Here is a 72,089-nt window from a genome sequence, read left to right on the forward strand (position 1 = left end):
TCTGTAATATTTTGGGTCATTCCAATATATTTTGAATCCCTCCATTAATATGTAATATGTTAATGTTTTATTTTCCGGATTGTAGTTTATTTCTTGCACCTTTTAATAATGTATGTTTAGATGTTTCATTGAAAACCGGTTCCGGCAAGAACCGTTTAACTCGGTTCTAATCCGGACCGGAACCATTAAAATACGATCCAGTTCCGGTTCTTATATATAACATTTAATGGTTCCATTTCGGTCCGGTTCGGTTCTGAACCGTTACACAACCCTAGATTATACCAATTCATTAGGTTTTTTGTAATTGGATAATAAATTATATGAAAATTAAAACGGTAAAAATGTGTTTAAAATTTTTACGGATAACTTTTTAATAAACTAGCTCGTGTAACATGTTAACCTGGCAGTATATTATATACATGATGGGTAATTAACCTATGATGCGTAATGGTATGAGACTAGATATGGGAATGAATTTACAGTCGGTTATGAAACTAGGTTTACCAATATCCGTCACATTGTTATTTAAAATTTTACATGGTTAATTCTGAAAGAATATTAGCTATTTAGGGCAAGATCTCAAAGTGATGAGAGCTGAAAATAAGAAAGGGGTTGAGTATATTAAAAAAATTGCCTAACATCTTATTATCGATTATGAGGAAATTGGGGTTGTGGCCATGGTAAAAGTTTGAGGAAATGATATGACATTCAAATTTGAAGCATACGAAATTAGCACTTTGATAATGCAAGGATTTTTATTTACAGCGTCGGGACATGTCGGTAAAACCTGAGTGATGGTAAGACCCAAGCATTGTTAATCGCAGGTGTTTAGGCGGTAAGTCAACACGAATTTGGTCGATTTTGGTTACATGCGTTATGTATTAGAATTAAAACAAAAAAAAAATATAAGAATTGAGGTGGACCATTGGGGTTTGTCGGTCGGTAAAAGTTGTGTAAGGCCCCGTTACCGGTAGCCCTACTTTCGTGTTGGATTTACTCATAAACGCAGTTCTAAATATCAGAGTTAATTAAAACATTCGCGGAACATTAAAAACTTTCACAAAACATTTCGTAACAATCCAAAACTTGTCTTAAACAAACAACCTGTCTTTCAAAAACAAAGTAATTAAAGCATATCACGTCTTGAGCCTTCTGATGCCAGCCTCTTATTCAATGCCACGTGTCTCCTCAAGCGAGCTGTCTCATCCTACTCACCTGCGTGCATACTAAAAGTCAGCTACGCTGAATGAGTTCTAGTTAATCATACATTATACAATACACATAAACTTATATTCTTTCAATCATACTTTCATACTTTCTTTTGTACTAACTTGCTTTCATATCTTATATTATAATGAGTATTACGCCCTACATTCCTCGAGTATTATTAGGGCTCGGTACCCTCCTTCCTCGAGTATTATTAGGGCTCGGTACCCTCCTTTCTCGAATATTAGTAGGGTTCGGTTCCCTAGTTCTTGAATATTAGTATGGTTCGATTCCCTCTTCGTTACCATACAACAATACATCATACCTCGAGTATTATTAGGGCTCGGTACCCTTTTCGTAACCATACAACCATACAACCATCCATTCCTTCTTTTATTAACTTTATCACGTTCATACACATAAGCATACGTATCATACTTACCTTATACATAGCGTTACAACCTGACAGTACGTGCAATATCCGAAGATCGTTCACGTACCATCAAGCAATCATTCATACATTCACATTATTCACATAAGGCATATGCTTATCTCTTAGGATAAGCGTATTAACAAACATATTGAGTATGCACACTGTAACACCCCGACCAAAGGCGGATTATACATCGGGGCGCCACATATTGTTTCATTACTCGTGACACTATTGGGTGTCAATATTTAATAAATACATTCATTCGCGCACGCGCAGAGTAGACACAAGATAACATAAATCATCATAAATCAATATATTATAAATCATAATATTCGAACAGCAATAACTTGTCTTGATACATTTTAATCTAGGTCCAAAATAAAGAAAACTTCCTATATGTCCACAAGCTCCAAAACAGCTACTGCAAACCTGAACATGTGTTAAAATAAACGTCAAACACTTGCGTGTTGGTGAGAAATCAAGTTTAATACAATACATAGATAACAATAAATCTGCGCGCAAGATGTGTATGTCTGGTTTTCAACAAGGGTGTAATCTGATCGGGACCAACTCTAAGATTCATAAGACTGCCAGTGCTCACAATTGAGCTCACAAACAAGACAAACTGTGCATGTGCAAACAAAAGAGAAAATCATAAACGATAGTTCTCCCGTGTTCATCTAATGGTACCATGAAAACTGCGGAATAGACCGACAAGACGGTTAATGATCCACACATACAAATAAACAGCCAAGTCTACGTCCTCAACACATGGGATACTGCGCGACTAAAGTTCATAAACAGTTTAAGACTCTAAGTTTGTATGAACACATGAACATCCCAAAACATTAAAAATAAAAAGGGATTAGGTACGAGATTACTCACTTGATAACGATGCGGTGTATGATAAAGCAAGAACCAACTTTAAACAAGCACAAGTTAACCTATAAACAAGATTATTGTTTTAATGATTTGTTTTAAGTCTTGATTATAAGTTAGCATAATTAATAAGTAAATTATTATATATAATATATATTACCGGAAAAGCAGGGTAGAACAGGGAGGAAGACGGAGGCAGAGAGGAAGACGGCAGAGAGAGCAAAGGAAGAGAGATAATAAGTGTTTGTGTGTGTAGTGTTAAGAAAAATAACATTATTATTTATAGAGAAACCCTAGGGAACACAATCCCTAGAAAAAGGGGAAAAGATCTCAAAAAGCAAAAGATTCCAAAAGCAAAAGATATCAAAAGATATGGCAGCTGCAGGGGGCAAGATAAAGCTGTCAGGGAACAGTAAAAAGCATGGGCGGGTCAGATAAAGGTACTGGTCAAGCATGGCAAAAGCAGATCTCAAAAGATAATGGCAGTCACTTTTTCTGCCAACCAATGGGGTTGGTGCGCATGCTGCGCCGAAAGTAACTTTTCAGACATAAAGCAGATTAGGTCAACAGCTCAAAAGATAAGACAACACAAAAGCAACGGCTAGATTAAACAGAAGAAAACTCAAAGGGTTTAGCGCGAGGAGGCTCGAGCGCGAAGGCAGACACAGAAGGTCAAGAGAGCGCGAGCGCGAAGGCAGACAGAACTAACCTTAACGCGTCGCGGAAAGAACTACATTTCTAAGCGTGCCGCGGGAAGAATCACATTTCTTAGCGCGCCGCGGGAGGAACTAAAATTCCTAGCGCGCCGCGGGAAGAACTATAATTCTTCGCGCGTCGAGGGATGAACTACGATCCTTAGCGCGCTGCGAGAAGAACTACAAATCCTTAGCGCGTCGCGGGAGGAACTACCGTTCTTAGCGCGCTGCGAGAAGAATTACAATTCTTAGCGCGCTGCGAGAAGAGTTCGTCTCGCGTATCGCTGAAACAGGTGGTCATCACGCATGATTCCTTGTAAGGGGTCTGGCGCGTGGAGCTGCGCAGACAACCTTAGGCGGGAAGGAACAAAGGACAAGCAAAGAGTTAGAAGAAAAAGAGGGAAACAAGGCGTAAGGGCGGGACGGCGACAAGAGGGAAAAGAAGGCGGAAAGAGAGAAGGAGAGGGACGGAACGGCGGAAAGAAAGAGAGAGAAAGAGGCGGGAAGGAAAAGTATATTATTATTATTAAAAGTAAAATATAAGTATAAATAAATATTAAATCATAAAAGAAAGAGATCGGGTCAGAGAAACGGGTACCTGGGTCGGGTCGGATCGGGGCAGATGTTACAGTCTCCCCTACTTTAAGAAATTTCGTCCCGAAATTTATCTCGAAGTAGGTTGCGCAGAGAACAGGTGCGGGTACTTGATCTTCATTTGATCTTCCCTTTCCCATGTAAACTCGGCTCCGCGCTTGGACTCCCAACGAACTTTAACAATAGGGATACGACTGCGCTTGGTTTGCTTTACCTCGCGATCCATAATCTCAACAGGCTTCTCAACGAAATGCATAGTTTCATCAACTTGAACTTCATCAAGTGGAATGTGAAGGTTCTCGTCAGCTAAACACTTCTTGAGATTGGATACATGGAACGTTGGATGCACATTACTGAGTGCGGGCGGCAGGTCAAGTCTGTAGGCAACTTTTCCCACACGCGCGAGAATCTTGAATGGTCCAACATATCGAGGAGCAAGCTTACCTTTCTTCCCAAAGCGGACAACACCTTTCCAAGGCGACACTTTGAGGAGAACAAGATCACCAACTTGAAATTCGAGAGGCTTCCGCCTACGATCTGCGTAACTCTTCTGTCGGCTTCTGGCAGTCAGCAGATGATCACGGATCTTGGCGATTTTATCGGTTGTCTCTTGAACAAGTTCGGGTCCTGTGATTTGAGTTTCACCCACTTCGCTCCAACAAATCGGGGAGCGGCATTTACGACCGTAAAGTGCTTCAAATGGGGCCATACCGATACTGGAATGATAGCTGTTATTATAAGAGAACTCAATCAAAGGCAGGTGTGAATCCCAATTACCTCCAAAATCAAGAACACAAGATCGGAGCATATCCTCAAGAGTTTGAATAGTTCGCTCAGACTGACCGTCAGTCTGAGGATGATATGCCGTACTCATGTCCAAGCGAGTTCCTAGCGCAGATTGGAGAGATTTCCAAAAGCGAGATATAAAACGGCCATCGCGATCGGATATGATGCTCAAAGGAGTACCATGGCGGCAGACAATTTCCTTGACGTAAAGCTGCGCGAGTTGCTCAACACGGTAGTTTTCACGAATGGGCAGAAAGTGAGCAGACTTAGTCAAACAATCCACTATTACCCAAATGCTATCATGTTTGCTTGCTGTCAAAGGTAACTTGGTAATAAAGTCCATCGCTACACATTCCCATTTCCACGTAGGAATTTCTGGTTGTTCGAGCAAACCAGATGGGCGTTGGTGTTCGGCTTTCACTTTAGAACAAGTCAGGCATCTAGCTACGAACACAGCAATATCCTTTTTCATACCGGGCCACCAATAAGTAATGCGCAAATCCTTGTACATCTTATCAGCGCCATGATGAATAGAATACCGAGATTTGTGCGCTTCACTCAGGATATCAGCGCGAAGATTCTCATCAAAGGGAATCCAGATGCGATTAAGATAACAGAGAATTCCACTCAGATTAGGGACAAAGTGCGTTTCCGCGCCACACGCTAACTCGGCGCGAAGGTTACCATTACTGATGGATGCGCGCTGCGCGTCACGAATGCGCGATTCAAGGTTGCTTTGAATCGGCGCGAAGTGAAGCTGGGTGCGCGGCAAGATACAGTTAAGTTGGCAGGGTTTTCGGCTGAGCGCATCGGCTACCACATTAGCCTTACCAGGATGATACCGGATCTCACAATCGTAATCGCTGATGAGTTCGTTCCATCGGCGTTGTCTCATGTTAAGTTCCTTTTGATCAAAGATATGCTGAAGGCTTTTATGATCAGTGTAAAGGATACACTTAGTACCATAAAGGTAGTGTCTCCAGATCTTCAAGGCAAATACAACTGCACCAAGTTCGAGGTCGTGAGTTGTATAATTCTTTTCATGAACCTTGAGTTGCCTTGATGCGTAAGCGATAACCTTGCCTCGTTGCATAAGAACACAACCGAGACCTTGGTTGGATGCATCGCAATACACGACAAAATCATCATTACCCTCAGGTAGCGCAAGAACAGGAGCTTCACACAACAGACGCTTGAGCGTTAGAAAGGCTTCTTCTTGCTTCGAGCCCCAAATATACGGTTTACCTTTGTGCGTTAGAGCTGTTAAAGGCAATGCGATCTTTGAGAAGTTCGAAATGAAACGCCGGTAGTAACCAGCTAAGCCCAGAAAGGAACGGATCTCAGAAGGAGAGGATGGCGTAATCCAGTTCTTGATTGCTTCAATTTTGGATGGGTCGACATGAATACCCATCTTATTCACAACATGGCCAAGAAACTGTACTTCATCAGACCAAAATTCACACTTAGAAAGCTTAGCATAGAGCTGCTCGGTTCGAAGCTTTTGCAATACCAACCGGAGATGTTGCTCATGCTCAGCCTTGGTCTTAGAATACACCAGAACATCATCGATAAACACAATCACGAATTTATCCAAGAAAGGTCTACACACCCGATTCATTAGATCCATGAAAACGGCGGGTGCGTTGGTTAGACCGAAGGACATGACCAAGAATTCAAAATGGCCATAACGAGTTCGAAAAGCAGTCTTCGGGACATCTTCATCGCGGATGCGCAACTGGTGATAGCCAGAGCGGAGATCAATCTTCGAGAAACAAGAGGCACCTTGGAGTTGATCAAAGAGGTCGTCAATACGCGGTAAGGGATACCGGTTTTTAATGGTGAGTTTGTTCAACTCGCGGTAATCGATACACATGCGAAACGATCCATCTTTCTTTTTAACGAACAACACCGGAGCACCCCAGGGCGAAGAGCTAGGGCGAATGAATCCTTTAGCAGTCAACTCTTGAAGTTGGCTGGCCAATTCTTGCATCTCAGCGGGTGCAAGACGATAAGGAGATTTAGCTACGGGGGAAGCACCAGGGACAAGATCAATACGGAACTCGACTTCACGAGCGGGAGGGATACCAGGAAGATCATCAGGAAAAACTTCAGGGAAATCACGCACAACAGGGATATCGCGAAGCTTCTTTTCTTCATCAGGTTTGACCACATGGGCTAAGAATGCAATACACCTCTTCCGCATGAGTCTTTGAGCTTCGGCGCAAGACATAAGCTTAAGACCACTGGAGGGTTTTTCGCCGTAGATGTGAAGATCACCATTTTCTCGAGGTATGCGAATCAACTTCTTGGCGCAAATAACTTCGGCGCGATTATTCGAGAGCCAGTCCATACCAATGATAACATCAAAGCTTCCAAGAGGCATGGGGATGAGGTCGATCAGAAAATCGTTTTCGTTAAGGTTAAGTGTGCAATCTTTAATCACTGAGTTAATTAAAACAGTTTCACCGTTAGCCAATTCAACTGAAAAATCTTCTTTTAAATCGCTGCGCGGTCGCGCAAGCTTCTGCTCGAAGGCGCGAGAGATAAAACTTCGATCGGCGCCAGTATCAAAAAGTATAGAAGCATAAAATCCGTTAAGCAAAAATGTACCATTAACTACGTCATTATTCGCTTGCGCTTGGTGCGCGGTTATATTAAAAGCTCGTCCGCGTGTCACTTGGTTCGAAATCTGGTTCACCGGATTCGCTTGCGTAATCTGAACTTGTAGCCTTGGGCACGCGTTCCGGAAATGACTGGGATCACCGCAGTTAAAGCACGATCTGGGTCGTGGATTTTGGTAGGTTGGTTGTGGATTCTGCGGGTAGACTGGTGGTGTTGGCGCAATTGGATTGGCGGGAAGGACTCTACAGTTTTCAGCAGTGTGACCGGTACGGCCACATCGGTTACAAAGTCGACACGGGGTTTGGGTTGGGTGGTGAAATCTACAGGTTGGGCAAAAGGGATGGTTTCCTGTGTAAGGTTTCTTAGTTGGCGGGGCAGGGAGTGCTGGATTGGTTAAGGCATAGTTGTGGGCTACAGGAGGTGTTGGGTAAGCTGACAGAGGGTTAGGCGCGTAAACTGGGGGTTGATAAATGGGTTGCTGGACAATGGGCGGGTTGGTAAGCGCATAGGCCTTGCGCCTGCGCTTGAGGTTGTTACGGTTTGAGGGTTCAGGTTTGGTTTCTGTTGGTTCAGGGGCTGTCTTGGTGAGTTTGGTCTTCTCAGCTCCCCGCAGGAACAGGGTTCCTGCTCTGACATGGTTGTCGCTGAGCACAGCGGCCAACTCGATGGCGTCAGAGAGGGTTGCTGGGTTTCTGGCCCATACCGAATCTTGAATTTCCATGGGGAGTCCCCCAAGGAATTTCTCGATGGCTCGGCGTGAAGGGGTAACAAGGTGAGGGACCAGTAAGCTTAGCTCGTGGAAGCGCGTCGCGTACTCGCGCGCTTCTCCACTGTATTGCTTCAGGTTCCAAAATTCTTCCTCCAGGCGCTTTACTTCGTTGGGAGGGCAGAATTCTCGCGTCAAGAGATCCTTAAATTCCTCCCAGAGTATGCTGGAAGCAGCTTCTGCGCCACGCGCATGAGCTACTCCATTCCACCATGTAAGCGCTCTAGATTCCAGGACACTGGAAGCATATAGGGTTCGTCTGTCTGAGGGGCATTGGGTATGGAGGAAAGTGTTTTCTATCTTCTCAAGCCACTGGAGCATCACGGTGGCTCCTTCAAGACCTGTGAACTTTGGAGGGTTACCCGCGTTAAAGGATTTAATGTTGTAACTGGAGGTATTGTTTTGGCTCAAGGCTTGGGCTATCGCGGCGGCCATTTCCTGGGAACGTTGCTGTCTACGCATGCGCGAGGCTTCTCTTCTCTGAAATCGGCGAGATAGCGGAGGCATTCTATAAAAATTTTAATTTTAGTTAATATCTTGGTTTTAGCGCAAAGTTTTAATCTTATAAAGCTTGGTTTCGCAGAGTTAGATACTATCAAAAGTTAAAGTAAAATAAATGACCCTAAATGCAGACTTAATAAAGGTAACAAATTCGAATCAAGAATCGACAATTCATGTATCACCATGACTTTCCGAATTCCCAATTTAAAATATACGAGCAAACGAGTATTGGAGATTGACGATTCATGTATCACCATGACTTTTCAATCCTCAATATAAAATATACAAGAAAATGAGTATTGGAGGTTGACAATTCATGTATCACCATGACTTTTCAAGTCTTCAACCTCAGAACATAATCGTAAATGGAAATTGAAAATCAACTATTCATGTATCACCATGACTTTTCGGATTTTCAAATCCAACAAACGAATATGTAAGTAAAATCAATAAAAATCGAAATTCAACAAAAATTGAAATATCGCGGAGTAGAACATAAAATCATATACTGCGCAAGCGCGAGCATATTCATAAATAACGAGTAATTAACAATAAGCGCGCAAACATGAGATTTCTCTCATGCGCGAGAAGGGACTCTTAGGTATTCTAGGCCGTTACGTCTAACCACCTATCCTAAAGTCAACGAGCTCTGATACCAATCTGTAACACCCCGACCAAAGGCGGATTATACATCGGGGCGCCACATATTGTTTCATTACTCGTGACACTATTGGGTGTCAATATTTAATAAATACATTCATTCGCGCACGCGCAGAGTAGACACAAGATAACATAAATCATCATAAATCAATATATTATAAATCATAATATTCGAACAGCAATAACTTGTCTTGATACATTTTAATCTAGGTCCAAAATAAAGAAAACTTCCTATATGTCCACAAGCTCCAAAACAGCTACTGCAAACCTGAACATGTGTTAAAATAAACGTCAAACACTTGCGTGTTGGTGAGAAATCAAGTTTAATACAATACATAGATAACAATAAATCTGCGCGCAAGATGTGTATGTCTGGTTTTCAACAAGGGTGTAATCTGATCGGGACCAACTCTAAGATTCATAAGACTGCCAGTGCTCACAATTGAGCTCACAAACAAGACAAACTGTGCATGTGCAAACAAAAGAGAAAATCATAAACGATAGTTCTCCCGTGTTCATCTAATGGTACCATGAAAACTGCGGAATAGACCGACAAGACGGTTAATGATCCACACATACAAATAAACAGCCAAGTCTACGTCCTCAACACATGGGATACTGCGCGACTAAAGTTCATAAACAGTTTAAGACTCTAAGTTTGTATGAACACATGAACATCCCAAAACATTAAAAATAAAAAGGGATTAGGTACGAGATTACTCACTTGATAACGATGCGGTGTATGATAAAGCAAGAACCAACTTTAAACAAGCACAAGTTAACCTATAAACAAGATTATTGTTTTAATGATTTGTTTTAAGTCTTGATTATAAGTTAGCATAATTAATAAGTAAATTATTATATATAATATATATTACCGGAAAAGCAGGGTAGAACAGGGAGGAAGACGGAGGCAGAGAGGAAGACGGCAGAGAGAGCAAAGGAAGAGAGATAATAAGTGTTTGTGTGTGTAGTGTTAAGAAAAATAACATTATTATTTATAGAGAAACCCTAGGGAACACAATCCCTAGAAAAAGGGGAAAAGATCTCAAAAAGCAAAAGATTCCAAAAGCAAAAGATATCAAAAGATATGGCAGCTGCAGGGGGCAAGATAAAGCTGTCAGGGAACAGTAAAAAGCATGGGCGGGTCAGATAAAGGTACTGGTCAAGCATGGCAAAAGCAGATCTCAAAAGATAATGGCAGTCACTTTTTCTGCCAACCAATGGGGTTGGTGCGCATGCTGCGCCGAAAGTAACTTTTCAGACATAAAGCAGATTAGGTCAACAGCTCAAAAGATAAGACAACACAAAAGCAACGGCTAGATTAAACAGAAGAAAACTCAAAGGGTTTAGCGCGAGGAGGCTCGAGCGCGAAGGCAGACACAGAAGGTCAAGAGAGCGCGAGCGCGAAGGCAGACAGAACTAACCTTAACGCGTCGCGGAAAGAACTACATTTCTAAGCGTGCCGCGGGAAGAATCACATTTCTTAGCGCGCCGCGGGAGGAACTAAAATTCCTAGCGCGCCGCGGGAAGAACTATAATTCTTCGCGCGTCGAGGGATGAACTACGATCCTTAGCGCGCTGCGAGAAGAACTACAAATCCTTAGCGCGTCGCGGGAGGAACTACCGTTCTTAGCGCGCTGCGAGAAGAATTACAATTCTTAGCGCGCTGCGAGAAGAGTTCGTCTCGCGTATCGCTGAAACAGGTGGTCATCACGCAGGATTCCTTGTAAGGGGTCTGGCGCGTGGAGCTGCGCAGACAACCTTAGGCGGGAAGGAACAAAGGACAAGCAAAGAGTTAGAAGAAAAAGAGGGAAACAAGGCGTAAGGGCGGGACGGCGACAAGAGGGAAAAGAAGGCGGAAAGAGAGAAGGAGAGGGACGGAACGGCGGAAAGAAAGAGAGAGAAAGAGGCGGGAAGGAAAAGTATATTATTATTATTAAAAGTAAAATATAAGTATAAATAAATATTAAATCATAAAAGAAAGAGATCGGGTCAGAGAAACGGGTACCTGGGTCGGGTCGGATCGGGGCAGATGTTACACACACAGCCCTGAAAACATAACACATAATGGGGCTAGAAACTCACCTAAATCCTGTTACGCTCTCCGTTAATCGTTATTCCCTTCTTGAGCTGTGTACGGCTAAGTGTATAATATTTACATGTATCAATTAACTACTACTACTCATGTTGTATTTCTATCTTTATATAACCCACGACGAACGAGGGGTCCGGGGGCAGCGCCCCTGGCAGCGGGGTCTAGGGGCGGCAGCCCCTAGCAGGGTCCAAGGGGCAGAGCCCCTGGCTGGGGTCGAGCTGCCGGGTCAGCTTGGAAAAATTTTATTTCCATTAACTGTCTTAACACATTTTCCATTAGCATTTTGAATCATTGAATAATATGTTACTTAAAAGTTAAAGGGCTTATTTGTAATTAAATCATTCTTTTCTAAGTCCAGGGACCATTCTGTCATTATGTTAAACTTCTAATTCGTCCCAGCCCTTTAACGAATGGGGTTCATAACGAATGAACCCATTCGTTACCTTATAACGAATCAGGCCTTATTCGTTTGATCTGGTTAGTGAATTGAACTCTATGACGAATTGAACTCTTAGTGAATCAGTCCACATAACGAATTAGTCCATATAAAGAATTAGCCCATCTAATTCGTTCTCTCTTCTAACGAACTGGCTATAACGAATCAAGGGTGATTCGTCATCCCTTTCCCTTAACGAATTGAACACGAACTGTAATCGGTTCGCTATGTTCCCATGGACGAACTAGCTAGCGAATCACCTTTAATTCGCTATATTCCTGTAGCGAACTAGGGTTAGGTCAGGAATGTCAGAACATTCCCCCCTTAACCTCGTACCACTTTCCGGCGCCGCCTTTCTGGCGCCGTCATTGCCGGAAAGCCGCCGGAAAAACGCGATTTCGCCGGACAAACGGGTTTTAGCTCGTTTTTCACCGTTTTTTGTCCCGTTCGATCCAGATCTGAGCTAGGGTGACCCCTAAGCTCATCATAGTTTCGGTTTATACGGTTTAACGGTGTCGGCTCGTCGTTTCGTGACTTAAACGGTTTAACGGTGTCGGCTCGTCGTTTCGTGACTATATCTAACGGGTTTAAGCTAATAAAACATCATACTAGTATTACCACGGGTCGGTGCTCGGTTTCCTTCTTGGTTTCGGTGTAGATAGGGAAGAACTAGAGAGAAATCTTAAGTGTGTGTTTTGGGTGGTGTATGGAATGTGTGAGAATGAATTAAATGAGGGATTAATGGTTTATATAATTATGGATCATGGGCTTAAGCCCATGGTCTTTCCTTCTTTCTTTCCTAACCCAAGTCCATAACCCATATTCATTTACCCAGCACTGGCCCAACTCGTATTCTATTTATCTAAACCGATAACGACCCACTATGAAATAACGAAATTTATTTTTATTATAATAACCGAAAGTAGGATGTTACAAGTTGAGCGTTGGTAAAACCTAAGCGTAGTCAATCCCGGGTGTTCGAGACAACGAGTCGATGCAAATTCGGTTGGTCGCTATCACTTTTGTTACTTATCAGAACTAAAACAAAAACAAATTTGCATTTGGTCAGTTTTCGTTACGATACTGAAATTAAAACAAAATGTAGTGAGCTTAGGCAAATTTGGTTGGTTTCCGTCATGTTCGTTACGGTACTGAAACTAAAACAAAAAAGAAAAACAAAATTAGAATTCGATCGATTTACGTTATGTTCGTTATGGTACTAGAACTGAAAAACCAAAAAAAACAAACAAAATTTCGTCGACCACTAAGGTGCCGCCAAGTGACCCATAAGGGTCCTTGCGGCACCAAAGTTGTCATTTATTATATATAAACTAGTTTGATTCTCCCGTGTTACGGGAGTTCATTTAAAGTTTTGTTTTTAATCGTTTTGCTGTTTTTTGATAATTTATTTTATTTTCTAACATACTTTTGTTTTAATTTAATACATATATATTAATTTTATTATATTTTTTAACGTTTGGGTTTTATCAGTTGAGATGTTTAGGTTTTTTTAGTTTTTTAACGAACAAACATAGACGAACACGAACATGTTGATTTTTTTAAATGTTCAAACATGAACACAAATACTTGTCTAATGAAAAAAGGGGCGTTGATGTAGTTAACGATGGTGGGTAGTATCAAAAGTTAAACGACGATGGAGATGTTAGACCAGCAACGGAGAACATGTAAAGCAGATAAATTAAATTAGAGTTTGATGATGAAAGTATTTATCAATAAATGAGATCTTATAATCCATTTGAGGGCTATTAGAGTTTGGTAAGACTCGTAACCCATGCAAATTATTCTTTGATGATTAAGGGGTTATTATAAATAAATGAGATATTATAACCCGTTTAAAGGTTATCCGGGTTTGGTGAGACCCATGACCCGCAAAAATTATTGTTTGATTATGAAATAGTTTTACAGTTAAATTAAATGTTATAACTCTTTAAAGACAATCCAGGTTTGGTGAGACCCGTACCCGCGAATTCTGGTCAAATGTATGAAAAACCTTCATTTATAAATCAATCTGGTGGCTCTAGAGAATGGAGGGAACAACCTGAGAATTACACCTAGGATTTTATGATCGACAATTATATAGATAGTTAGATAGATTAGAAATAATAATAGTACCAAGGTAACGTTTTGATAGAAATGATGATATAAGAATTTAACTAACAAAAAGATAGTGACAAATTAATAAACTCAACCATAAATATTTGATGATACATATACTTGAAGGTTAAATAAAAATTTTGTGTATTAGGTTGACTAAAACGGAATTGTCGTAAACACGAGGGGAATTCTTCAGTCCGTTATCAACCGCAATATCAATCGTGTGAGAAGGTATATTAAAAAAAAAATAGATATCTACTAGGATGTGAATTGTTTATTATTATAATTTTTATGAGCAAAAAGATCACACTTGATTTGGAATGTAGGGTAGTAAATTAATTATTTTACGCTGATCAACTATTAGATAGTTATGAAGACATATTATGGGACAAAAGATCAATTAGTTACATTAGAAAAACCAATGGGGTAAAGAGAAAGACAGTCTTTAAAACACTAACTAATTTAAAGGTATTTAGTTTAAGTGTTCTAAAAGATAAAATATCGTTTAAAATAATATACATTAGAATATTATACTTCTTTAAAAATTTAAAGTTAGTACTTCATCACTTCTTAAAAGGCTATTACATTTAAATTTTCTTTACTTTATTCTTGTAGAAAAATATATTTTGATTGTAGATTTGTAGATCATACATTTGTACATAAAACATATAAAATTATCTAATCCACCTAACTAGGTAACTATGTAATTGTTAATTTATAAACCGGTAATTATTTTCATACTTTATATTGAAATGATGAATATATTTATTACCTCTAATCCAATGATGTTTTGTAACAAAACACCTCCACACATGACGAGACGCTCCACATTTTGTCCCTTAACGCCTCTCTCTCCCCCCTCCCCCCGCTTTTGTGCCCTCTTGTTCATGTGACAAGGTTAAAGACCCTTTTACTCTTACCCATTGACAAGTGGCGGACCCATTTTATCCAACGGGGTCCTAATTCTTCGGTGTTCGGATATTTTGGGTCGGGTCGAGACAAGAAATATAATAAAAAACAATTACATTATAAAAAGAGGGGCGGATGCCAGAGATGGAGCAGTCCAGCATTGGTAGAGGAGGCGAGCCGACGAAGTAGTTGTGACTTATGAGTGTGGTTTTAGTCGTATTCATGTGTTTAAACCCCCTCCCCCAATAAAATAATAATATAGGGTAGGAATTTAAAAACAAAAAACACGAGAACAAAGAATAAAACGTGGTATTTGAGACTCAAACTCGCGACGCTTCAGTTGGAAAACCATAATGTTACCACTCCACCAGATCTCATTTGTATTATAAGTTTCAAATACAAATTTATATGGGGTCATTCAAAAATTTAATATATCGCCTTTAGGTAATTTTTAAAAAACATTAGAGTTCCGGGATACCCATCTCATCTATGTGGGTCTGCCCCTGCCATTGACCACAACATATAACATCCTCACCTTCATTGTTTTAATGAAACTCGGATTGTATACTTTTCCACAGGGCCGTCTCAACCTTTTTGGAGGCCTAAAGCGAACTAAATGTTGAGGCCTTTAAAAAAAACAATTTGATATAAACCCTCCTCCATTACCCGGGTTTGAGATCGGCAATAATAAACTATTAAGTTTATAGTTGGCGGGTTAAATTTTTTTTTCTTTGTATGTAAATATATTTATATGAAATTTAGTTCTGAGTTATGTCCATCAATCGGGCTTACATAATTCAGAAGCAAAGAATTGAGCCTGACTTTTGCTTATTTAAAAACATATAGTATATAGCTGCAATATTTTGAAGGCCTAACAAAGGTGGAGGCCCAAGACAATGGCCTGACTTAGCTGGCCCATGGGTCGGGCCTGCTTTTCCACATAACGTATGAAAGAGTTATCATATGCATTCGTGTAACCTATAAACTTGTATAAATATAAATTACAAAAAACAAGTCGAGTCAGCGTAAGTTCTAGTTCAAGTTAAAAAGCAAACGAGGCAGCTAGACGAGCCGAGTTGAGCTACGAGTTGCGAGCTTCTAGAATAGCACTAATTTACAAATGGATTCGTTTTCAAAGGCCTCATGGGCCAATGAGAAAAACCTAGGGTTTTACTTTCAAACTATAATAACCCACATACATCGTTCTTCGTTCCTTATAAGCCGCCGCTCATCATTATTATCATCTCTATAACTAAAACAAATCTCAAAATCGCCCAAATCATAACCTACAACTCACGGTTATCAGGTATATAAACTTATTGTCACATACTTTAACTCCAAATGAAGATTTTGGATACAATTCTCACGACGGTCGTCTGAAACCATACCTTTTCGTAGGGTGTGATCAACTGATGTATTCATCCAAATTTAATCTGATGGGTATAGATCACTTTATGAATTTTATATTTATATTTTTGTTTTGAGATTTATTGTTTGTTTGTTTATAGAGCATAGTGATGAATAAGTTATATAGTCCGATTCATTTCATGATTGGATAAGCAAACCTCCTACTCATTCTGAATCCTCAATTTTAACTTTCGATTTCGTTTATTAAATTTCAGTTTGTTCATTATCGTTATAATAATAAAAATAATAATAATTATTATTATTTTATTATTATTATTATTTTTATTATTATTTACGTTTCTCAAATGAGTTCAACTGGTCGTGCAATTCTATATTTTTATTTTCAGTAAGATTTGGTGGTTGTGCGGTTTGTTATCCGTTTACCCATCTTTTTACTGTATTTTGATTTTTTATTTAATATATGAGTTTTTTTAAAAAAAGGTTTACAGTTTTATGTACTTATTTATTCAACCTTAAAGGTGCCCAATGATGGAAAATAATTTTAATTGAAGAGGTTATTTGTTTGTATATTTTGTCACCTGCCATTTTTTTTCACCACGCTAGTTAACTTTTTTTATTAACAAGCACACACGCTCACGTAAAATGTTTTTTTATTGTGGTGAGGTTAAATGGCTTTTGATAATTTGTTGCAAGCAGATGTAAATCCTTGCATGATTCAATGCTATGAGATCTGAGGGCTTTTTTAATATTAAATTTTTGTTATGTTTAATATAAAACTTTTATTATGTTTAAAGTTGTTTAGATTTTATTAGCACATTCGAAGGCTTGACAAACTCGAAATGAAGGAAGTTTGTTGAGCTCAAAAGTTGTGCAAAAGTATATGTTGTCAAGTTTGGCTGTATTTTGTTTACCGGCTTTGTTTGCCGGTGATTTCCGAATTTGACTAATATCTACTCGCGTTTAGTTATTATTAATTTAAAATATTATTTAAATGTTAATTAATTTGTGATTAAGCATTGGAGAAAAGAGTTCAAATAAAAACATGTGTTTTGTGAGAAGTGTAAAAAAGCTTTAAAATAAAACAAACCATCTCAAAATGACATTTTAGAAACTACCACTCTCAACCACTAGATCATAAATCTAAGGGCTTATATCTATTCTTATTCTTCTCATAAAAATATTGTTTTTTACATTAATCTTACCCAGCATTGGAGTATACAATATTAATTTATTTGTGGTTTAGTTAGACTTCAAAATTGTAATAATTTTTTTGATTTGTATTTTTTTATTTGAGTTATCTAATTTGATTTTAATTCAGTAATTTCTTGTAAAATTACTTGTGATTTAATTTTGATGGAAAGGAAAGATTGAACCGATGTACTAAAAATTACTTCTTCCGTTCCATTATAAGCTAGTTAGATTTTTCAAGTCTTTCTTGTTTAATTTTGATCGACAATATTTTTGTTTGTGTTATATAATACTTGATGTAAAAAATATGAATGAATTGGGTTTAAATGTATTTTACATTAAGATAATTTTCATTAAGTATTATATAACGCGAACAAAAATATTTACGGTTAAGGTTGTAAAAGAAAGACTTGAAAAGTCAAACTATGACACTTATAATGGGATGAAGGGAGTAGTAATTTATCTAATTTGGTTCAAAATTGGTATAGCTGAATAGTTTATGCAGAAATACCATATAATTACAATTGGAACTCAAAAACAACTTAAAAATACATTAACAAACCTCAAAACAAACAATCAAACATCACACTTGAACATTGGTAAGTAGATAGAAATTTATTTCATTATAAAATCTTGGATTTCAAGGCTATAATATTTGCTTAGTAGTGATTCGTGTTTTACTATGATTACTTGTTGAACCTTTTTCGTTAATTAAAATTCATTTTTAAAAAATATGTTCTGCAAAAAAGTATCAAAAGTTTGTTGGTTTAAAACAGTTATGTAATTTTAAACATGTAATTTTTAGAAAAAAAACTGATGTTATAATTCTACAAATTGTCCTAAACTACCGTTCTAAATGCTGGTTGTCTTGCCAAAATTTGGTATAACTGGTTCAATTCTATAAGATTCCTGTTTTTAAATAATTGGGCAGAGCTATTCTAATGTAATGTGATATCTTTTGAAAGAATATACAACATCAATTTTTAGTAGCAACTAAAACAAAAATGAATTGTTATCCATTGCTTTTCACTAGAGGTGGCAAATGGGTTGGGTTGTTTTGAAACGGGTCATGGGTCAGAAAGGAATAGGGTTGAAACGGGTTATGGTCGAAACGAGTCACTTAAAAAATGATCGTTTTGATACGGGTTTGAACGGGTTAGGGTCAACAGGTTCGGGTTAGAACGAGTCAATGTTGAAACAAATCAAAACGGGTTTCGGGTTAGTTTGTTATTTTGACCAATGAATTGTTTGTTTTTTTCAACATGTTACAACTCATTTTAACAGCAAAAGCTCGTTTAAGTGATTTTTCAGTTTGTTTCAGCACTTAACAGCTTGTTTAAACGATTTTTTAGTTCGTTTCAGCACCTAACAGCTCTTTTAAGCGATTTTCAGTTCATTTCAGCACCTAACAGCTAGTTTAAGCGGTGTTTCAGTTCGTTTCAGCACCTAACAGCTCATTTAAGGGATTTTTCAGTTCGTTTCAGCACTTAACAGCTTGTTTCAGCACGTTTTTGTTTCGTTGTCGTCGACTTTTCAGTTTCAGTTAATTTGTCGGTTTTTTTTTGTTGAACGAGGACAACGGGCGAAACATTTTAGTTTTTTTTTTACTTTTTTTTGTTTTTTTTTATATTTTGAGTTATGATTTGTTTATTAATTTTTAAGGGTTTTTTTTAAAGTTCAAAACCACTCAAAAAAAATTAAAAAAAATAAAAAATCATAGCTCAAAATAAAAAAAAATAAATAAGTTGAAAAATAAAAATGTTTTCGCCGCTGTCCTCGTTCATCAAAAAAAAAAAATTTCTCGACAAATTATTCGAAATTGAAAAATTAACGAAAATGATACAAAAACCAAAATCGACCTGTCCAGTGCGAAAACTCGAAAGAAACCGAAACCAACCCTTCCAGTGCTGGAACTCGTGTCGGCACGAAACCTGATCCGAGCTGAAACCTAAGTCGATCTCGTTCCAATCTAAAATCCGTTTCAACCCGAGGATGCCACTTTCCTTAATACACTAACCCACATCAACCCATATAGTTAAATTTGTCAACCCATTTTGACTCGGAAATAAGAATGTGAAATTTCAATTGATCAATTTTGACCCATTTAAATAAAACATATGACCCAAATTAACTCATGTAAATTTTAAAACAACACAAATTAACCAATTTAAATGGTTTGGATCAAGGTTGACACCCCTACTTTTCACCATCTAAAATATGTGTCGTGAATCAACTATTTTATATAATATCTTACTTTTAAATGGTTAGTGTGAAGGTCATATAACTTTTTAAGTAATATTAACCATTATCGGGTTTAATCATTAATATTACTTAATAACATACAATAACTCTACATATATTTTATTTACCGGTGTACCCAAATATGATAAGGTAGTAGTCACATAATTAACTTTAATCTTTTGTCAATAACTCTTATTTCATTAACTAGGGTTTTAACCCGCGTCTTACGCGGGGTTGTTGTTTGTGTGATAGTGTGTTTTTATCCTAGTAGCATAGTACCAATAAAGTTTTTTATGGATAGTTTATTTACAACAATTATCTATGTACTACATGTGTTGTACATAACAAATATTCTTCACTTGCATTAAGCTGAGCATCTGGGGTGGTTGTCCTCCTTAGGTGATTTTACCTATTTGTATGGGTTGCTAAATTACAGTTGTCGGGATTGAGGCAACAAGATTTGAAAACAAAGCAAGTAAAATAAAGTGCCAGTTGTGTGTTTGTTTTGTCTAAAAAAAGCTTTAGAATTTTTGTAGTCATGTTAGTTTTTGAAAAAGGACATAGTTTGTTAAGTATTTACGTGGGATGTCGATGGTTGCAATACGTTTAGGCGTTGCCATTGGTGCTGGTGTGGTTGGTGGCGGGGTTGATGTGTTTGTTGCCGGTGAAGTGCTTTTGGATCTGATGTGGCTGTTGTGTTTGCTTGTTTAGCTATTATGGTTGTCCTTGCTGATGTGTTCAGTAGATGGTGATGTTCAAGTTAAAACATTCCGTTTGCAACATAATCATTTAGTAGTAAATAAAATATTGGCAGTTAGATTGTTTAGAGCCAAAGTTCTAATTTCTAAGTCGAAACTATTTTGCCAAACCAAAATTCAAAACCTTTAGTGTACAAATACATCAAAAACTCCAAACACATAAATAAGATCAAAAAACAAACACTTGAAAATAACATAACATAATAAGCACGCACGCAATCGACCACGGAACTCCTGCACATTGTTTTTACCAAGAAAGAAATTAGTAGTATACACCAAAAAGGAGAACTCTATAAGAAAAATAAAAAAAAAAGTATAAAACAAAAAAAAACGTGAAAATAAAAAAAGTAAAAAAATACAAAAAAAAATTCATTTTAGTTTTTTTTTTTAAATCGGTTTTAGCAAAATTATACATATATGCATAATACGTGTCTTTTTAATTTTTTTACATGTTATTTTTTATACATATATGTTCAATTAAGACAAATGATAATGTACATATGTGTACATCTAAGTAGCACGGAAACGGGTATGGGACCAGGATACGAAGAGGTTACGGGTAAGGGAACATCAAAAATCAAAAACCCAAAATACGAGTACAGCAAGGGTACAGAAAAAAATATGAAAAAAACAAATATATTAAACATATTAAATAGATATATATTGTTTAAGAATGAAATACGTTACATCAAAACCTATGGTTACAAACGAAATACACAAACCTTGAAAAAATAGAATGGAGAAAAACATTTTATATAAAAGTTTAAAAGTTTGAAGGACTAGATGCAAACAAGTGAAAGATAAATGGGTAAAATGTTAAAAAACTAAACTTGTTTAAACCTAAAAACCTAAAAGTTTATTTCACATGTTATAGTCGTTCTTCTCCTTCTTCTTCTTGTGAAATCCGGCACAAACAGTTGCTCCGCCGCCATAACTTACCGCCGGAATTTGCTACAAGGTTGTCAGAAACATTTATGAAACTTTTATTAATCCGTACCAAAACCCGGAAACGTATTACGAACCGTCCCCGATTTTCAGAAGCAGCCGGGAAACGTTTCTCCGGCGTATCCATCCCCATGCCGTCCTCGGGATGGGGACTCGTCCATGATTGTCGTTTCCGTGCATCATAGGTGTACATTTTGTATATCGAGATTAATTAAAAATATACATATGTGTACAACTATGTTTTTTCTTTTATGTAACCATGATGAAAAATATTTTTTTTTTGTTTTTTTACCTTTTTAAAATTTTCGTTTTATAAATTTTTATAAGGTTTTTTTTGTAGCCTAAAATAGTTCTCAATTTTAAAAAGTTTTCTTAAGATCGTCACCCTATATATTAATATATATATATATGTGTGTGTGTATATATATATATATGGTTCAGATCAAATACAAATGAAATTAACGTGCTAAACGTGAGAATTAAGTAGAGTAATTAAATATACAAGTAGAGTAATTACGTAATTACATCATAAGTTAATTATGTAACTATTCTACGATGTAATCACATAATTATTCAACTTGCATATATAATTACTCTATTTGATTGTCACGTTTACCACGTTAATTTTATTTGTACGTTAACCTTCGCTATATGCCTATTATATATATATATATATATATATATATATATATATATATATATAGTATTATTGAAGATGCAAAAACCGGAAGCAGTGATAAACGAAAGGTGAAATTACCCACTGATCCATCTCGTGGATTGAATTCCAAGCAGAATCATAGTCTGGAAAAGTAACAAAGCCAAAACCTCTACACCTGCCACTTTTTTTATGCACGACTGCTCTAGCTGCATATGTAAGAGAGCATACATACATTGGTCATATAACAAACAAACAAACAAACAAACAATGAAATATTTATCTATACCTAACGCCTTCAACATTTTGTTTTATAATTCCTAAACCTTCAACACTAACCATTTAATCTTACCTTCGATGACTTCCCCATGTACGCTAAAAGCTTCTCGCAACATCGCATCGTTTGTAGCACTTCCCAGTCCTGCAACCAGAATCAATCAATCAATCAATGCGAATAATAACATAAAGACAACAAACAAACAAACAAACGAACATGACTGGACTTTTAATTATGTATCTACCTCCCACAAACACTGTCCAAGTAGATATGAATCGTCTCATTAATAATTTATTATTCCGACTTATAAGTATCTTACCACCTCTGCAGCTCAACATCGCCATGGTTAACCTAAATCACAACATATTATCAACTTAACATAAAACAAAATAAAACAGAAAAAGAAAAAAAAACAAAACAAAAATAATAATAAGTAAATAAACCTAGCTACTCTAACCGACCATATTATATAGGGGATGTTAACCTCAATTTGTTTAATAAAAATATGACAGGAAATAAAACAACGGGATCGAGAATATAGCTTCAATGGACAATAATAATAATAATAATAATCATAAAGAAGTTCGGATACGTGTATAAAGTAGTATACTGATATCAAAGACACAAACGTAGTACCTCTGCTACGCGTATCGGATCAATAAACCCAATAAAGATACAAGTTAACTAGGGTTTCAGTTGTTTTCACTTACACCCCTCTTTGGTTCAATAAAGATATAGGTTAACTAGGGTTAATCTCCAAAAAGAAACTTCCCTCTAGATTAGACAAATATATGTGTTTATGTTTGTTTGTTCAAGAAAATCAACATGTTTGTGTTTGGGTTTATGTTCGTTCGTTAAAAATCTAAAAAACCTACGCATCTAAATTGAAATAGCTCAAATGTTAAAAAATATAATGGTCGTAACAAACTAATATATACGTATTAATCAAAACAAAACGACGCTAAGAAATAAAACAAATTATTACAAAATATAAAATATATAAGAAAACGATTAAAAACAAAACCTAAATAAACCTTCATAACCCAAAATATCAAACCAATAAGCTAATAAATCCTAACAATATATTTATTTTCTAATGCTAGCTAAATTATTGTTGCTAGTTTTTTTCTTTTTTTTAAAGATGTAGAAAGCCGTAAAAATAAAAGATATAAATCTAAAGCAATATATTTTATTATTATTGATTGACAATAAAAGGTACACTAAACGTAGTGTCCACGTTATAGTTTAATATTTTATTTTTAAATAGTATATGAAAATAGCACATGGGATAGGTGGTTTTAATTTTAATGCTTTGTTTCCAAGTCTCATTTAAGAAGAAAAGGGAAATAAAAAGGAATTAGAACTGGAAGAAAGTTAGGGAAAGAAAATATGTGATTTTATTTCATGTTCTTGAGTTTAATGAAAAGAAAGGAAATTAAACATTTTACATGTTCACAAGTTAGAAGGAAAAGAAAAGAAAATACAATTTTCCAATTATACTCTTTAAGTAAACTATAATACAAAGTTAGATATGAGTGTAATTTAGTAATTGATGAGAATTAAAATATTTTCTCCCCTTTTTTTTAACGACCAATTAAGTAACGCCGGGTACTCCGTACGCCACCCAAATTTGGGAGGATGATATGCTCCTATTTTTCATTATTTTCCCTCATTTCCCCTCCACTCCCTTTCTTACAAAATCTCTGAAACATGGTTATTTTATTTTTTTTCCTTCCTTTGTTAAACGAGACTCGAAAACACGGTGTAGAGACGAGTAAGAAAGCCCACATGTGATTTATTTGTTCGTACATCGGTGGTTGTAAACTTACTAAATACAGACATATAGGGTCAGACAGTAATATACCATTGCCTCCTTTCCAAGATCTAAACAAAACAATCTCCGATGAATCTCAACCGTCTAATTACGGCATCTTCATCTTCTTTTGGGGTGAGCGACCTTAATTTATTTTCCAAAAAATATTATTATTAGAATTAGTTTTTTTGGTTCATGCATGATCTTATGGCTATTATCGTTAGGATTAGAACACTAATTACCATATTTTTATTTATTTGATTATTTTTTACATTCACATTAGATTGTTTTTATTAAAAAAATATATGTTAGAATTAAGATATATTATTTGTATTTGTGCTTGTATTAATTAATGTTGGTTTACTTAGAATAATGATGTTGAAGCGGTGGCATCGTTTCAATGAGGAAGCATTTGGTATAATATGCCCAAATCGGTTCCCACGCTTTGGTAATGAAAAAGATAGCTGGGTAAGACCTGACCCGTCTTATGAAATACTTGGATCCGGAATGATTCTCCTAAAGAATTACATCTCCCTCATAGGCCAGGTTACGTACTTACTAACCATATTTACATTTAACATGTTACTAGCTAACACCAACACTTGTTTAAGCTAGCCAGATTGAGATAATGCACACATGTCACCACATAGGTATGGGTCCTGGGGGCTTTTACGAGCCTTGTAACCGACGTGGACACCCACTTCGAATAATGATGATGTGTCTTGGTCGACACTGGGATCCTGCTACCGGGTATGACAACTGTTGCAGAAGTGACGGCACTAAACCACCGCCGCTTCCTCATGCATTTGCGGATTTGGGCCATGTCGCAAGTCAACTAGCCTGAACCCATCTGGGTCCTAAACTTCCTTCAATCTGGCCAGATATCTGTGTAGCTAATTTTTACCCTATGCAATGTCGACTTGGCCTTCATCAGGTCAATGAATTAATTAATTTTCTAATTCGCCTTTGACTTGTAACATGCACCAATATATGTGATTTGCTTTTTTAAACATAGGATCGCGATGAGAGCTCTGATAGTCTCACAGAAGGATCTCCTGTGGTTTCCGTCTCCATTGGCCACACCGCTGAGTTCTGGTATGGCCATACTAGAGATGAGAACAAGCTGACGAGAGTTTTCTTGGAATCAGGTGATGTGCTTATATTTGGTGGCGAGTCTAGACTTATTTTTCACGGGGTGAAGAAAATCCACCTGGTACCAACATATGGACGGATGACACCGGGCCGTCTAAACCTCACTTTAAAAAAATTTTGATTCAAGTGTACGACCTTCGACTAATTATGTTTGTTTGACCCCATTCTATCCTACTTTGATGTTTTCCAAAAATCAGCAAAATTATATATGCTTATTGAAGTTTTGTTTTTTTGTTCTCATCAACAAGCATATAATTTTGTATATATAATTACTCTATTTGATTCTCACATAAGAATTTTGTAATTATATAAGTAATAACTTGTATATATAAAAACTCTATTTGATTCTCACAATTAGCACGTTAATTTTTAACATTTAAACTAAAGTGGCAATGATGACCAAACCTCGGTATGATTTTAACAATTTACTCTATTTTTAATTATATATTAAATAAAAGCTTTTTTTTAAAAACATGAATTTATGTGATCTCTCCAACCCGACTCCTGAAATTGCCCCCCTTGTTCGTCACGAGCCTCGTGTTAGCCATGAACGAGTGATGGACTTATTGACATTCACTCAAGCCAATACAATTTAATCTCATTTGATTAATCATTATAGTTTATTACCATTTAAACAAGCCAAACTCAGCCTCATACCAAAATATATGTTTCGAGTCCGAGTCAGGTATTTCAGCATTGTTAGGTCATGGGACATACTTTAACCTCAACATAAATTAAGATGACATGACACTTTAAAGATAGATTAAACCACTCCCCACTTGTGTTAAATTTGTTAAAAGGGGCCATGAATTATGCTTTTCACAGGTTAAAGACAAAGAACAATATATTAAATTAACAATTAATAGGGGTCAGATGGAGTTAAAATGATTAAACAATTTCCTTTGAGTGGGATGAAGTGAAAGAGAGAAAATGAGTGATAAGAGGGGTTAGAGTATACCCCACGGCCTTACCGTTTTAAACAAGTCAAACTCAATGTGCAAAAAGAAGATTTTTATGAATAGATATGCAACAAATCAGTAAAAAATAAAAAAAGTGATCGTAATTAGTACAAGAATGTAATGTAGTTTTGACCGTAGCGATTGATGATCAGAAAAAGTAATTTGCTGTATTTCACTTCAATTTAGTTCCCAAGCCTGAAAATCAGCATCAACAAAAACATCTTTCTAGGTTAATCACTAAAGAAGTATATAATATGTCTTTTGCTAATATTGTATCAAGCATTAATAAGAAATTTTCTAATATGTTTCTTTCTTGGATCATCAAAATCATTTTATGTTAGTGATTATAAGATGTGTTTCTAACCTGAATTTTGCCATCAGAAGAACCCGCAAATAACATTTCGCCTTCAACATCTGATGTCAAAGATGTTATTTTGGTGACTCCTGAACTCATCTTCATGGAGACAACTTTGGTTAACCTTTCTTTTAACCACACCTCAATTATCCCATTTTTTGTTGCTCCAAATATGAAATCATTATTTACAGCCAAATAATGGATGTCATATGCACTCGACAACGATCCAACTAACACCCTGCTCGCTATAGAGAAAACCTACCACATTCACATCCATTTTAGCTATTTAGAAATTTTCATTTTTTGGTTAAATACTTAGAATAAAAGATAAAAGTGAATGATAAGAAACTGGGCCCGGCGCCCCGGGCTGTTTGGGTAACGAGCCAAAACAGGCTTGGGTCAAACTGACTGTTCAAAAAGTATCAGTTGGTTTGGGCAGGGCGGGTAATGGGTCAAAACAGGCACGGATCAAACGGGTTCAGCCTAGGCCTGTAAACGAACCGAACTAACACGAACGGAGCATGTTCGTTTTCGTTAACCAAACAAACGTTCTAACACGAACAGTTAAACGAGATTGGTTCTTTTGTTCGTGCTTGTTCGTTAAGAAAAAAATGTGTCCGTATTCGTTCATGTTCGTTCGTTAACTTTATCAATGAGCGGTTCACGAACGTCAACAAAAGAACAAAACTGAGCTAAAACCGATCATAAGTAAATGTGACAAAGAATGTGCAGGGCCTAAAAAGTAATTGTAATAGACCTATTACATTTATACGAATATATTAACGAACATAAAGTAACAAACTTAAACAAGCGTAAACTATCGTACATAAACTAATTTGAATGAATGAACGCCCACGGACATAAATGTATGGACGGGACTTGTGTTCATGATTGTTTGTTTAACTAAATGAACAAAATTTTGTTTTTGTCTGTTCACTTATTAAATAAATGAATTTCCCGCTGAACGGTTCACTAAACGTGCGATTCATTTATAGGCCTAGGTTCAGGTCAAGCTGTCTGTTTAAAAGGTATCAATTTGGTTCGGGTCAGGTCAGGTAATGGATCAAAAGGGTCTCCTTAAAAAGTTTCAATTTGGTTCGGGTCAAAACTAATGAAAACTTTTAACTACCTTTCCTGCTGTTCCATCCACTGATGTCCCGCCCGCATATAAAAGGTCATCATGTATACATATGGAATTTATAGATTGCTTTCCCAACAATTTTCTCGTCCCTGTATAAAACGTTGTCGTTGATGTTTTTTGCAAATCGATTTCCTGAAATGTATGAAGTGCCATAAAACACCAACCATGAATTATATTTAAGAATAATATTGTAATCATAAATACTAACCTGTATACTGAAACCACTGCATCCACAATACAGTTTATCTCCAATCAAATCAAGACACTTAACAGATTGTTTGAAATTAATATGTTTGGTAACACCTGACCACCCAAAAACCTAGACAATATAAAATCAGTCAACAGTTGACTTAGTAAAAAATAGTCAACATTAAGATCTAACCTTAATTCCAGCACTCTGAGAGAAATAATAAGCACAATTCGCGTCTGCGGTTAGCCCATGGACTGATTCTTTAACGTCATGAACTTGAATACAATGAATACCTTCTGGTTTGACTACCCATATCTAATAATGAAACAAATTAATAAAGTTAGTATATAGTATTAATAATGAAAACATAAAGATAGAAAAAGATGGTATACCCGTATTGTTTTATCTAACGAGCCACTATATAGTTTATCACGTGAAGGTGAAATATAGAGCCATGTGACAGCCTTTGAATGCTCACGAATCTCTTGAATTAACCGCAAATCCCTCTTACTAGCATCCCATACCTACATACAAACATTAATGATATTCATATATAGTAATGATGCATGCATCTAATGGAATCAGGATCATTTTGAAACTTCCAAATAACTTAAAAACTTTAAGAACTCTTAACAACCAGTCATTTTATTTAGTAATTTTGTTTTGTTATTTACTATATGTAATTTTGTGATTATATATATAAATTGGTTATTCCACATATATATAATTCGGTTGTTACACATATTTTGTGATTACATATATGTAATCACAAGTTTAAATATGTGATTGTGTAATAACCGAATTACATATATGTGTAATAACCGGTTTACATATATGTAATAATAAAATTATGTATAACAAATGATAAAACTACCCTAAAATAATCTTCAATATATGAAAAGATAAATAAAATGATTGGTTGTTAGGAGTTCTTGAAATTCTTAAATTATTTTGAAGTTCTGAATGATCATGATCCTACATATAATAACGTGCAAATTGGTCATTTTACAGCATTTAGCAAAAAAAGTTAACTGTCCACCCATTCTAGGGACCATCTGTGTTACGTTTATGCATAAATTTGGACCAGTGATGTATTTTCTCATACTTGAGGACCTAAAATGAAGTCTGAACTCGGAACATACCACAAGGACCATTTGTGTAATTATTTGTTAATTATATTTTGGTCCATACCTTAATTGTTCCATCAGAATGGCTGCTTATCACACGGCTTTTCACATAAACTAACGATAAAACCTCTCCACTCATCGATGAATCCGATTCAGTTCCTTCTGAAGCAGACCACATTTCCGCCTGAAATTAATAAAAAAGAAACTTATAATAAACAAAAATGTACTATAAAACCATAAATATTAATATATTAACGGTCAAATCTCACGGCATTAACAGATGGCAAGTTCATCAAAGCTTTCATTATATCACTAACAACCACCGAGTTTTTCTTGAGGTTTCTCAATGTTTTATACAAAACTTTAGCATATCCACCAATATCACCAAGTGCACCTTAACAATAATAACCGAGGTGTTATATAAATTACTTTTGAAAGTAACAAAAATAACAGCTTTTTACCTGGGTCACTGATGAAGCTTCTCAAAGCAACTGTTGCTAGAATCTTGTCTTCCAGATTCTTAGATGATTGTAGTATGTGTATATATTGGCTAAGCAATGACTTACGCACATTATCTCGTACGCCGGTGTTTGGTAAGTTATAAAGCATGTAGACTAGCCACGTGGATGTAATAAGACACTTTTTATATATATTTATAGATTTAATTTTGAGACATTGTTCTAAGGCGTTAAAGATAACGCCTTTTTCATGGTTGCAAAGTACAAAAGCTACCCTTTTTTCCCATGAATATGCAGCTTTTTCCTCCTCATGATCCTAAGAACAAAAGTTAAAAGATTTAATAGAAAACGGAGATGGAAATGTATAATCAAATAAAAACACATACGGTTACCATATTTAGATTTTCATTTTCCATAATAGCTTCATAAGGTTTATTAAATCCAGCTAGTTTAAGTAACCAGGCCTCAGTATAAGATTTCCCTGAAAGAGATGATAATGCATCAAGAGCCATAAGTTGTAAATTTGGGAAATCTTTTTTCTGGAGTGTGTCAATTAGGGTATCGATTGCTTCCTCTCGGTAAATACTCATTTTCCGAGGCTCAACCTACAAACAAAAATATAAATATACACATGAAGAAAAAAACAAGTTCCTTTAAAACACATATCAATTTCAAACTGAACGAGCAGGTTCATGTTCGTTTTTATACCTAAAACCGAACAAACAATCAAACACAAACAATTAAACGAACATAGTTTTCTTGTTCGTGCTCGTTTGTAAGAAAATGAACATGTTAATGTTCGTTCATAAAGAAAATGGACATGTTCGTTAATGTTTGTTTGTTAACAATATAAATGAACGATTCACGACTAAACATAGATGAACGGACATAGCTGAGCTAAAACCAGTTACACGTAATATGAACAATGCGTGGGCCTAAAGTTTTATTAAAACTGGACGAAGTTGTAATGGGCCAAGAAAATTAAAAGAATATATGATGGACATAAATGAATGAATATAAACAAACGTAAACTAACAAACATAAATGAACGAATGTAAACAAATTTTAGTGAACTAACATTCTCAAACATAAATGAGCAAAACTGTTTGTTCATCTTCGTTCGTTTAACTAACCAGGATGTCAAGCTGAAGAAGAAGTGAAGCAACCGCAGGTTGCTGCTCCATTGGTGCATTTTGTAGATAAACAAGAAGAGTGTGCATTGTACTAAATGCTCCTTCATCTTTTATTATTTGTAGAATCTGATTGCTTAATGTCCTCCTGCATAATATATTAACAAATTAATATAAATATGGATGATAATATCATAATAACTAATAAGCGATACCATAAAGAAATCCAATACCTGTTCAACTGAACCAACTCAGTGAGAAACTCAATACACATGCCTCTTAAACTCTCATTCCCACCATGAAACAATTCAAGAACGAGACACGGGTCGATACTGCTAGCTATCAAGTCCCTGCAACTTCTATCCGTTTGGATACAACACAGTAAAATAGACAAAACTGACTGCCTTATATCCACCTTATTTAAACACGTGACTAAATCAGGTATGACATCAGCTGATACAACACTCAAAGCAATAAAAGACCTAATATCTTCATCTCCTTCATTTAGCACCTGGTCCAACAACTCTATAGCAGCATCATTTGGACTCATCACCATCTCATAAACCTTTGAATCTTGATATTTACTAGATATGATTTGAATCAAATAAGGTAACACATTGTGTGAGTTTATCTGCGAGAAAGTTGGTTTTAATAAGTATATTAAAACCGCAGCCTCGAAAAGACCGTTTTCCAGCAAAGCAGCTAATGTTTCAAAGTCAGAATCTACACTCGCTAACTGATCTTTGAAATTATCATCAGCAACGAGTAATTCAGAGAGAATATAAACCGTTGTTGCAAGAGCTTCTCGGCTTAAAGAAGAAGTTAAAACATCCATGAACCCGTTTACTACTTCTGACGTGGATAAACACGTGTAGACACCAGGGTCCGCGTTTGACTCTTTCCACATTTTGGCAATGGTCAAAACAGCTGCTTCACATTCTTTTAAATCCTCCGAAGTGCATAAACACGAAATGAATGGTTTTAATCCGCTTATGATTGATTCAATTGCAGCTTGAGATATCACACTTGTTGGTGACGTGGCGACTGTAGGGTGAGTGAATCTTCTTGGGTGAGAATGGTTTGATGTTTTTGAGGTCATGTAAGAACTTGTTGGTGTTGTGGGATATGATAATTCACTAGCAAGATCGGGATGCTGTTCTTTCCAAGAAGTTATGAGTCGTTTTAAAACGTAGTTTGTTTTTGGAAGGGCGTTGGAATACAGAGGTTGTCTTGTGATGGGACATGTGGTGTTCCCTCTTTTCATCCATTCTTCAATGGCTTTTCGTTCATACGTTTGACCCGTTTCTAGTGTTACCGGGTCATTAAAAACCTGGGTCGTGATGGGGCAGACGAAATCTTTTGGTGGTTTTGGTTGTGATGATCTGTCAAACTGTTGGGGAGAACCAAAATTTGGGCTCACTATATCATTTGAAGAACTGAAAAATTTAAACATGCTTGTATTCAAGAAGAGGAAAATGTGTATGCTTTTGTAACTTTGTCATGACAAAACATGTACCTTAGTGCTCCATTGTTTGTGTTTGCATAACTAGAATTTCGTTCGTCACCGTGAGAAAAGTTCTTCCTTACACTTTTTGGCTGCTCCTAGGTACAAATCCACTTTTAGTAATGTGCTAGATTTTATAATTTATTCAAACTAGAAACAATGGCAGGTTCAACCCATTTATATGAAAACGAGTTGATTTGTATTGTAAATAAAATTAATAATGAGTCAAATAGGTGAAATCTGAAAACTTAGCTATAATCAAATAAACTTACTTTCATTTCACTATCCGAGTCAACTGAACCGATACTTAAATCACGATGCATCTCTGGTGACGTCGCAACCTTAAAATCTATATCTCGTGTGGACTGTAACCGCAAAATGGACCTTGCCTCTTTCTTACCATTCCCTTTGTGTTCCCGTGATGCAACTTTTGGAGAATCTTCAACTTCCTCTAAGATTTCCTCCTAAAAATACAACCAGTAATCTATAACTGCATATTCCCTTAGTAGCACTATATTTGCGTATGAATATGCAATTAATAATCATATCTTCTTACTTGATTAACCCATGCAGCAGAGTCCTCAAGGTTCTTGAATGAGGTGTTAGCTGCATTAAAACTATTTGGCACAATATTATCTAATAAGATAAAATAATCTGAAGTTAAATAATCTGTTACTGTCAATAGGAAACTAACCTGGATGATTCTGTTACATTTTGTTTATCTTTTAGAACTGGAGAGAACCCTGCACTCTTAGGCAAAATGGGACCGAATTTCACATAATCAGGAATCTTCCAGCTCACCTCATGTAAAGGAGTCATAGGCGGCTCTGCGATTGGTAACATTGGAATAGCCTTCTTGCTAGTGGCAGACCCATAATTCATACAATCTTTAAAGTAATTAGCATACAGCCTCGTGTTATCATCCAACGTTTGCCCATAAAGTTTCTCCAACTTTTGTAACTTTTCCGCCTGATCTGGTCTCATAGAAAACACTAAAGACTCATTGAAATAAAGATCAAAATCAGCAGTGAATGACAAATCGGTTGAATCTGGTATCAAATCCATCATAACCCTGTGTCTTTGTTCCGAGTACCAACCAACAATGGAGCTCATATGCGGTAGAAACAGTGTTTTCCAAAGCTCTGGAGCAAAATCAATCCGTGAAAAAAATGGATCGACTGAAAACATTTCAAGAACATGAAGAACCGCATTTGTAACATTGTTTCTTAGCTTCCATAAATATGAAAGATTAAGGTGGGCCCAAGCTGAGAGATAGAAGTTAGGTACCCCTGCTGTTTGATCACTGGTATCCAACATAGCACACACCTGCAACATCTTTTCTGCATAATCTAATCTTGCCATTTTAGTTTCCACATTGGAAGTATTAATGGCTTCCTCTAAAGCATCCATGCCCCAATCCAAATTGGCCAAAACTGCTTGATCAGAATACCTAACTTCTGTCTCTTTGTTATTGCTTTCATCTTCTGCTGCTAATCTTTCACCGCATTGTTCCTTTTGTATGTCTCTTTTTCTTTGATCAAGCAACTGATCTTGAATGAAACTTCCAATAACAGTGGTTAAGGATTTAACTATATCATCTGGTTCCATTATTATATATTCAGCATCATCTACTTTTAGTTTCTATGCCTGTAAGGGGTGAGCAACAACCAAACCGTTAACCAAAATCCGACGGAACCAAACCAAAATTAACAGAATTAACCAAAATTCGGTTATCGGTTTTTTTGTGTACCCTCAGTTAACTGAATTAACTGATACCGAACCGAACCGAACCATTCATATTTTCATAGCTTTTATACCTCCATTTTAACATAGTTCTAGCTTTTATACCTCCGTGAGCAACAACCAAACCGTTAACCAAAATCCGACGGAACCAAACCAAAATTAACAGAATTAACCAAAATTCGGTTATCGGTTATTTTGTGTACCCTCAGTTAACTGAATTAACTGATACCGAACCGAACCGAACCATTCATATTTTCATAGCTTTTATACCTCCATTTTAACATAGTTCTAGCTTTTATACCTCCATTTCACGTATTTCATGTTTTATACCTCCATTTCATGTATATATAAGTATAAAGTTGGTTGGTCCATCATGTTATGTTTAAAACTTTAGCCCAAGTTTGAATTTGTTTATTAAAATTAACTGATCTATTAACCGAACTAAAAAATAGCATACTAACTGAATTGATTTCGGTTGTAGATTTTTCAAAAACCGAAATCAGTTACCGGTTTCAGTTATAGGTAAAAACCGAACTGAAAACCGACATACTAACTGAATCGATTCCGGCTATAGATTTTTCAAGGACCGAAAATCAATTACCAGTTATGGTTATAGGTAAAAACCAAACTGAAAACCAACATACTAACTGAATCGATTTCGGTTGTAGATTTTCAAAAACCGAAATCAGTTACCGGTTTCAGTTATAGGTAAAAACCAAATTGAAAACCGACATACTAACTAAATTGATTTCGGTTATAGATTTTTCAAAAACCGAAAATCAGTTACCGGTTTCAGTTATAGGTAAAAACCTAACTGAAAACCGACATACTAACTGAATCTATTTCGGTTATAAATTTTTCAAAAACCGAAAATCAGTTACCGGTTTCAGTTATAGGAAAAAACCAAACTGAAAACCGACATACTAACTGAATCGATTCCGGTTATAGTTTTTTCAAAAACCGAAAATCAGTTACCAGTTTCGGTTATAGGTAAAAACCGAACTGAAAACCGACATACTAACTGAATCTATTTCAGTTATAGATTTTTCAAAAACCGAAAATCAGTTACCGGTTTCAGTTATAGGAAAAAACCAAACTGAAAATCGACATACTAACAGAATCGATTTCGGTTATAGTTTTTTCAAAAACCGAACTGAAAACCGACATACTAACTAAATCGATTTCGGTTATAGATTTTTCAAAAAACCTAAAATCAGTTACCAATTCCAGTTATATGAAAAATCAAAACTGAAAACCGACATAGTAACATACTAAGAATCGATTTCGGTTCAAAAACTGAAAATCAGTTGCCGGTTTTGGTTATAGGTAAAAACGGAACCGAACAGCTGTTTGCCTCTAATAGAACCTATCCTTGAAATACTAAGGATATGCTCAATCCAAACCCTAATTATTGAAATCCAAATATATCACTGAAATACTAAACGTACGCTCAATCTAACCCTAACGTTTTAAATACTAATATTATTATTCTCACTTAACGAGCTAAACATCGAGATTAATTGTGTAACTACACGGTTAAACTTCATTTAACAATTTTAGCATATAAGCATACTGTAAAGATCAGAGAGTACTTACAGTGCGAAGCAACACTATGTGCACTCGAAGCAGAACACGAACGATCGCGTATCGATTTCTACAACAAAATTGAATATAAGCAGACGAATTAGATTGATGATTTGTATAAAGTGACAGTTATGATGACAAAATTATAGAGATTAGAGATTGTAGTACTCTTGAATGACGGACTGATTGATTGATTGATGATAATAATAATAATAATAGTAATAATAATAATAGAGAGGGAGAAGCCGGCCTGGAGAGCTGCCGGCCGGCCATCGTTATCAATATAAACTTGTTGCCAATAGTCAACTACTCAGTTGGTTGTTAATGGAGGTTTTCGTTGATTGATTGATTGATTAATCAATTGTAACGGTCGATGTCCAAATAACTTTTAAATGCTGACGTGGACACCTAATAAACTAGTTAATTAAAAGCGATGTCACGGATTCTCGTAGACGTAGACAGGAGCCGTAACTAATTAACTTGAAAAATAAGTGTTATGAATATGTATATTATTAAAGCCAATCAACCATTAGATTTTTCTTAGAAATGAGAGAATGCCAAGCGCGGCTGCTTTGATGAGAATGGGGGAAGTGCTCGGTCACCGTGCAGTTGTAACAGTCTAAATACATGTAATGCATGTGGTATGATAGAATGGAGAATGATTAAACGAGCTGTATGACTTTGTCAGTAGTCACATCAGTCATTTTCTTGTTAGTCAAACACATCATACAAGTTGTATGATTTGCACGGCCTGTACGACCACGTATTACCATTTTCTTTTGTTATATGACCCGTATGATATGTAAATGATGTATGAATAGTTTGATATAGATACATGCCTATAGATTGATATAATCATATAAATGTTAACTACCATACAACACGAATATCCCTCATATAGTTCTCACATTAATAAATTAACGTGGAGTGTTTATTTATCCAACCCTTTTAAAGCATATGTCATTACCTTTCTCTAATAAAACACAGGGCAACATATTAAACAAATAAGATATGCTTTTCTTTTTTGTTTTAATTAATTATTATCTTAAACAAAGTTCTATTTATTTTATTCTACCTATTTATGGGGGCTGATTATGATTTACATTTTCATTGTTAGTATATAGACTTTCAGTGTTTGATCGTTCATTCGTTAGTAACTTAAATAAGTTATTTAGTTATGAGCAGCTTGTTTTATCAGAAGTTTAAAACATGGAGAAATTAAGAGAATAAAATAACATAGTTATAAATATTGGTAATGAAGAGGTAGGTCCCAGCAGGGCTCAGTTGGTCCCGCATGACTCACCTTGAACAGGGATGTCTGCGCAAAGACCATCTACTCCCGCAGGACCCACCATGCTCAGAGAAGCCTACGCGCAGTATGCAAGCTGCATACGCAGGGAAAAGCCTCCCAATGGTAAAGTAACCCGCCTGTTCCCGCAGTTGCGGATACAAGCCATCAGGGAAGGCTACCCGCACAGCATAGCTACACGCATAAGGCTTAACACTTACAAATATTCAGTGTCACCTGAAAGAATGAGCAAAGGCGGGAGGGGGAAAACTCCCGCCAAAATGGGCCAGTCCGTATGATGGAGGATCTTTTGCGTGATACCTGACGAGGTAAAGACAAAAGATCTGACCAAGAATGCGACAGCTCACTGACAGCAGCGTGGCAGACAGCACGCCACAGCACTGTGACCAATAGCCGCCGCCTGCCCACCAACTCCTGCCAGACCACGTGCCTAGCCTGCAGTTGGTAGAAGACAAAGAGTGCACGGCACGCCTGCTCTGTGTCAGCCGCTACCTATCCACCACTCACAGGTAGGGCACGTGCATAGGTTACAGTTGGTAGCGTGTTGGGCCGGCTAAACTCCTTGGAAACCCACCTTCGGCTATAAAAGACAGTAAATGGTATTAGCATTTCATCATCTACTATCTCGTATAACTTACTTGATAACTGCTCTAATAGTATTCATATACTTTTATATTCAAAGAGCAATATAGACTGATTCTCACGCCGGAGGGTGGTCACAAGGAGGAACCCCCCCCTTCTCAGTGACGAGCTTACGGTGTCTGTTTTGCAGGTTCCCTGAAGTACAACTTACTCTGCTGGACCTAACCTTCGTGGGAAACATTACTTAGCCCCCAGATTACCAGTAATCTGCCCGGGGTCCGGTTAGTGTTTCTTCATTGGCGCCATCCGTGCATAAAGCTAGAACTACATCTTTCTCCAGTTTTTCAAAACTTCCAAGATGACTAGAGAAATTCCGGTAACCACAACCCCAGCCACTGGGGTAAACACCGGCAACACAATGTTTACAAACACTACCCCAGCCACCCAAGCTGGGGCAAGTGAAGTACATTTTACGAACACTACCCCAGTCACTCATGTAGGGGCAAGTGGAGTAAATATTCCACTGGGATTCACTGATGCCCAGCTGGAAAAACGAACTCGAGCCCCTCGCCAAACACTTGATCAAGTGAAGGCATGGGCCGAGGCACGTCAAAGAGAATTTCAGGCTGAATTGGACGAACGCTTGCGTTCAGTCCAACAAGCTGAGGAATTCGGTAGTACTCGCCAGCACCTCAACATGAGTAGTGAGTACGAGTACTCAGACGCCGAGAGGGAAGATTCCGACACCGACGCGAACCCTCGCCATAGGGCGAAAGGGAAGCGTAAGGAAACGGATCCCCAGCCAAAAAGGAATTTTGGGGAAGCATTCCAACCAGTCACGGAAAAAAGCTCGCGTGACTTCTCCAAGGCCTTTAGACCTACTGCCACAAACGCAGGAAGGTCAAAATTTGCAAGGGACATTGCAGAAGCAATCGCCCCGAGGAGTGCCAAACAAATGTCCAATATTGGCACATACGATGGTATATCTGACCCAGATGACCATCTGAACAGGTTCATTGCGGGGGCAACCGTCAGTAACTGGACGGAACCCACGTGGTGCTACATGTTCCAGATGACTCTGGTAGGAGCAGCCAGAGCATGGTTCGACCGTTTACCGGTCCACCACATTTATGACTGGGCAGACTTCCAGAACAAGTTCAGTCAACAGTTTAGTCAACAGAGGAAGCACACTGAGGAGCAGTGGACGATCCTCAACTGTGTGAGAGAAGAGGATGAATCCTTACTGGACTTCATCACCCGCTTCAACTCCAAGAAGCTGAGTCTGGGCAACATCAGTGAAGACCTCGTTCGCGCCGCTTTCATTCAGGGCGCTGAATACCCAGAACTCATCCGCACTCTGACGGGTAAAGATGGCATGCCATCCACGTGGGATGCCATAATGACGGCAGCCAAGCGCTTTGCCGAAACGGAGAAACAGCTGGGAAGAGATCTCCCCCAGAATACAAACCTCTACACGCAGAGGACAAGGGAGAACAATGTGAGAACCGCCCGGCTAAACAAAAAGAGGCGGCAAGGTATTTGGCAGTCAAGGATAAACTTTGACACCCCCTCAAGCTCTCGCCCTCTGGTTGGCGGAAGGGACAACACGCACCCTTCGAACCGGAAAAACCGTTGGACGCCACTCACCAAGAGCGTCACGGAGATATTTGCCACGGAAAAACTGCCATGGCCAAAAGCCCCAGCGATCCGACAGAAACCCAATGCGGATCAAAGCAAGTCTTGTGACTTCCATGGGACAAAGGGCCATAGCACTGAGGAGTGCACATCCTTGAGGGACATCGTCGAGACATTTGTCAAGGATGGGAGGCTCGCACACCTCGTGGCATCTATCAAGAAGGGAGGAAGGAACGACAACAGGTACAGGGGTAACGGACGAAAGCCCGTCGACATTAGCATCAACATGGTCCATGGTAAGGTCAGAGGAAGAAAGAGACCGATGACCGAACCATGCGCATGGAAGGAAGCAGAAGTGCGCTTCCCGCGAGTGCCGGGAGGCCCAAACAAAGAAGGCCCCATTATCATTAAAAGCCAGCTGGGGCACTACATCACCTCCCGCACCCTCGTTGACAATGGCGCATCGTCGACAGTGATGTACAGGCAGTTCTTCGACAAGCTCGATGATGAGGACAAGGAACGCCTGGAGACGGTCTACGCTTTAATGGAAGGGTTTGACGGCAGCATGAACACTCCCTTGGGCATCCTATCTTTCCCCGTCACTCTCACCGATGGGAATTATTCACGCACGGAGGATGTGGATTTTGTTGTGATGAAAAAACCACATCATACGTATGACATCCTATTCGGGAGAGACGGGATGGCAAGATTCAACGCCGTGGTATCCTCAGTCCACGGCATGATGGGATGGCCAACAACTGAAGGCGTAGCGATGATCACGGGCATTCCCCAGGTATGCATCGCATCTGTCTCCTCTAAACCCAAACCGAAGATGGCCAAACAAACCATCACTGAACCTGAACAGTGGGCATTCAATGGGAAATATCCCGATCAGGCCGTTACCATTGGCCCGACAATTGTTGATCCAACACGCACCTTACTCAAGCGCTTACTGCAGCGAAACGCAGACATCTTCGCGTGGACACCAGCCGACATGACTGGTACCCCGGGGAAAGGCAGAGCATAAGCTCAAATGCGATCCGGCCGTTACGCCGATCGTACAAAAGCGCAGAGTAATGGGGCCCGAGCAAACCAACGCGTGCAGAACCCAAGTCAAGGAACTCCTTGATGCGGGCATCGTGCGCGTCAGCAAATATCAAACATGGGTTGCAAATCCCGTAATGGTACCGAAGAATAACAAACAATGGCGCATGTGCATAGATTTCAAAGATTTGAATAAAGCATGCCCCAAAGATTGTTATCCGTTGCCAGAAATTGATCTCAAGGTGGATTCGGTGGCACCATTTCGCCTTAAATGCTTCTTGGATGCGTATAAGGGGTACCATCAAATCCACATGGCTGTAGATGACCAGGACAAAACCGCCTTTCGGACGCCCGATGGCACATTTTGTTATAAAATGATGCCGTTCGGACTTAAGAACGCGGGGTCCACGTACCAACGACTAATGGACAAAGAGTTTCACGCCCAAATTGGGAGAAACTTGGAAGTCTATATGGATGATTTGGTCATCAAAAGCCCCGAGCCAGAGGCGATGTTGAAAGACATTGAGGAAACTTTCAACACGCTCAGAAAGATAAACATGAAGCTCAACCCGAGCAAGTGTTCATTTGGGGTGGAAGAAGGGAAGTTCTTAGGAGTCATTATTACCAAAGATGGCTTCAGAGCGAACCCTGAAAAGGTCGAAGCCATTGTCAAAATGGAATCACCTACCACCATAAAACAGGCTCAAACACTGAATGGACGACTAGTCGCGCTTAACCGCTTTTTGGCAAACCATGCGGATAGATCGTTCCCATTTGTGTCAACGCTAAGAAATTGTTTAAAGAAAACGCACTTCCGCTGGACACCAGAAGCGGAAGCAGCTTTTCAGGAGATTCGATCACGCCTGATCGAACTCCCAACACTCACAGCACCACAAGCGGGGGAGGAGTTAATCCTATACCTCTCCGCAACAGATAGAGCAACCGGGGCAGTCCTGCTTGTAGAACGAAAAGGCATCCAGATGCCAATCTATTATGTTAGCCGCGTGCTGGCAGACGCGGAAACCCGGTACTCTACCCTGGAAAAACTGGTCTTGGCACTTATTCACGCTTCACGCAGGTTGAGACGATATTTCCAGGGTCACCCAATCACTATTCTCACCAACTTCAAACTCTCAAATGTTCTAGGCAAACCCGAGTTATCGGGACGTCTAGCCAAATGGGCAATTGAATTGGGAGAATATGCGATCCAATACAAGCCGAGACCAGCCATTAAAGGTCAGGTCCTGGCTGATTTTATTGCAGAAGTCCCCGCTTCACGGGAGAAAGAGTGCCAGGAGGAGGTTCAACCCTCCCCAGCACACGAAATCGATGAAGTCTGGCGACTCTACACTGATGGAGCAGCTAGTAACGAGGGTTCAGGCGCAGGGTTAAAATTAACAAATCCAGCAGGCCAGGAATATACTTATGCTATTCGGCTGGATTTCCCAAGTACGAATAACGAAGCTGAATATGAAGCATTCCTGGCCGGATTGAGGATTGCGCGGAAGATGGGTGTAAAAAATTTGGAAGCCCACGTAGATTCCATGCTAGTGGCAAACCAAATAAACGGGACGTACACGGCTGTGAACGACACAATGGCCCTGTACCTTGCCCAAGCCAAAGCCATCATGCGCGATTTTAATGATTGTAAAGTGATACACGTCAAGCGCAGCGAAAACAAATCTGCGGATGCGTTAAGCAAGCTTGCATCACTGGCCTTCACCCACTTGGGAAAGGACATCCACGTGGAACTCCTCGAAACACCATCAGTCCCGCACAAGGAAATTTGTGTCATCCAAACCAGTACAGAAACATGGATGACCCCAATAATAAAATACCTTGAAGCAGGAACGTTACCAGAGTCGAAGTCACAGGCAAGAAAACTACGCTGTAAAGCACTGAATTATCAGCTGGTCAATGACACCCTTTACAGACGTAACTTTCTTGGCCCATTGTTAAGATGCGTGGACAACCAAGATGCTGACTACCTCCTAAGGGAGGTTCACGAAGGCATCTGTGGAGTACACGCAGGCCCCCGCGCTGTGGTAGCCAAGCTAAACAACGCGGGATACTTCTGGCCGGGGATGCATATGGACGCGTTGGCATACATCAGAAAATGCAAATCTTGCCAGCTTTACGCACCCAACACGCATCGCCCGAAAAATGAACTTGTTCCTGTCACTTCCTCGTGGCCATTTCAGAAGTGGGCCATTGACGTGACAGGCCCATTTCCAACAGCAGCTGGGAATGTTCAGTTCCTAGTGGTAGCCATTGACTACTTCACCAAATGGATAGAAGCGAAACCTTTAGCCCAAACAACCGCAAAGCATATCAAAAAATTTATTTGGGAATTTATTATTTGTCGTTTTGGACTTCCACAGAATTTGGTAAGCGACAATGGCACCAACTTTGCTGACAAGAAGCTACAGCAGTGGCTGAAAGAACTTCAAATCACCCACACCTTTACCTCAGTGGCACACCCGCAAGGTAACGGTGAGGTGGAAAGAGCAAATAAGAGCATCGTCGAAGGCATAAAGAGAAGACTCTTGGAACATAGATCCGGTTGGGTGGACGAGCTTCCACACGTCCTTTGGGCAAACAGAACGCTGAAGAAGACCAGTACGGGAGAAACCCCGTTCAGTCTCACTTATGGCACTGAAGCCATGATCCCAGTCGAAATCGGTTTACCCTCACCAAGGGTCTTAATCCAACCAGAAGACAATGATGCGGAAAGACGGTTAGACCTTATGCTAACCGAAGAGCGCAGAGACTTAGCCGCCGTGCGTGAAGAAAACTACAAACGACAAATGCAAAAATACTACAACACGCGGGTAAAACTCTGCAACTTCAAGGAAGGAGACTACATACTGCGTAACAACGAGGCTTCGAACCAACAACGCCCAGGAAAGTTGGCCCCGATTTGGGAAGGGCCATACATTATCAAAGAAGTTCTGGGAAAGGGCGCGTACCGGCTCGAAAGGCTCGATGGCACTCCCATCCCTAGAACATGGAATGGAGCTCAATTACGCAAATGTTATATGTAGATCAATTCCAACTTGTAAAGAAAAGGCCTAGAGCCACTTCTAATGGAAATGATTCTCCTTTCATGATGTATTAATAGCTTGTAACCTATGAACTTCCCTTACGGGAAGAAGTAGTTGCGTGTGGAAGGCGGCAATACCCGCATAAACACAACGCCAAAATGTTAAAAAGTTCTAAGGAAAACCTACACGCAGGTCAGATGTAGGTAAAGTTTAGCCATCCTTGTAAGTGCAAGTGACGGTCTTACCCGCACAATCACGAACAAGGAAGCCAAACTTAACTTACCGTCTACCACGTTAAAAGGTTAACTTATGAACACTTAAAAGGATAAGAAAAACCTACACGCAGGTCAGATATAGGTCTAAAGTTAAAGCCATCCTACTAAGTGCAAGTGACGGTTACACCCGCACAATCACGAAAGAGGAAGCGAAAACTTTAGTCCATTATCAACCACGTTCAAAGGTTTAACTTAATGCCTTAGAAATTTCGAAAAGGAAAACCTACACGCAGGTCAGATAGAGGGTAAAGATTAGCCATCCTACCAAGTGCAAGTGACGGTTTTACCCGCACAATCACGAAGGAGGAGGCGAAACTTTAACCCATCATCAACCACGTTCAAAGGTTCTTATTCTAAACACTTGGGAAATTGCTAATTTAAACTAAGTATACAAGTCATAAGTTTATAAAGCAAAGAACCCAAGGAAATAACAATCTTATACGCAAAGAGATTAATATTTCACAATCAATTACAAGAATGGCTGGGTAACTACCCGCCTAAAAGAAATCTATACAAGGCTATCCTAGCAGGGGGAAGGGATCTTCAAGATCAGGCTTCAGGGCCACCTCCGCTTGGACCAGCACCGTCAGAGCGCGGCTGCCCAAGGAAAGCCTTAAGGATGCTTAGCCCATCATCAGCAGCAGCAGCTTCATTCACCTTCTCCACCACTGGATGCGGGAAGGCAGCGTACTGATTCACAGCTTGGTCATAAGCAGCTTCAGTATTAACATTGAATAAAGGGAAGTTGGAGGGCGGAAAGCCTCTCTCAGCAAACCCTAGACCAAGCAGGAAGCCAGTCTTCTGCCCATCCTCATGAGAAGCGTTGAGGGCTGCGCTCATTGCATCGTCGTAAGAGGTCTCTGAAAGGACCCGACGCACAACCTACAAAAGAATTACAAGTTAGAACATTTTCTAATTACGAGCGGAAAGCGTGAAGAAAAAGATGAAGATACCTCAGGCAACGCTTCTCGAAGCAGCCATTGGAGGGTAGCTTGACTTTCTTTGTAAGCACGTTCGGCTCCGCTTTTATCAAGGTTGGCAAGTTGAACTTCCTTGGCGGCAGCTTCTTCGACGCTTTTGAGTTTCCTTTCAGTACGGTCAAGCATCCCCCTCTGGTCAAGGATCTCCTGCAGCTTCTTGGCATCTTCCATTGCCAAGGCGTCATGAGCATGCTGAAGAGCCTTTAATTTGCATTTAAGCTGCTCATTCTCTTCGCGAAGTGGCTCAGCAACAGCTTCAGCCTTGGCAGCCCTCTCAGTTGAGTTTCGCGCAGTCTCCTTGGCCAGCCGAAGCTGTTCATTCACAGCTTGGGCAGCCTTGGAGCGGGCCTCGAGTCGCGCCTGGACTTCAACCTCGAGGGCCTTGAATGCCTTCTCCTTCTCGGCTGCGGCAGCGGCCAACTGCCGGTTCTCCTCCCGAAGAGCCCGCGCTTCAGATACATCTTTGGCGCGAGCTGCTTTTAACTTGTCGTTTTCACGACAAAGCAGCTCGACGCGGGGCTGCGTTCGGGCCTGGAGAACCCGAAGCTCATTGGTTAGCCTACCCTCTTGGTAGCTAGCCATGGCTTCCCCCAACGCACCATGAGGAGCAGCGTGGCGAGCCCAATCCACGCACTCCACAGGGGTGCGAAGGGTTGTTCCTCGGCGTATGTTCCATCTTGGAACATACACTTCATTGGAATCCGACACTGCAAAAGAAACAAAGGCAGTTAGGAAAAGATGACAAAAATATACAAAGAAAAAAGAACCCTACGTACCTGTAGGGTCAATAACAGGCCGATAGCCGCCAAACCCATCACCTGAACCTAAAGGAAATCCATCCAACAGGTCAGGCAGACGGGAAGGTGGCGTAGATCGGCGGGAAGCCCGGCGCGTACCTGATGGTCCGGCCGCCGGTGCCGGTGGCGCAGGTATAGTGGCAGCCGCCGTGGTAGCCATTGTTGGCGCCGTCTCCTCAGCAACAGTAACCGCCGGCTCCGTGAAAGATGCTGTAAAAATTGCACTCACGGCCGGCGGAGACACCTTCTCAGCTGGAACAGCCTCAGGAAGGCTGGAACCAGCGGAAGCAAGCGTAGACGCCTGGGTCGACGCCTCGGGAAGGCTGACCGAGCCTACCGTCATTGGCGGGGGAATACTTACTCCAACTCCACCCTGGAATGCGTCAACATCCACACCTGCACAAGCAAAAGTGTTAGAAAAATTTATTTGAAACAACAAATCTAGACAAGAATTATGGGGGTACTTACGGGGTTTCTTGAGCTTGAACGCACGGACGAGCGGGGGCGAACCCGATGGAGCCGGCCTCTTGACACCGGTAACCGTCGTCGTCGCTGCCTCCCCGGAGGTAACACCTGCAGCCTCCGGAGCGGTGGTCTCCTCACCACCGGGCTTCCCCGCCACCTCTGCATTATCTGACTCCGAGTCAGATAGGACTACCGGGTCGGCCGTAGAGGCCACCTTCTCCTTGCCTCTCCCGACGGCAGCCTTTTTCTTCCGCACCAGTGGAGGACCTTCTGCGGATTCCTCAGAAGAAGAAATGTCATGAACTCCAGCAGCAGGCACAGCATTGAGAGGTTCAGGGTAGAAGATAGGCTTACCTGGCCGTCGGTGGCTCAGGATCTCTTGGCCTGGCGGGTAAACCTCCACGAACCGACCCGCAGTCTGCTCTAAGATGGGCAACTCGTTCTCGTCCAGAGCACGAGTACCCATCCGCGCAGGACCATCTTCCTCCCGCGGATTCAGGAGCGACTGAAGATCGTTACCCTCTGAAATCAACAAGAAAGTTAGAAAAAATCGTAGTCAGCAAAAAAGAAACAAGACATACCATAAGGGGTAGAGTTCGAACCATATTCAAGGACGATCGGAACCTTATCCGCATTCGCCGCCTTCCACACCCGGCTCATCCCCAGCATCACCATCGCCGACTCCGGAAAACGGAAAACCGGGGACTGGACCCAGGATATCTTCGCGAACCATTCCGCCTCCTCGTAGTTGATGGCGGGAAGGTTCGGAAGCGGCTGGCCATTCTTGAACTTCATGGCAATGGGGATGGCTCGAGCGGATATAAAGAAGAACTCTCTTCTCCATGAGCGAAGACTCCGCTCGGTGGTACAAATCTTTAAACCCTTGATACGGGTTGTAAGAGTGTACCACCCTTGGATGCACCTCCAAGTATAGAAGGTCATCAGGCGGTCAACAAGGGGCTCAAGGCCCAGTATCCGGCACACCCACTCAAAGTGCCGGACCTTGGCAATGGCCATGGGGTGCACCTCTGTCAGGTGCACACCGTGCCTCTCTAGGACACGGTACACAAACTTTGTCAACGGAAACCTAAGGTTCCCGTAGACAAAGAATGCAGCATAAACCCCGATTTTGCCACTAGGGGCATCGTACACAGTATGGTGGGGCTCAGGAAACTCAGGCTCGAGAGACTCGAGCATGAACTTCCTGACGATATACTGGTACAGCTCGACAGGAAGATAACACTGGCATTCGCCAGCAGTCTTCTGATCATCAGCATCGTGAGAAGACATGGTGGAAGAAAGAAGAGATTTCAGAGCAATGCTTTACTGAAAAAGAGAAATTCGCCGGAAATTACTGGAGAAGAAGAGATGAAAGTGGAAAGTGTGAATTGCAAATAACCTTCTCCCCCTTTATATAGCAATCGCAATTAATGCGATGAATTTAATACGGAAGAGAGAGAAATCAAAGGTGCAATGAAACTATGACGCGTGGCAAAAGCGAACTGGCAACAGCTGTCAAAAAGGACGTGTGTCAGAGATTTCGCGGCTACGCGCCCGAAATCTCGTGCCCACGCGCCTGAAAAAGCAACTGGAATGACCACATAATGTCATGTCGCCATAACTTCTGGCACGTCCTGACACAGTCAGAAGAAACCGTCGCACGACGTTTGAGGTATTGATCCATCCAACTCTTCAAATTTCAAAATTTAAAAATTTGAAGACTAAGGTTCAAAAAAGTAAGCGGGAAAATACCCCTTACCTTGGCAAACAAGTAACCATAAGCCGGGTGTGGGTACAGTGTAAAGGCAAAACCCTTCACATACCTAACACCCGCAGGGAATTGAAGCCAAAATATTTGGCAACCAAGTAACCATAAGACGGGTGCGGGTACAGTGTAAAGGCAAAACCCTTCACATACCTAGCACCCGCAGGGAATGGACGCCAGGAATACCTTGGAAGTAAAGTAACCGTAAGACGGACGCAGGTACAGTGTAAAGGCAAAACCCTTCACATACCTAGCACCCGCTGAGAATTGAAACCAGGAAGGATCTTCTGGGCAATGCTTGTGAAAACGGAAGTAATATCCCCGCATTGCGGGAACATCGAGTACTACGATGTTTGAGGCTCCAAGATGGAATTGGTGGTTTAAACATAATTGATCACTATGTTCAAAAACTACCAGAACCACAGGGAGAATCCACACAACTAAGACTCAATGCTCCTGACTTGCGAGGAGGTTACAGACCTACCCGCATCATACCCAAAGACCAAGCAGGAAACTCGGGAATTTCTGCAAGTGACAAGGACTTCCGCGGGAAGAACCCCCATGGAAAACCTTACAAAAACCCCTTTTCAAAACCCTTTGCTTAAGTCCAAAAATTCACCTCACTTTATTAGACATTCGTGAGAAGAACATTGGACTGGGGGGACTTGAAGAGGTAGGTCCCAGCAGGGCTCAGTTGGTCCCGCATGACTCACCTTGAACAGGGATGTCTGCGCAAAGACCATCTACTCCCGCAGGACCCACCATGCTCAGAGAAGCCTACGCGCAGTATGCAAGCTGCATACGCAGGGAAAAGCCTCCCAATGGTAAAGTAACCCGCCTGTTCCCGCAGTTGCGGATACAAGCCATCAGGGAAGGCTACCCGCACAGCATAGCTACACGCATAAGGCTTAACACTTACAAATATTCAGTGTCACCTGAAAGAATGAGCAAAGGCGGGAGGGGGAAAACTCCCGCCAAAATGGGCCAGTCCGTATGATGGAGGATCTTTTGCGTGATACCTGACGAGGTAAAGACAAAAGATCTGACCAAGAATGCGACAGCTCACTGACAGCAGCGTGGCAGACAGCACGCCACAGCACTGTGACCAATAGCCGCCGCCTGCCCACCAACTCCTGCCAGACCACGTGCCTAGCCTGCAGTTGGTAGAAGACAAAGAGTGCACGGCACGCCTGCTCTGTGTCAGCCGCTACCTATCCACCACTCACAGGTAGGGCACGTGCATAGGTTACAGTTGGTAGCGTGTTGGGCCGGCTAAACTCCTTGGAAACCCACCTTCGGCTATAAAAGACAGTAAATGGTATTAGCATTTCATCATCTACTATCTCGTATAACTTACTTGATAACTGCTCTAATAGTATTCATATACTTTTATATTCAAAGAGCAATATAGACTGATTCTCACGCCGGAGGGTGGTCACAAGGAGGAACCCCCCCCCTTCTCAGTGACGAGCTTACGGTGTCTGTTTTGCAGGTTCCCTGAAGTACAACTTACTCTGCTGGACCTAACCTTCGTGGGAAACATTACTTAGCCCCCAGATTACCAGTAATCTGCCCGGGGTCCGGTTAGTGTTTCTTCACATACCATAAGGGGTAGAGTTCGAACCATATTCAAGGACGATCGGAACCTTATCCGCATTCGCCGCCTTCCACACCCGGCTCATCCCCAGCATCACCATCGCCGACTCCGGAAAACGGAAAACCGGGGACTGGACCCGGGATATCTTCGCGAACCATTCCGCCTCCTCGTAGTTGATGGCGGGAAGGTTCGGAAGCGGCTGGCCATTCTTGAACTTCATGGCAATGGGGATGGCTCGAGCGGATATAAAGAAGAACTCTCTTCTCCATGAGCGAAGACTCCGCTCGGTGGTACAAATCTTTAAACCCTTGATACGGGTTGTAAGAGTGTACCACCCTTGGATGCACCTCCAAGTATAGAAGGTCATCAGGCGGTCAACAAGGGGCTCAAGGCCCAGTATCCGGCACACCCACTCAAAGTGCCGGACCTTGGCAATGGCCATGGGGTGCACCTCTGTCAGGTGCACACCGTGCCTCTCTAGGACACGGTACACAAACTTTGTCAACGGAAACCTAAGGTTCCCGTAGACAAAGAATGCAGCATAAACCCCGATTTTGCCACTAGGGGCATCGTACACAGTATGGTGGGGCTCAGGAAACTCAGGCTCGAGAGACTCGAGCATGAACTTCCTGACGATATACTGGTACAGCTCGACAGGAAGATAACACTGGCATTCGCCAGCAGTCTTCTGATCATCAGCATCGTGAGAAGACATGGTGGAAGAAAGAAGAGATTTCAGAGCAATGCTTTACTGAAAAAGAGAAATTCGCCGGAAATTACTGGAGAAGAAGAGATGAAAGTGGAAAGTGTGAATTGCAAATAACCTTCTCCCCCTTTATATAGCAATCGCAATTAATGCGATGAATTTAATACGGAAGAGAGAGAAATCAAAGGTGCAATGAAACTATGACGCGTGGCAAAAGCGAACTGGCAACAGCTGTCAAAAAGGACGTGTGTCAGAGATTTCGCGGCTACGCGCCCGAAATCTCGTGCCCACGCGCCTGAAAAAGCAACTGGAATGACCACATAATGTCATGTCGCCATAACTTCTGGCACGTCCTGACACAGTCAGAAGAAACCGTCGCACGACGTTTGAGGTATTGATCCATCCAACTCTTCAAATTTCAAAATTTAAAAATTTGAAGACTAAGGTTCAAAAAAGTAAGCGGGAAAATACCCCTTACCTTGGCAAACAAGTAACCATAAGCCGGGTGTGGGTACAGTGTAAAGGCAAAACCCTTCACATACCTAACACCCGCAGGGAATTGAAGCCAAAATATTTGGCAACCAAGTAACCATAAGACGGGTGCGGGTACAGTGTAAAGGCAAAACCCTTCACATACCTAGCACCCGCAGGGAATGGACGCCAGGAATACCTTGGAAGTAAAGTAACCGTAAGACGGACGCAGGTACAGTGTAAAGGCAAAACCCTTCACATACCTAGCACCCGCTGAGAATTGAAACCAGGAAGGATCTTCTGGGCAATGCTTGTGAAAACGGAAGTAATATCCCCGCATTGCGGGAACATCGAGTACTACGATGTTTGAGGCTCCAAGATGGAATTGGTGGTTTAAACATAATTGATCACTATGTTCAAAAACTACCAGAACCACAGGGAGAATCCACACAACTAAGACTCAATGCTCCTGACTTGCGAGGAGGTTACAGACCTACCCGCATCATACCCAAAGACCAAGCAGGAAACTCGGGAATTTCTGCAAGTGACAAGGACTTCCGCGGGAAGAACCCCCATGGAAAACCTTACAAAAACCCCTTTTCAAAACCCTTTGCTTAAGTCCAAAAATTCACCTCACTTTATTAGACATTCGTGAGAAGAACATTGGACTGGGGGGACTTGAAGAGGTAGGTCCCAGCAGGGCTCAGTTGGTCCCGCATGACTCACCTTGAACAGGGATGTCTGCGCAAAGACCATCTACTCCCGCAGGACCCACCATGCTCAGAGAAGCCTACGCGCAGTATGCAAGCTGCATACGCAGGGAAAAGCCTCCCAATGGTAAAGTAACCCGCCTGTTCCCGCAGTTGCGGATACAAGCCATCAGGGAAGGCTACCCGCACAGCATAGCTACACGCATAAGGCTTAACACTTACAAATATTCAGTGTCACCTGAAAGAATGAGCAAAGGCGGGAGGGGGAAAACTCCCGCCAAAATGGGCCAGTCCGTATGATGGAGGATCTTTTGCGTGATACCTGACGAGGTAAAGACAAAAGATCTGACCAAGAATGCGACAGCTCACTGACAGCAGCGTGGCAGACAGCACGCCACAGCACTGTGACCAATAGCCGCCGCCTGCCCACCAACTCCTGCCAGACCACGTGCCTAGCCTGCAGTTGGTAGAAGACAAAGAGTGCACGGCACGCCTGCTCTGTGTCAGCCGCTACCTATCCACCACTCACAGGTAGGGCACGTGCATAGGTTACAGTTGGTAGCGTGTTGGGCCGGCTAAACTCCTTGGAAACCCACCTTCGGCTATAAAAGACAGTAAATGGTATTAGCATTTCATCATCTACTATCTCGTATAACTTACTTGATAACTGCTCTAATAGTATTCATATACTTTTATATTCAAAGAGCAATATAGACTGATTCTCACGCCGGAGGGTGGTCACAAGGAGGAACCCCCCCCTTCTCAGTGACGAGCTTACGGTGTCTGTTTTGCAGGTTCCCTGAAGTACAACTTACTCTGCTGGACCTAACCTTCGTGGGAAACATTACTTAGCCCCCAGATTACCAGTAATCTGCCCGGGGTCCGGTTAGTGTTTCTTCAGGTAAGAACCTAGAGGGTGAATATGTTATTTTAATTTATTGTTCTTATTTCTTACCTTTGTTAACGGGTATTTGGTATAATATATGTTATCCAAGTGTGTATGTAATACGTGGTGTCTTTCTTGGAGGTCGAGCGTTCAAGTCTTGCAGTACGCAAGTCAAGTAGATTTAGGAGTAGATTAAGAGTCATTCAAAAAAATTGTTTATTACGAAAATATTGTTATAGATATGTAAAGATTACACAACAATAATTAGAGAGTTTAAGGTTAGATATATTCATCATATAAACGTAAGAGTTTGTAATGGTTCGTTGAGTGTTAACAAACTCACTTTATGCTCACTCTTCGACCTTTGGCGAGAGTTGTTTTCGACTAGAATTCTTATATTCTTATAAACTGTTAAGATCGTTGCGTATAAACTCCTCTTTAAGATGATAGACATTATCGCAACTTCCTTATTACAACATTAAAGGAATCACCACAATCTCTTCAATAATTCAAGTAGCGGTCACATCTTCTCACTAACTTGGTACTGATAACCACCTTAAGATATATACTTACAAATGAATGCGATAATAAAGTTTACAACTTATAACTTTAACATTCTTTAACCTTTTGATGTTAATGATTTTGAAGCATATGATGTCACCTATGTTGTATAAGTGTTTCATTTGAGAAAATATGACATATATATGATATGAAGAGAAAAAAACACAAAGACACACCATGCCCTTAGTTTCTATAAACAGTTACAATTACTAGCATCAATAAATGGTGATCATGAAAAGTTTAATGGCATGAAACTATTATCCCGTATGGAGAGTAGAGGGAACATGATGAAGAACGTTTCGCTAAACAAACAATCCAATACACTCATTAACAACCTCTACTAAATCTAAGCAAGTATTTCTTTAATATGGATGTTCTAAGCTTTGACCCGTCCAAATTGTAACAATTAATTGGTGGCCGATCAGATTGCCTTAAATTTTAATTGCAACAACTATGGGAAATGATTTCCTTGCTAAGAGAAGCGGAAACTTGATAACCATTGCTAGAAAATGATCAGAATATCTTGACCAATATGGATGTTTTTTCAAAAAAATTGTTACAGTATTTGCAAGGCAAGGGGTTCAAAGTCACGTACGCACCACCTAAGCACTTCCTTGACACGCCTGTACCCTGTAGGGGTCGATGGACCTCGTTTCAATGCTGTTTGAAAGTGTGTATCAGCTGATGATCTCAAAGGGTTAACCGAGTTTGGGTAAACAAGATAAACACTTGGGACTTGGCTACCTTTATAACAACATTTGAAGATGGTTGTGCAGTAGCAAATACTAATGGTGGACTAGTGAATGGTCCAAAACCATCTTTTGCTACCAACGGCCCAAAAGCAATAAAAATATTGTAGACATAACTTTTTAATGAATGTAGTTTGGGCCTGAACAGGCTGAGGAAATGGGTAAAATATTACTTACAAGTTACAAATGATGAATTTGGGCTATCTTTATGATCATAATTAGTGATTTAGTGCATTAAGTATTACTTATGAATTGATCAAACTGGCAGTATATACATAGAAGGCATATAGCAAAATAATTAATTAAAAATCAAAGTCTAATTTTCATGTGAATAAACTATTAAAATGGTTGCATTCAAGATTTAGTTATTACTACTTTCGTAGTCATAGTGCACTAAATATTTGTAAAATATGTTTACGAGCCGATACAACCTAAACCCATTTTAATTTTAACCCTTTTCATAACTGATAACCCGCCGTCCTATCCAAATAAAATTTATTCCAACATGAGCTTGCAATTGATTATTGATGCATAGTTCACTTTTTTACAACTGTTTCGGTCGGGTGCCAATGCCAAGTCAACGGTTGACTTTTCTTCTTTGGTTCAGCACTCAGCAGGCCGTCCTTATAAGATGTAGATTTGTTGGTCTAGTCCTTTTTGGAGGCATGCAAAGTTTGTACAATGTATGTAGGGTGGGGTCTTTTGCTAAACTAACAAATAAGTGAATAATACACTCTTTTATTTCCACAAATCAAACTAACCAACGAACATACGACACCTAGTACCAAACCCCTTGCATAAGCGTCGTGTGGCGTGCTGAATCCACCAATTTGAACGTGACATTTGTCCTATACACATGAAACGTAATTTCATAATCTAACACTAAAAATCCTTGGCCGCATTCTTGCTATCCTCATAAGCATTTATATGTTTCCGTAAGTCCAAGCACTACGATCTCCCAACAAACTAATTTGTTAAGGCACTTCATATGGTATTCATCTAGTAAACAATTTGTTAAAGATCGGTATGCTGCTAACAACACACTTCTATGTTTCCAAGATATAGTGTGAATTTCAATTTTGATAAAAAAATAAATAAATTATGAATTGTGAATACTTCAAAGTTGTGGTTCTAGTTAGCAATATCTGCCTCATCACAAGTTGAGACATGTCATATGGTTTGGAATACAAATTTCTTAGCCAATGGGAGGGTTTTGCTTTAATGAATGGATACATGTATCATCTATCAATAGCGACATCCCTTGACATTGGTGTATTTTCACTATTTTGTTAACAAAAATGCAATATAAAACAATTAGGGTTATTTACAATGATTTAAATAACACGAAGTAGAAGAAAGCTAGTCAACTAATTATATGCAAACAAGTTAAATCATATTAATGATAATAATTCTGTATTAGTTATATTTAAATAGGCTTTTCATAGTATGAATTGTCTTAAGAAAAGTTGAAGATAGTTGATTTAACCGGGATAGTTTAATCCATTAGACGATAAGTTGTTGACACAAGAAAGTGAGTTTATGACTATTCTTGAATTAAGGCTTCAAATTTGGGCTAAAATCGGCATATAAGAATCTACGTTCTAGATATTATTGTACTTTGAGCAACATAATTTTGTGTCAAAATACTTATTTTGGTGATTTTCTCTTTTATTTCAACTTGGTCTTTAATTAATTCAACATGGCATTTTATCTATGTGATGTGTTTTAATTTATTTCTAATAATATAGTGTTTAAATTATTTTAACATGGCGAATTATCTGCATCCGAAATTTGTTGCTATTACTTTTATGCATCAAGCCTTACTCGCTATGACATGTGCCACGTTTTTATGGCTTCTTACAATTTCTAGACATAATTGACTTTTTATTATAACCAACCCTGTATATATTATACTCCCGGTGTTGAGATATCATATATATAATATATAAATATACAATTACGTTGTTTCACGTAAAAATCCAAACCGGCTACTTTTTTTTATTTCTCAAACAAAAGTTGTTCTAAAAAGTCCAAAACTATAATCAAATCCTGTGTACAAAGTTCAAGCAAATTTTGATTTTGATATTATTATTCGTATTAATATGTTGTAGTGTGATTATTTTAATGTTGAGAAAAGAATTTGTATAAAAAGACCAAGTCATGATTTTGATTTCACACCAAAGACTGCAACCGGCCTTCTCCTCAAGGGTCCCATTTTTACCGATTCAAAGGCATCCGGCATATTTGACTCCGAGTTTTAAATATTTAGTTTCGTTTCATGCTGGCCAACTATTTTAATTAGAGAGTGTAATATAAAAAAGTCACATCTTTTTAATAATATGTGACTCATTTCATATATTCAGAAAATAATTTATTTTGAGCAATCAATGTGTATTAAAATAATATTTTTGTTATATAAATGTAAAGTGTAGTAACCTTAAACGTTGTTTCAAAATATAAGTATTTAATACCTTTTTAATAACCACAACGAATAAAACCCGATTACATGAGGTAATCAATAGAAAAAGGTGTTCTCATACTCTCATGTTGTAGACAGCGCTGGACAGCACAAGCTCACCATCGTATGTTCAGGAGAAAAACCCGTCCCTCGAAAACCCACTTTGGAAATCCCGATCGTGATCGGATTTGAACTTGAGACATTGCGACCTCAATCCCAAATACTCACTTATCCTCCAATGCCAATTGAGCGAAGCTCATTAATTGTTTTACAAACATCAAATTATCAGTCGATTGTTTTACATGTTCATTTTAAAATTCGAATACCAAGATAATAAGTTTAAAAGTTAAAAAGACAAATCAAATCTAAAATAAGAAAACTTGTATTTACCCGTTTTCATCTGAAAATTTTTGTACGTGGTATAAGTTTATCTATTTTCGTTCGAAAATTTAAACCCCCACATTTCTTAAAATTTTTATACGTATTGAGTCTGACACCTCTTACGTTTCGTTTAAGCGCCTACAAAGTGACCGATTTTCAGTTTTAAGAATACAAAGACTTTTATTAAAGTCAAGTTGTTTTTGTAACCAATGAAATATTTAATGTGACAAAGGACGTTTGAATATATTTCCGCCTCATATTTGCAATACCATTGTTTATCTAATTACCCCTTATCTTCTTTCTCCTATAACCTATTATGTATTGACTTACATAATACGGAGTAATATCTTTCCACACTTCATTAAACGGTGTTCTATGAAGTAAAGTCAAATAAATAACACGTTTTAAACTAATAATAGCCAAAAAGCCTCATGAGCCCTAAGGAGTTCTAAAGTTGTCCGTAGTGGGACGACAAACAAGCAAAAAGGGGCGATTTTTTTAACCCCCACCCCGGGTGACAAAGGAGTGAAATGTGGGGGGAGATGAAGTCTTATCGCCTTCGTCACCTTTTGTTTTATTATTATTATTATTATAATTGTTGGTGTGATATATATATATATATATATATATATGGGGCTACAACATCATTACACCAACATACACCCTTAAACACAAAAACTAACTCTACTGACTGGACGCCATATTACGCAAGTCGCCTCATTTTGTAGCCCCTTCACTACACATAGCCTAAAGTCTTGTAAGAACACTTACCCGAGAAAACGTCAAAGAAGACATTTAGATTTTTTGAAGTTACAATTATACAATACCTAATATCATAATAAATAAATGTACCATACTTATATTTGTTATCGAATCGACATTTCTAGAAAAAACCAAGTGATAAACACCTCAATTCGAGTACAACTATTCAATAGATCGTCGTGTTGTTAATAATAATGTTCGGTTATGCATTAAATATTTAAAATGGTTATTCATTTGATGTATAATTATTATTTAAACGTAAAATAAGCTTCTTGTAAGTTTGAATTCCATTTGATAATTCTAACGTTCTAATGCCCGTCAAAATAACAACACATCCTTGTAACTACTGTAAATAAATTATACTTAATTAATAAAGCATGACAAAATCATGAATGGGGAGCCTTAGAATATTATGCTTTAAGTCTATGCTGACATAAGAGACTTGGTCGACTTCAACATTGGCTACTAAGATGCAAAATAACCTTCTTTTTTTTCTTCTTTTCCTTACATTTTATTAAAAAAAAAATTATTGTATAGTTGAATTACATAATAATATAATATACTTATTATAATATGACATATATTAATCTGGTATTATATAGATTTGGAACAAAAACAAGCTAAAACGACATAATTATACCGAAGATAATTCAAGATTATACACACAATACTATTTTATATATGTTTATAATTATTATTTTTTATATTGTTAAATATACTTTATTTGTTATTTTATATAAATTACATATAATAATACTTCATTTATTATATAAGTTTAAAGCTATTATATTTATTAAAATTATAGGTTCGCCAAGATCATACTTTCCGTTAAACTTGATAGGTGAAGCTTAAGCTAAAATTGAGACTTGTGTAGATCATACTTTTCGAGTTTTCGTTAAACTTGATAGGTGAAACATAAGCTAATATTAAGATTCATTTTTATTATACTTTTCGTTAAACTTTTGGTAGATGAAGTGTGGGCTAATAATATTGTGATTCATTTAAATCATACTATTCGTTAAACTTGGTTTATTAAATGAATTTTAATTTAGATTAAAACTACAATCAAAACTTAGTTGAGCTCATATTGAGAGTTCTATCAATTAGTATTATTTAAAGTCTTTTTCAATATTTTGATACAAGAAAATATCCAAATAAGTAACGTAACGTGGCCTAGTGATAGTGGTAGGAATACTTATGCTTAACTGTGAAGGCCTAAGTTCGATCCATACTAGGCCACCAGTATCATATTTAGTGGATTATGACAATGAATGAATGAAGGGAAAATTCCCATAATGACCCATTTAGAGAATGTGTTTCCAAGATTATCCCCACTAATTCAAGTTTCCAACTTTGTCCCTTTAGTATCTCGTCGCCGACGACATGATAGCAAACACCGACGATGCGTTACTGAAACAAATAGGATAACGACACGTGGCCGGAATAGGTCGTCGACGATGCGTTAGTGGATAGCGCATCGCTGCTACCCTACGTTACGTTAGCAACATAATGCATCCTCAACCCTATGTTATACCCAAAAAGTCGCCAGCCATGAGATCCGGCGGTCGTTGTCGGTGATGTGAACACGGGTGTCAGGTATGGCAGCCTGTCATTGACGTTGTTAACAAGAACACATCGTCTGTGATTAAATTGGCCGAAGAACACATCGTCGACGACCTATTCCGGCCACATGTCGTTATCTTATTTGTTTCAGTAACGCATCGTCGGTGTTCGCTATCATGTCTTAGGCGACGAGATACCAAAGGGACAAAGTTGGAAACTTGAATTAATGAGGATAATCTTGGAAACACAATTTATAAATGGGCCATTATGGGAATTTTAAGTCCACCCTTGTTTTTGTCCCACAATCAGAATTCTAATCTTGTGATGGCACAACGACTATCAAGTAACAGCCTTTTTTAAAAAACGCGTAAGCCAATCTCTGAAGCCGCATAAGCTTAACAAAAACAATATAGTCTGATTACACTACAGTAATATAACTTTCTAATTTTAAGGCTGAGGGGTGTGGGGGGCGCGAGAGGGGGCGCGAGTGGGGGCTCCAGCCAATAATATTGTGACGTGTGGCAGAGAGAGAAACTTGATAAGATGGGTGTTGGTAGTGGTGCTCGCGCCCCGGGACATGGTGTGGAGGGGCGCGAGAGGGGGCGCGAGCGGTTTTTTTTTTTTATTTTTTTATAAATGTATTAAAAAAACGTATTATTAAAAAAACTCAAAAATTATTTAAAAAAACACACATTTTTTTGAAAATTCATAATAAAAAAAAACATACTAAAAATTAAACAAACAATAATATTTAATAATAAAACTAATCTAATACAAGATCATCTGGTCGCCTCGCCCACAAATGTTCAACCAACTCATGTCGAAGATCCCCGTGTATCTCACGGCTCTTGATATTTGCTATGTTATGAAGTTTTTGTTGATCACTGATTGTGGACGGTTATGGCGGAATGTCACCTTGGTAGTTTTGGCATATAGCTTTGCCCTCGTCTTCTAACGTCATGTTGTGTAGGATAAGACACGTGTAGACGACGTCCATTATCCTCTCCCGAGTCCAATAACGTATCGGGTTCGCCAGAACATAATATTGTTTTTTTATAGCTCCAAAAGCTCTTTCAATATCTTTTCTAGCAGACTCTTGCTTCTTCGTAAAATACTTCCGTTTGTCGGCGACTGGATCTGTAAAAGCTTGAACTAACACAGCCCATTCGTTGTAAATACCATCGACCAGATAGTACCCGTACTTGAAGAGTTCTTCATTTGCAAGAAAAGATTGAGGTGGTTCAACCCCGTCGATAAGGTCGTTGATCAAATGTGACTGATCGATAACATTAAGGTCGTTATTTGACCCAGCAACACCAAAAAAAGCATGCCAAAACCAAAGATCCTGTGACACCGCCGCCTCAAGTATGAGGGTCGGCCCTTCATGATCACCACGGTGGAACTGACCTCGCCAGGCCGTTGGACACATAGCCCATCCAACATGCGTACAATCGATGCTACCTAGCATCCCAGGAAAACCATGTTTTTCTGCGTGCACCTCATGTATGCGTTGGATGTCATACGTTGTAGGTTTACGCAGATATCTCCGAGCGTAAGTCGATATGACTCCTACGTACAATATATGTTACAAAATGTAATAAATATTTAATAAAAAGTAAAATTAATGTTTTTTACCTTGGCAGAAAAAATGAAGGGATTCACGTGCAACCCTTTTCGACATCTGTAAATACTCATCCAAAGCGTCCGACGAGATGCCGTACGCTAATTGTGATATTGGTATGTGATATTGGTATGTGATATTGGTTTTGGGTGGTATGTGATATTGGTTTTATAGAGAAAAAATTTTTTTTTTTTAATAAACAAAGAGCCCAACGGCTCTATTTACGCAACCCAAGACACCTTTACGCCCTTTCCCAGCCGCTACTGGCCTTGCGCCTGCCTCTTTTTCCGCGCTCGCGCCCCTCTCGCGCCCCTCTCGCGCCTCGGTGGTGTGGTGCTCGCGCCCCGGGGCGCGAGCGGAAGGGCTTTCGCGCCCCTTCTCGCGCTCCGCACCCCTCAGCCTAAGAGTCCAAAAGTCGTCTTTGTAAAATATAATAATAATAATAATGATGGTAAGGGAACGTTGAAAAATACAAGGCTTACGTAAACCCCCGTACAAAATAATAACATTATTATTATCTCTGAGAAATCAGAAGAGTATATGTATATGATCATTATATTTAGAGAGAGAAAGTAAACCAAACCAGAACGAAAGACAAGTTCTAGAGAGAGAGAGTAAAAGTAAACAGTCAATCAAATTGATGTGTTGATTCTTCATATCATATTATTCCCCCAATTATCACTACAAATTAATCCGTTACAATCGATCGCATCTACAGATCGTGTGAGTCATCAATTGTGAAGGTTAATTACATTATGTTATTAGGTCAGCAATTAACTCATCAGTAGAGTATTTGATAAATCGTATAGAATGGGAGGTGTATGTAGCGGCGGGATGAAACGGAGTACGGTGGCGGAGTGTGACAGCAGCGACAGGGGTAGTTTAGGGTTTTCAGGGAAGTTGAAATCGATGAAGAGCTTCGTTCAGCAGAATAAGAAGAAAGTTGATGATCATGATGATAATCATGATTATAATGATAATGAAAATGATAATGATGATTCAGGTTTATCTAATTATACAGATAATAATAATAATAATAATAATAATGTTTACCAGAGGAAGATGATGATGACGTCACCTTATGATTCTGGTGAAATGTTTTCTTCAATTTCAAGGGAGTTGAAGCCTTCTACACCTGCTAGGGTTTCCAAGGTATACCTTATTCTTCAATAATTGGTATGAGTGTGAACGACTCGAGCTCGAGCTCAATTCGTGTGTTTTTTTTTTCAAATTTGGGCTTAGCTAGGTTATTATTTATTAATAATTTGATTTATATACGTTTTTAGTTACTTTTGAGAGAAAACTTAAACGAGCGTAAGCTTGGCTCAAACTCGTGTTTACCTTCGGTTATTATTTATTTATTGATTTATATAACTTTTAGTTATTTTTCTATAATCTGAGAAAAACCTTAAACGAACGTAAGCTTGGCTCGAGCTTGTGTAGTACCTTAAGCGAGCGTAATCTTGGTTTGAGCTCGTGTTGTACCTTCGCTTATTATTTATATATTGATTTATATAACTTTTAGTTATTTTTCTATATTTTGAGAAAAACCTTAAACGAGCGTAAGCTTGGCTCGAGCTTGTGTAGCACCTCAAACGAGCCAAAGCTCGGCTTTGCAGTGTGAAATTAATATATAGAAATCCAAAAGTGGTCAAATTTTAAAATGCGTAGACGTCCAAAAGAGGTAAAACTTAAAATACACAGGCTTCCCAAGCTTGGGCAGTCAGGCTCGATAACTAAACGAGCTTTATTTGAGGTTTGGGCTCGGCTCAAACTCGAAAAAGCTCGCTTGGCTCGTTTAGAGGTTTTTATTGATCCGACTATCCAAAAAATAAAATTTTCAATGAATTTAAAATATGTCTATTTTAGATTACTCCAAATTGACACATTTTTTTGTACAAAATATTGCAACAATTAAGTTCTTTTGAGCTCGTGTAGCAAATACATCTTTGACATCTGATTTTGTTTGTTCATCGTCGTGTTTACCAAATGTTTGGGCTTGTATGTGAGTTTTAAGAAACGGATTTTGTTATTTTGCATTAGGCACCTCATGTGAGTACATTTCTTGGAAAAGCTGGTAATGTAGGTCTAGATGTGCTAGACACATTGGGAAGCAGTATGACAAGTATAAATGCTAACAGTGGATTTGTAACTAATATGGCTTCAAGAGGGGATAAAGTGTCTATTTTGGCCTTTGAAGTAGCTAATACCATTGTTAAAGGATCCAATTTGATGCAATCTCTTTCTGAAGAAAGCATTCAGTTTCTTAAAAAGGAAATTTTGCATTCGGAAGGTGTACAGCTTTTAGTTTCTACAGATACAAAGGAGTTGTTGCGTATTGCAGCTTCTGATAAAAGGTTTGTTAACATTTTTATTGTTCAAATTAAAACATTGTTATACTTGTTATATAATAATATAATATGGTTTGTTGTATTTTAGGGAGGAACTTGAGGTTTTCTCCAAAGAGGTTGTTCGGTTTGGAAATATGTGCAAAGATCCACAATGGCATAATTTGGATCGTTTCTTTTCCAGGTAAATCTTATTGTGAAATGTGAGTACTGTGTTGTATTTATGATATTGAAACTGGTTTGATTGTTGATGGATGGATCAGATTGGACACGGATCTTGTAACAAACAAACAGCTTAAAGAGGAGGCAGAAGCAACCATGCAACAACTCACCAATCTTGCTCAGTATACATCTGTAAGTTAAATATATATATATATATATATTAGATTATTAGTATTACGGTTTAATTATGTTTAGACCACATGCCCAAGTTAGGCTTCTTGTATATATTGAGGGTTCACCTACATCAGTTACAAGATTCAGTTAAAATGTAGTCCATTACATTTTGACATATACAATATCGTTTTTAAATGTTAATGTGAAAAGGCTAACATCTTTGTTTTGCTGCAGGAATTGTATCATGAGTATCATGCTTTAGATAGATTCCAGAAAGATTACCGACGTAAGCTCGAGGAAGTAGAAGCCTTGAATCTTCCAAGAAAAGGTTTGACTTGGTTATAATTTCTTTAAGTAATTGAGTGTCCAATTGTTTGTTGCCCTTATAAAATTACTGGAATACCCAATGAAATCTCACTTATATGAGACCCCTCACCCCTGGCTTGAAAAACCTTATCTTGAGATGTAAAGCATAGCATCCAAATAACATAATACAGTATGACACAATCAAAATATCAACAAAACAAAAGTACTAAAAGTAATCCAGTTGCTAGAATGAGGTTGGTTATTTGTTTAACATGTGATATTTGTTTCGGTTGTAGGAGAGAGTCTCACAATCTTACATAGTGACATAAAACATCAAAAAAAACTTGTGAGGAACCTAAAAAGGAAATCTCTTTGGTCTAAAAGTTCGGAAGAGGTATTCTATCAATATGTATACATTTCTTTTGTTTTATATTTTTATGCAAAGAAGTTGAAAATATTACAGTTGTCTCTGCTATACATTGTGTATTTGTGTTATTATATATACTAATGAACAACCTTTTTTAATTATGCCTTATGCACTTATCCGTTCTAGGTTGTGGAGAAGCTTGTAGATATTGTCACCTTCATCCATCAAGCAATCGTTGAGGCCTTTGAAGAGAATGGTATTAAACTTATTAAGAGGAAATTTCATATATGCCCTGCAAATTTGGAAAATATCATATGTACCCTTGTGGCCTTGCAAAACTAAAAATATCATATATGCCCTTAAAAGTAATTAAAATATCAAATACACCCAATTTATTAAAAACAAATTAATAAATGACCATTTCGCCCTTATTTTTCCAAATCTTTTAAATTTCATATAGGCTCTTCTTTAACTTGGTATTTTTAGCCATTTATTTAGCTTAGCTTCTTTTAATGCATTTGTAACTCAAGAGGAGAGACAACGGTTAAGTTCGCATGCTTATCGTCTATGTTGATCAAAATACAAATAACGAATAGGGTTTAAACAAATATAATGGAAATGGGGTAGGATGGTCATTAAATAAGAATTCATTGAAGTTGGGTATAAATGAAATCAATCCTGTATATAGTTATCTATCACACTCCAATATTTTATAAAGTTGTTTATAAAATATTATCTCTAGTTATTTTAATCATCAAAACTATGCTTTCTTTGTAGCTCCAAGCTCAACTGCGAATGATAAAGTGGCTCATAAAAAGCCCGATACTTTAGGTGTTGCGGGTCTTGCTTTACACTATGCTAACTTAGTCACCCAAATGGACAACATAGTAAGCTAATAAACTCCTCATTTTTATTTACTTACATGTGTATGTATATATGTATACATATTTTATGTTTAATTATATACAATAGGCAGCTCGGCCCATCTCATTACCTCCTAATACGCGAGACAATTTGTATAATGGCTTGCCTGCAAAAGTCAAGGCGGATTTACGTTCTCGCTTACAAGCACTCGACTCTAAAGAAGTGGTATGCCTAATCTCTATTATTTGTTTATATCTATGATCACAAAATTTCCATTTTAAACGAGAAAATTGCATTGTTTCAGATGACAATGCCTCAAATCAAAGCAGAAATGGAAAAAACGCTCCAGTGGCTCGTTCCAGTAGCTACCGATACCACCAAGTATGTTTTTAGCGCGATATTGTTAATATTTATCATATGTTTCTAATAATTTCATTTTTGCTGATTTTCTTTTAATTTGCAGAGCTCATCAAGGTTTCGGATGGGTCGGAGAGTGGGCAAACACAGGGTAATTATTCTATTTGTGCTCAAACTGAACGAAAAAACAAAAATTCAGGGTTTTTAAAAACCGTTTGGTTTCGGTTTTTACATTGGTTCGGTTTGGTTCGGTTTTTTAATTATTGCCATTTGGGTTTGAATTTTTAGGCCGAAAAATGGCCCACAATATTGATTTTGGGCTTGAAACTTTCGAGTTTAATTTTTTTTTTGTTAAATAATGGTTAATTGATTATTACACATTTGGGCCTAAAATATGCGTGATTGCACAATTTATTAGTTTTTTAAATAAATTGCTTAACATTTGAAAATAAAACTTACAATCCGTAAATTCAATATCACATTTCGTTTTTTATTTTTTATTTTTACGTTTAAGTTGTTGGTTGGGTTTTTTCGGTTTCCAGTACATGCTTGAAAAAACATAAAACCAAACAGTTGGTTTTAGGTTGGGTTTGGTTATGTCAATTATTTCTGTTTCGTTTCATGGGTTTGACATGTTAACGGTTTTATTATATTTTCAACAGTAACGAGTTTGGAAAAAAGACAGGAGGGAGTAACAGTATTATTCGTCTTCAAACACTTTATCATGCCGATAAACTGAAAATGGACCGATACATTCTTGATTTGATCATCTGGCTTCACCGTTTAATAAGTCTAGTCAGATTCCATGACAAGGTTCCAAAATCCATACCCGCTCGATCACCTTCTAATAATAACAGTGATACCGGTCTTATAGCGGGTTCAAACCCGTCTAAATTGAACGTCAATGGTAAACTCCAACGGGTTCAAATCTCGTTGGAAGATCGAAAACTTCTAGAGAAGGTTATGAAACAAAGAATGTTGGTTCCGGGAATTAGTAAAAGTCAAGAGTTTAAGAAGAAGCGATCTGCGGTTTTTGCATCGAGTAAAAGTATGGGAAGCTCGCCAAGAAGGGAACCGGGGTATGCGAATGCTGATTTGTTGGATGTTTTGGATGGTTTAGGTACAGCATATTAAGCTGTTGGTACATGTTCCCAATGCCGTAGCATTTTTAGGTGTTGGTATACATAATTGTTTATGTGGTCATATATGTATATATATCGTATATGTCTATTACATGAAGTGAGTGTAGTAGATTATAAGAGATCAGGTTCAATGGTTAATATTGTTGGAGTACTAGATTCATGGGCGCTTTTACATTTATTTCTACGAACATTGGCGCAGAAATGATATTTGAGTTTTTTTAAACGGTGAAGCCAGATGATCAAGTCCATTTGAACTGATATTTGAGTTTTTTTAAACGGTGAAGCCAGATGATCAAGTCCATTTGAACCCTTTTATTAAACGGTGAAGCCAGATGATCAAGTCCATTTATGTCTATTACACGATAAATGTATGTTTATATACTACACATAACTGATATTTGAGTTTTTTTAAGAGTTAAGATGTCTCTAAAGATAACTGAGATGTCTATTGCTTAATGTTGTGCTTTTGAAATACAAATTTAAGTGAGGAAGTTAGGAAAAGATTGCCCGCATTTTGGGCGTGTGTGAATGGAAGTTATTTTTGAGCTTCATGGAGTCGTCTTTTGAAGCTTTGGAGCCTCAAACCTCGGCTTTTAGAGAGCAAGTCGTTCTGTTGATATGAGTTGCTGGTTTTCTCATGTCATAAACGTATGTATTAGAGGAACGTCCTCAACTTCCAACAGGATAAACATACGTATTAGAGGAACAACCTCAACTTCAACAGGCGGTACACTAGATGGGGGGCAAGGGCTTCTGGTTTTGCCATTCTTTGATCCATCATAATGCTTTGATGACATTAGAAGTAATTTGATGACATCTCATGGCTCTTAATAACTATTAAAAGACGAACTTTAATTCGGTCATGGGAGTAGAACATGTTTGTTTCACTAAAAGCACACTTATTAATGGTTCATGAAGTCTTTTAGTTGGTAAGTTGCTCTTAAAACAAGTTAAATAAACAAAATTAACAAAAATTTAACTTTTTTAATGTTTTAGAACTCTGATATTTGTTTTTAAAGCTTAAAAAAAAGATTTTAACTAAGGAAAAAATTTTAACTAAAAACAAAAGATAAAAAAATGACAAATAACAGTTCAAAAACAAAAGATAAAAAAAAAATAACAATAAGGATCAGATGGTTTAAAATTAGAGGTGTCCAATTGTCGTAACAGGCTTTAGGCTAGGCGGACACCCCATCTCGCATATTTATGTGCGAGTAATGACCACTCCTCATATCCCATCAAAACGTGCCTGAAGGATCATAAGAATAACATTAACCCGTGATTTTTTTATAACTTCCCCCCAACCAATACCTTTTCTTATATGTTCGATGTGGGACTAATTATAATCAAACCAATCATCATGGCAAAATTGGTCAAACAGGAAAACTGTAAAATCCAAAAGGCAACTAATCTTGTGATTTTAAAGGTGTTATAACTCTTCAAAAAGAAGCTCGTGTTTAGAAACTTGATGACGCCCGCCTTCTGTTTGATGAGCTCTTAGCCGGATTCGGCTTGTGCTATTACCATTTGTTTGATGAAAAGGCGTTAAAAACTTGCACCGGTGTAGATACAAAATCGAGGAAGGCTACGTCGTCATTGTCCATGTTACAAATTTTCTTTGGACTCAAGCTTCAAAGATCATTTAGTTATAACCCGTTATATATGTTTTTATTTCAGTTTGTACAAGTGTACGAGTCTTCATTCATTCTACAAGTTATCGGTTAAACTCAGTGTTTCAGTATTTAGTAATTTGTAAATTTCTTTAGAACGTCGGGTGTTTGTGGGGATGTTTGATATGGTTGAGCACAAGACAAGCGATGACGCTTTAGTTGAGGAGGTAATCAACTTCTGGACATGTTTTTTTTAAAACCACAAATAAATCCATGAAAACATAAATATACAAAATTCTTCTAAAACTGTTAGAAAAATATAAAAACTATGTTTATTTATAAAACAAATTAAACATGAAGGAAAAAAAAAGAGAAGATTGAATAAAAAAATAGGGATCAGATGGTTTAAAACGGAGGTGCCCAATTGTCGTAAAAGCATTTGGGCGGACACCCCATCTCGCATATTTAAATGCAAGAAGTGACCACTCCTCACTTCCCATTAAAACTTGCTTGAAGGATCATGAGAATTAACCAAACAAGTTTTATTTTTTATAGCTTCCTCCAACATGTTGCTTTTATTGTAACATCGATGTGGGATTATTAATAATAATCTATTTATTTATATCTATCTAACTAGTATTCTCCTTTTTGATCTTTCATTTGTTTTTCTAGATTGGATCTATGTATCTATACCTCTATGATGCAAACACTTTGTTTGATGAAACACGTAGTAGACGTATTACCCTTCGGATATATTCTGGGGCTGGCTCCGAGAATCCTCGAAATGTTTTGGGCGCGGGACAAGTAATAAGATTGCAGTACAAGTGATATAGATTTTTGTGCGTTTTTTAGATTTGGTTTAATAGTTTCAACAATTATTGGTTTTTGTTGGACAATCTTTTAAAGAGAAAAAAAGAATAAAATGCATAAAAAATACGTTGTGTTGTTTACAAGACTTGAACTTGTGACGTTTGCATTTTCTTACAATGGTTTTTCCAACTACACTAAGTAAACTTTGATTTACACCGGTGTATAATCTAAACATATTACTTTAAACATATATAATTTAAAAAAAAAAGGATTTGGGCCCTTTAGAGTTTAGATGGCCAGACCCATAGCCGTAGCCCACCCTGCTCCCCCTTTGGGCCGGACCTGAATTTGTATATTAACCTCATGGTATAGCATGCCCCATACAATCACTTTTTTTTCTCATATATCGACTTGGGGACCAATAATAATCTAACTAATTCAACAGGTAATAATATCTCAAAAATCTACTATATTCAACAGGATTGGGCGCTATGATAACATACCAACCTAAACTCACATTATATATATCCAATTATGCACATGTTTTTTTTTTTTTTTTTTTTTTTTTTAAGTATGACCAATTAAATCTTGCAAGTTATTATCTAGCGTACAAGTGATTAATGTGTTTAAGTACTTTTGCGTTAGATCGAAATACTTATAATTATTGATTTATGTGTCTAATATATGACTTGATAAGTTAAGCTAGAATATATTTTGATATGTTTTTTCAATAATCTAATCCAAAAGGTTATATCTGACCCATTGTAAAGTTTCTTCCACGATCTATTTATAAATAGTATTTTATATATTCTCTCCCGGTACCAATGATTATTCTAGTCCCTCTCAATCTCAAAATATCTTCAAATGTCCAAAATATCTCCATATGGCTAGGTTGCATGTATTTAATATATATTTTTAATTATAAATAGATTTACAACTCTTAATCAATACACATATATACAAAACATATCAATATAAACAAGTTGACACCCCATTTATATAAATAAATCTAAATAAATAGTTGAATTTTCCTTTTAAATTGTAGGATTTTCATCATCATCATCATCGTCATCATCATCATCGTACTCAGTATATCCCACCAATAGCAATGTTATGGTAGGGTCTGAGGAGGGTAAGATGTAGACAGCCTTACCTCTATCCCATAGGGATAGAGAGGCTGCTTCCGGTGAGACCCCCGGCTCGATAGTAGTTTTGAATCAAGCCTTGGACATAAGACACATAACACTCAATCATCGGGACACCGGCTGATTGGTGCATGTGCCCTTGTCTTTCGGCTATCAACGCCACCACATGATGCCTGATTAAAACTACTAAATACATGCATGATGCCTGATATGTAGGTTAGAATCGGTGTGAGAGAAGTATTTTGAGATTGTAGGATTTTCAGTTTGCATTTTACTATGACTGAAATTTAAAACTCACATGTGACTACAAGTCTACAACACACTTGTATGATTAAATTTAGATGTTTAAATTTGGGTTTTATATTGGGTACCAAATATCTTCACACTACTTATTCACATATAATTTGCGAAGGTGTTTAGGGATGGTAATTAAATCCGAACTCGATGAAAAATCTTGAAACCCAAAACATCCGAAACGGGTATGAGGTTGGGTAATCGGGCATGTGCCCGGATATGTAGGTTAGAATCGGTGTGAGAGAAGTACAACTTTGATGTTGTACAAGCCACACTATATTTTCTAGAGTTCATATTCTGAATAATCTCAAAAGCTAAAATATATGTTAATAGATCGCTTGAAATGAATATTGTGTACATTTTAACGAACACGTTTTATTACGCGCAGTGATAGTAGTTCACAATATCATATGATTAGACTTTTATCAGGAGAGTTGTACACTAGTTATAATGTATTTATGTGTGCAATAACGGCCATAAAGAATGATACGCATATGGCATATGGTGTTTATTGGTGTGGTTTGAAATTTTTACGGTCGACCAACCAAGTTCATGTAGTTTCAAATCAGGCTGAAAAGTAGATTCGAATTCAGTTTTATATTCCTTTTTGAACATATAAACCGAATTTAACGTCAATTATACAAATTCGTTTTGTTTATTCTCACCGTAATAACAAGTTCAAACAAACATAATAAGTTTTTAACAAAATCCAAATAAAAATTAGTCAAATGCCAAGAGATTAATCACTCAATTATTGAGAGTATCAAACTATTGGGCTAAACACAACACGACATATATTGGACTATTGGGCTAATTTAAATTACTCATATTAGAAAGTATGATCTATTATCATATTGGGCTAAATACAAAACATTTGTTACAAATAAAAATAAAAAACTGTTTCTTCATTTTACCCGTTCGAATCGAATTAAGAATCTTGAAACCAAAATCTCAATTCGGTTTCTTAAACTGAAGTTGTAACTCATATTTTTTTAATCACTTTCTATTCGATTTATTTTTAATCTAATCAGTTTCAACCAGAGTAATGAACACATCTAGATACACTACTTATATTTGCATATAAAGACGTCGGTTTCAAACCCTGAATCACGTCGGGTTGAATTTAGTTACCGTTCAGTCAACAAAAGTAAAAATCGCTTTATGATCGATTTCGGTTCGGGTTTACACTGATTTTTCTATCCGTTTACAGTAAGCTTTTGACCGGTTTTTGCCAGTTTTTGGTTCGTTTAACTAGTTTGGAACCGGTTTTGATAGAGAGAATTACATACCATTTCCAAACCGGTTTCTCCATTCCCACATCCCACCCTAAACATATCTTACAACATTGTTGTAAAAATCGCTAGCCACTAGTCGGGCAGTGAGGTGGAGACTGACGATTAATTAAAAGTAACCAGATCGGACTTTAATGTATAATTTTCAGTTTTATATATACACCCAAACATACTTATATGTAATTTTCAGTTTTAGACATACGCAAACACATTTTGACTGGAAATTGGATGGAATCTCGCTGGAAACCCCTTATTTTGGTTGTAATCTCGCTGGATACGATGATTTTGGCTGGAATCTCGTTGGAAACCGCCGATTTGGCCAGAATCTCATCAGAAAAAGCTTATTAAGTCCGATTAATCTTGATTTTGACCGGATTTAACCATTGACCGATTAGCCCAATATTAATCAGTGAAGTGCAGACTAACGATTATCGAGGATTAGTCGGCGCGTAATCGAAATTTCTGACACACTGTCTTACAAAAGGTCCAAATTACCACACACATTCAAACAAAAACCTTTCATCAAAACAACAAAAAGTACAAAATAATTACATTTTATTTGGCATATAAAGAGTATGGACATCACCCCCTCTGTCAATCTGTCACCCACAAATCCACAATTTGCTGAGTCACTAGACCCCATCAACAAATGAAACGGATAACTTTGAATCTATTTATATATATATATCTATATTTAGTTATTTACTGAAATTCCAACTCAGCACTCTTCGTTTTTTCGCGTCTATATAACCCCAACCCCTTATCCACTTATTATTCATATTCATCTCATTCACTCACTCACACATTCATATTATTATTATTATTAATGGCTTTTTCATCTTCATCCTTGTTCACTTCAAGCAATTTCACCGTGAATCATACATCCGTTAGGTACAACAACACCAAACCTAACTCACCACCAATTACATCATGCAATTTCGCCACGTCAGATCGAGCCACAACGTCTAATCGAAACCCTAACTCACTATACGAAGTGCTCGGGATCCAAATCGGAGCCGATACGGTGGAGATCAAGTCGGCGTACCGGCGGTTGGCCAGAGTGTTGCATCCGGACGTCGGAAACCTGGACTCGTCCGCGGATGAGTTTATGAAGCTGCATTCGGCGTACGCTACGTTGTCGGATCCAGGAAAACGAGCCGATTATGATCGGAGTTTGTTAGGGAGGCAGAGTGTGTCTGGCCGGAGTTATTCGCCGGCGGGAGGGTACGGTGGTGGACGGAGATGGGAAACGGACCAGTGCTGGTAGTTAGTCAGAGACGGATCTGTGTTGTGTGTATATATCATGTGTAGATCTAATTAGTAATTTTGGAAGCTAACTTATTATATTTTTTAATGAGTAAAAGTGAAATTAAATTATATAAAATATAATTATATATAGGCTCGGTTATAATAACATGGTCTGATCCAAATAAAATTATGAAAGTGCGGTAATTTAAATACAAAAATGTTACAGTTTTATAAAAATATCCAAAATGGATAATAGAAAGTTATCAAATTAAATATAATAAATTAATGGAACTTTATCTTTAAACAAAGGTTACAAGATTA

At 38.4% G+C, this 72,089-nt stretch overlaps 3 protein-coding genes, 2 non-coding genes and 3 pseudogenes across 8 annotated transcripts; 4 read left to right on the plus strand and 4 right to left on the minus strand.

Annotated features, from left to right (window-relative positions):
• The first annotated feature begins 16,034 nt into the window (after positions 1 to 16,034).
• On the plus strand, positions 16,035 to 16,142 carry LOC143535284 (small nucleolar RNA Z161/Z228). The gene has a single exon (XR_013135686.1). It is a non-coding gene; the product is annotated as a small nucleolar RNA Z161/Z228 (small nucleolar RNA).
• Positions 16,143 to 21,116: 4,974 nt separating this feature from the next.
• LOC143535237 (glycine-rich RNA-binding protein 4, mitochondrial-like) lies at positions 21,117 to 22,476 on the minus strand. The gene is made up of 4 exons (XM_077029547.1): positions 22,377 to 22,476; positions 22,208 to 22,276; positions 21,958 to 22,064; positions 21,117 to 21,206 (listed from the first exon to the last, which is right to left on the minus strand). The coding sequence occupies exons 1-4, from the start codon at positions 22,474 to 22,476 to the stop codon at positions 21,117 to 21,119; spliced, it is 366 nt and encodes a 121-aa protein (XP_076885662.1).
• Positions 22,477 to 24,317: 1,841 nt separating this feature from the next.
• Positions 24,318 to 25,218, plus strand: LOC143535238 (DNA N(6)-methyladenine demethylase ALKBH1C pseudogene; annotated as a pseudogene).
• A 906-nt stretch (positions 25,219 to 26,124) lies between these two features.
• LOC143535273 (putative E3 ubiquitin-protein ligase LIN-1) lies at positions 26,125 to 35,427 on the minus strand. 3 transcript variants are annotated; one of them, XM_077029567.1, is made up of 17 exons: positions 35,301 to 35,427; positions 32,656 to 33,608; positions 32,518 to 32,578; positions 32,234 to 32,425; positions 31,974 to 32,059; positions 30,691 to 31,893; positions 30,461 to 30,605; positions 29,720 to 29,932; positions 29,331 to 29,643; positions 29,139 to 29,263; positions 28,934 to 29,053; positions 28,135 to 28,266; positions 27,935 to 28,057; positions 27,761 to 27,871; positions 27,541 to 27,684; positions 26,421 to 26,669; positions 26,125 to 26,251 (listed from the first exon to the last, which is right to left on the minus strand). In XM_077029567.1, the coding sequence occupies exons 2-17, from the start codon at positions 33,567 to 33,569 to the stop codon at positions 26,234 to 26,236; spliced, it is 4,149 nt and encodes a 1,382-aa protein (XP_076885682.1). In that variant the 5' UTR covers positions 33,570 to 33,608; positions 35,301 to 35,427; the 3' UTR covers positions 26,125 to 26,233. The 3 variants fall into 3 exon arrangements, with proteins under 3 accessions (XP_076885682.1, XP_076885683.1, XP_076885684.1); XM_077029568.1 differs by lacking the exon at positions 35,301 to 35,427 and having other exon boundaries at positions 31,974 to 32,053; positions 32,656 to 33,732; XM_077029569.1 differs by lacking the exon at positions 35,301 to 35,427 and having other exon boundaries at positions 30,691 to 31,839; positions 32,656 to 33,732.
• Positions 35,428 to 60,398: 24,971 nt separating this feature from the next.
• Positions 60,399 to 65,561, plus strand: LOC143535274 (protein PSK SIMULATOR 2-like). 2 transcript variants are annotated; one of them, XR_013135683.1, is made up of 13 exons: positions 60,399 to 60,801; positions 61,693 to 62,006; positions 62,089 to 62,181; positions 62,261 to 62,351; positions 62,568 to 62,661; positions 62,936 to 63,033; positions 63,193 to 63,262; positions 63,784 to 63,893; positions 63,979 to 64,095; positions 64,175 to 64,251; positions 64,334 to 64,378; positions 64,890 to 65,494; positions 65,525 to 65,555. XR_013135683.1 is itself a non-coding variant. In XM_077029570.1 (12 exons), the coding sequence occupies exons 1-12, from the start codon at positions 60,460 to 60,462 to the stop codon at positions 65,359 to 65,361; spliced, it is 1,923 nt and encodes a 640-aa protein (XP_076885685.1). In that variant the 5' UTR covers positions 60,399 to 60,459; the 3' UTR covers positions 65,362 to 65,561. The 2 variants fall into 2 exon arrangements, 1 of the variants encoding a protein (XP_076885685.1); XM_077029570.1 differs by having other exon boundaries at positions 64,890 to 65,561.
• Positions 65,562 to 66,494: 933 nt separating this feature from the next.
• Positions 66,495 to 66,606, minus strand: LOC143535282 (small nucleolar RNA Z279/snoR105/snoR108; annotated as a pseudogene).
• A 765-nt stretch (positions 66,607 to 67,371) lies between these two features.
• Positions 67,372 to 67,477, minus strand: LOC143535283 (small nucleolar RNA Z279/snoR105/snoR108). The gene has a single exon (XR_013135685.1). It is a non-coding gene; the product is annotated as a small nucleolar RNA Z279/snoR105/snoR108 (small nucleolar RNA).
• A 3,869-nt stretch (positions 67,478 to 71,346) lies between these two features.
• LOC143535239 (chaperone protein dnaJ 11, chloroplastic pseudogene) lies at positions 71,347 to 71,787 on the plus strand (annotated as a pseudogene).
• Positions 71,788 to 72,089: the final 302 nt, after the last annotated feature.

This window comes from Bidens hawaiensis, unplaced genomic scaffold (assembly GCF_021521415.1).
Source record: "Bidens hawaiensis isolate Kalapana, Puna unplaced genomic scaffold, B.hawaiensis_p1.1 tig00010461_1, whole genome shotgun sequence".
Classification (NCBI taxonomy): Eukaryota; Viridiplantae; Streptophyta; class Magnoliopsida; order Asterales; family Asteraceae; genus Bidens; species Bidens hawaiensis.

Bases quoted from the DNA above. Each gene is read 5' to 3' on its own strand.
- LOC143535237 (XM_077029547.1), bottom strand. From the start codon at position 22,476: ATGGCGATGTTGAGCTGCAGAGGTGGTAAGATACTTATAAGTCGGAAT. The intron at 22,277-22,376 runs GTAGATACATAA...TTCTGGTTGCAG, and splicing joins TTGGACAGTGTTTGTGGGAG to GACTGGGAAGTGCTACAAAC. The intron at 21,207-21,957 runs GTAATTTCACCT...ACAACCTTGTAG, and splicing joins TCCACGAGATGGATCAGTGG to CAAATTCCGGCGGTAAGTTA.
- LOC143535274 (XM_077029570.1), top strand. From the start codon at position 60,460: ATGGGAGGTGTATGTAGCGGCGGGATGAAACGGAGTACGGTGGCGGAG. The intron at 63,263-63,783 runs GTATTAAACTTA...CTTTCTTTGTAG, and splicing joins TGAGGCCTTTGAAGAGAATG to CTCCAAGCTCAACTGCGAAT. The intron at 64,096-64,174 runs GTATGCCTAATC...GCATTGTTTCAG, and splicing joins CACTCGACTCTAAAGAAGTG to ATGACAATGCCTCAAATCAA.
- LOC143535273 (XM_077029567.1), bottom strand. From the start codon at position 33,569: ATGGAACCAGATGATATAGTTAAATCCTTAACCACTGTTATTGGAAGT. The intron at 30,606-30,690 runs GTATTGGATTTC...TATATTATGCAG, and splicing joins GAGTTGGTTCAGTTGAACAG to GAGGACATTAAGCAATCAGA. The intron at 29,933-30,460 runs GTTAGTTAAACG...TTTTGTTTGTAG, and splicing joins TTCTTCAGCTTGACATCCTG to GTTGAGCCTCGGAAAATGAG.